Genomic DNA, 72,089 nt, shown 5'->3' with positions numbered 1-72,089 from the left:
AGATCTCCAGAGATCCAAAATGCAGCAGCTGAACCTTAAAGTGATTTGTGAATTGCTCTAGCCCAGGTGTAACAAAGCCTCAGAGGTCATGTTCTAAATCTATGGGATGTAAAAGGTCAAGTAAGAGGAAGGATATTCTGGCAGTAGATGGGCCATCCAAACAATACTTAGAGATCACTAAAGAAGTTTCGTCCTGACAACAGATTGGGACACAGTGAGGGACTTGGAGCGCAAGAGTTAAGAGTATATTAGCACAATCTTTTCAGAGAAGCTGTGTTACTGTGGACCTGTCAGAAAAAAAAAAAAAAAATTAAATTGTCAGCTATAGCTGAAATCCAATGCTTAGTTCTGATGTGGCACATAGATGTGGCCAAGGATTTTGGTAGGAAAAATGAGTCACCACAGGATGGTCCTGTATCAAGTCTCAAGTGAGTCCCTAGAATGGGCTGCCAACTGAGGGCCCTTGGCTTTGCACAGGAAAGAATTAAAGAATTATTGAGAAACACATTCGATAGACAGAATCGGATTCATCTCAGACAGAGGGAGCCTGAGGGGTGGGGGTATTCGTTTTTATGAGTTGAGTAGTTTCAAAGGCTAACTATTTTGAAGAGAGGGCTGGGATTTCCAGGAATTGAGGCAACACCCGCTTTTTGGTCTTTCCTGGTGGACCTCTGAATTCTCATGGCACCTATGGGTTGTTTAGCACATGCTAATATATTACACTGTACATATACTAAGGGTCAAGGTCTACTGGGAACCAAATATTCTACCATCTTGGGCCTAGTAGCTTCTAACAGGTTTTGTCTTATCTTCTTCTTTTATTATTTTATTTTTAATTGGAGAGTTTTGTCTTATCTTCTTCTTTTATTATTTTATTTTTAATTAGAGGGTAATTACTTTACAATATTTTTTTTTTTTGTTTTTTTTTTTTTTTTTTGCTATACATCAACATGAAATAGCCATAGGTATACAAATGTCCCCTCCTCTTGAACCCCCTCCTACCTCCCTCCCATCTTGACCACCCCTCCCACCCCTCTGGGTTATCACAGAGCCTAGCTCTGGGTTCCCTGAGTCATTCGGCAAACTCCCACTGGCTCTCTCTTTTACATATGGTAAACCACTTCTACCCCATGCCAGAATAATTTAAAATTGCTGCCAAATTTCAGAGAAGCTGAGAGTGCCTTTCTTTCTGGTTTTTGAGTTCCGTTTGACCTGGGAAACAGTGATACTGAGCCTGTAGGACAGGAGGTCAGCAGGACTGAGTGTGAGGAGCTAAGGGTGGCAGAATCAGGAGCTGAGAATCTGGCAAAGTTGTATTCAATGCAAGGCTGTTTCCAGGAATCCATGGCCACTCTGTTACTCTTCCTACCCACATAAATATAGCTCATGTATTTGTTTTATATATATAAAACAAATGCAGTTAAATTCTAACTCATTCATATGATGTAATATTATACAAATGTTTTACTTGTGTGTTTTTTAACTTTTCACTTTATTTTCTTTATTTTGTATTTTATGGATGATATTCTTCTTGTTTTCAATTAGTTTTTAATTATTTTATAGACCCTATAAACAGCTGACAATATCTAATGACCAGAATAGCCTAGACTAAATAAGAATCCACAGCACATTGTCCATGGGAATGTTATATTCCCCTTCCTCCTTTTTCTACACCAGTCCTGTGATGTGAAGTCCATGTGTGTTCAGCTGCATTTTCAATGGCTGATAAAATTTCTCAGAGATCACAGCAGTAAATGGCCCATATATCTAATCTTTTAAAAATATTATGTGTTTTCAAGCTTTTCTGTGACTGCACAAATACATTAAGGGGAAGATAGTAGGGGCTTATTATGAGTTGCTGTCCCAGTGCTTTTTTTTTTTTTTTAATTTTTTTATTAGTTGGAGGCTAATTACTTCACAACATTTCAGTGGGTTTTGTCATACATTGATATGAATCAGCCATAGATTTACACTTATTCCCCATCCCGATCCCCCCTCCCATCTCCCTCTCCACCCGATTCCTCTGGGTCTTCCCAGTGCACCAGGCCGGAGCACTTGTCTCATGCATCCCACCTGGGCTGGTGATCTGTTTCACCATAGATAGTATACATGCTGTTCTTTTGAAACATCCCCACCCTCACCTTCTCCCACAGAGTTCAAAAGTCTGTTCTGTATTTCTGTGTCTCTTTTTCCGTTTTGCATATAGGGTTATCGTTACCATCTTTCTAAATTCCATATATATGTGTTAGTATGCTGTAATGTTCTTTATCTTTCTGGGTTACTTCACTCTGTATAAGGGCTCCAGTTTCATCCATCTCATTAGGACTGGTTCAAATGAATTCTTTTTGACGGCTGAGTAAAATTCCATGGTGTACCAGTGCTTTTTTAAAAATAATTCCCTTTTTTTTTTTTTTAAACTTATTCATCATTGCTACAAAGGCAGTCCGATAAGCCTAACCAACAGTGCTTGAGTAGATCCCAGCTTATAGGTTTTTTTATTCCTTCTTGCCTTGACTGTAGTAATGGATATTAGGTAAGGATTTGAGAGAACAGGAGAGGTGGTAGATGATAGCACTTACAAACTTGATGTTGGGGACAAGCTGTCTGGATTTAAATCCCAGGTTGTTTTGTTTTGTTTTGTTTGTTTTGTCTTTTTACTGGATGTGTTGGAGTCCTTGAGTCATCCTCTAGCACTTACTTTCTTCATCTGTATAATGATACCTTGAGAATGTGCAATAAAACAACATAGAAGCAATTAGGACAGCACCTGGCACAGAGTTTAGGGCCATTATTATTATCTTTGAAACCCAAGGGTATAATATTATACCAATTGCTTTGAAATCTGCAGTCAGCATTTTTATTACATCTTGATCATACTTATAGCAACAGAGGCCAAAGATACATGCCTTCCTTAGTAAGATTTCAAATGATAGTAATAATTATAGAAATGAATAAATGCTAAAACCTGTGGTTTATTAGCATGGTTTTAAATGTTCCTTGTAATTTATTTTGAAAATATTGAAAGATAGAAGTCACATATATAATCGTCGAGCCTTGGTTGTCTGCTTACCAAACTAATGTAAATAGATGTAAATTTATTTTCATTATATCAAATTGTGCTGACTAGTCTGAAAGCAGAACAATTGGCTTTATTTAATTTTTCTCTTATTTTTCATAACTATTTTTTGAGACAGTTTATCTTTTTCTTTAGAGTTAACACTTTCCCTTTGGTACCTAAACTTTACTGCTCTTAATGGCACTCAGCTTGAAACATGAAAAGTACAGAATGAGAGCTCTAAAACACCGAAACTACAGGCTTGTATAGGGCTTCCCAGGTGGTGCTAGTGGTAAAGAACCAGCCTGCCAATGCAGGAGACGCAGGTTGGGAAGATCCCCTGGAGGAGGGCATGGCAATCCTCTCTAGTATTCTTGCCTGGAGGATCCTATGGACAAAGGAGCCTGGAGGGCTACAGTCCATGGGATCGCAAGAGTCAGACACGTCTGAAATGACAGCACACACGCCCACAAGCTTGTGTATATCATTTTTGAAGTCTAGCCAAAAAAGAAAATAGAGTCCTTCCCTCCTCAACATTGACAGAAAACTGAAACCAGTGGCATTGGAGAACAAAATCCCAAAGTTGACAGACATCTACACCTCTCTGATTTATAACAATACATCTACATTAGGCAGAGCCTACTCATTTTTTTTATGACTTAATTGCTTCTCTCTTTGCATTTATAACACCAATCTACTTTCTGCCTTTCAACACACATTCCCAGAGAAAGGAAATAGAAAATAAAGCACATTATTCAGAAGGATTTCACTGTGCACTGAGAGGAAAAAGCAGGCATGTATAAATGGAAATGCATTTGAAAGCCTTCCCCACTGAAATCTGGCAGGAGGTAAAACACTTCATTAGGATTTGTAACATTGATGGCGAACGACTTCACACCAAGTGCTACATTTGCGAATAAGGCACAAAATTGACTGTCAAAGAGATGTAAGACCATAGCAGATTCCAATCCATTTTGCACAAAGTACTCTATGGGAATACTGTACCTCTGCAAATCCAGGATTTAGATTTCATAAACCGTTGGTAGAGACTCACCATTGAATTTTCATTTGGTTGTGAAATAGGGTCTCTCTGTAATGACACTATGTGAAGAGCACAACTACATCCCCAAAGTCAGTGGGCATTTTATTGATGTGCTCAGAGAATTTTACTCAAAAGTCATCCATATCCTGTAAATTTTAAATACAGTGACACATCCTAATGTTATAATGATCATAATTATGTGTCACTTGGCAAAATGTACGGTTAAAGCTAATGTCATAGTCGCTTTTTAGAATTCAGGGTTAGACACTTGCAAAGTAAAGCCTCTGATCTTCTGCTCATATCAACTTCTGTTACTGACAAGCTTATTAGCATGTAATAAGTATGTTTGCTTGGCTGAATTACAGACATATGACTTGAAAGCACCTTTTAAAACAGACCCTACTCTTCAGTATTTAACTGTCTCTTTACCATCCCCTTCCTCCCAGCCACTGTTCTTCCTCCTGGCTGACATTTTTTTCCTAGATAAGAGTCGAAACCATCAGGAATAACCTTGTCTTTCATTATACGCACCACATATGTCATTTAATATTCTTTGTATTTAAGACAAGCCAAGAATTTAACTCCTTGCAGTGTCTAGGGTGAGATAAAAGATCAGTTCCACAGGACCTTAGTTTCCACCTCCTTCTATGAAAAGTATATGGCTTATTTTATCTATTTATTTTTGCATTAGATTTTAGGAAATCTAGATATAATTACCATGTTTGCACATGGTTTGGATCATATACCCTGGCATGAAATTCTTAATACTTCTGATTTTCCTCTATCTAAAGGATTTTATCTCCATTTTCATGTTGATTTCAACTGTCTTGGTAGAGTTTGAGCTCCTCATGGACAGGAGGGCTCTTCTGTATCCTAAAGTGCTATAGTGCCTGCAGAATAAATGCATTGAATTTTAGTTTTATGACTATTAAAATGTAACCTTTTAGGATATTTTCAATTGTGTAGACTTAAAAGGGGTTCAAAGTTTAAAATGGCTTGAAATAGATTATTTGAGAAAACTACATAGCACCCTTGTTACTTCTAGATAGTTTCAGCGTGCTCTTAGCTTTAAGCCATCTTCTTGTGATTTTGAAACTTCCCTGCAGGTAAGACTCACCTTGATGGTTGTCAAACATACATATCCTACAGAATCAGAATATGTAAGAGAGAAGTTTGGTGATATTAGATGTCAGCCATAGGGGTAATTGTTGAATAGTGCTTAAAGAGCAATACTGAAATGTGTGATGAAAGATGAAACTGGTCAGGAATTGAGAAGGAAATGAAACTCATCACAAGAAGCAACAGGGAGGTGCTGCTTTAGTAGCATCAGTGATTATATTCCTGGGAATTTTCATTAGAAAGAGAAGCTGACAGACCTTCAACTACTTTGCTAGCCAGGGTTCCAGCAGAAGCAGATGCAGTGGCAATCTGAGAAAACCATATCTTATGAATATCCATTTTCTTTTCTGTATCATTGTGAATCACTCTTAAAATCTAATATGGGAATGACTAAAAGGACAAGACTGAGAAGAGAATAATTATAATCCTAGCAGGACATCTGGAACATAAGAAACCAGATGCTTAGCAAGTACATAACTCAATCTCAGAATGCTGACAATAGTGGTGGTCTTAAAAAACATTAGAGAACTATCAATAGTTGAATTGAACCATCAGATTCCGTTTTCTTCACTTCAAGATTAAACTCTACACTGTCACTTTTATTTGATGACATTTCTCTGTCGCTCACATGGGAAAACATTCTCTTTATTTCTTTATCCTATGTAACAAGATAGTCTTTCTTTCTCTTTTCACATTGTCCAATTTCTGCGTCATTCAGTTCAATCCAGTTGCTCAGTCGTGTCCAACTCTTTGCAACTCCATGGACTGCAGCACACCAGGCTTCTCTGCCCATCACCAACTCCTGGACCTTGTTCAAACTCATGTTCATCGAGTTGGTGATGATGCCATCCAACCATCTCATCCTCTGTTATCTATCCCCTTCTCCTCCTGCCTTCAATCTTTCCTAGCTTCAGGGTCTTTTCCAATGAGCCAGTTCCTCGCATCAGGTGTCTGAGTCAAGAACGTACTATTATTATAGCTGATACACATTAGACAACTTCATCTTTTTTGTAATATTTACTGGATACCTGTTAACTGACTAAGTCATACTTGGTAGAGTTCTGAGGGGATAGTAAGAGAATACAGAGCGGATCACAGGAGTGATCAGGGCAATTCCTATTTTGCTTAATGTCTTATAGGTTAGTTGGAGAAATAAATACCATTTACTATTGTAACTGAATAGTACTATTGATGGGATAATATATGGAGTTACAGAGCCATGAAAGAGACAAAAAAGTCAGTTACGTACAGTGTTTGATTGGTTATCTACTGCTGCATAATGAAATACCCCCAAACCATAGTAGATTGAAACAACAGAGCTTCTATTGGTCAGAAATCTACACACCATGCAGCTGAATCCCTTACTCAGAATTTCTCCCATGGCTGCACATAAGGTGTAAGCTAGGGTTATAATCATCTCGGGGTTCAGCTGAGGGAGATTCACATCCAAACCCAATCACAGGGTTGTTAGCAGGAATTGGTTTCTTGTAGGCCATTGATCTGAGAACTTCAGGCCTGTGGTTGGTAGCTGGAAGCTACTCACATTGCAGGCAGATTCTTTAACATCTGTGGTAGTAACCATAATAATAGTAGCAGCAGCAGTGATGACAATAACAAGTCCAACAATAAAAGTAATCTAAAAGAAAGAAAAAAATATTTTTAATATTCTAATAATATATCTACTAATTCTATATTCTAGATACAACAGCTGGATTCATTTCAGAGGCAGATGACTTGGTTATTTTGGGGGAAAAAAAACAGTGATTTTTTTTTTTTTTCATGATAGGTGAGGGATTTGTGGCTTGATCTGGAAATTTTCCTACAGACTGCAAGCCAAACTCATTAGTGCATTGTGAAATCAATTAAGTGGATTGAGACCAGGATGCAGAAGACAGAGAATTAAAACTGTAACTATTCAGTATTTTAAAATATCAGGGATATGAAGTCTTACCTAAAAAAGGAAAATCATATGGGAGAAACCTTGCGAGGAAAATTGACCTAAGGCAAGGTTAGGAAGCTTGGAATTTGATTCTAATATTTTTTCACTATTTAAAATTCCTCCTAAGTCCCCATGTATTTCATCAGAATTTTTGGCTTGTGTTAGTGGTACATGGAGACAATGGATGAAAATGTATGTGAGGTGAGTGTCACAGAGAGAAGTCAGCCACATGGAAGCAGAGACCCAGGACTAAGACCTGGGCAAGAAAGCAGATAGCTGCAGGATCAGCTCAGACTCAGACATGAGACCCAGTCAGGCCGTCATCGATACACGAGGAGTGAGACCAGAAGCGGCATTTAGTGCTATCTTAGGTCAGACCCGCACTTCACCATGCTCCTTAGAATAGGGGTAGGAGGCAATCAGATCTAAGATGCTGTGATTGAAAATGGGACTTAGAACCCAGGATCAAAGTAAAACCTCGTGTAACTGGACACAGAATCCTAGTACCTCAAGAGAAGGATGAGACAGGTGTCATTGGACTGGCTTAGGGATAGCAAGGCTGCCATTACTGATAGAGCTCACCATTATCCTTCCCCTTGACATGGGAAGAATTATGGGCCTTAATAAATCTTCTGGCTTCACCCTAACAATTTCACACGTGTGTATGTCAGAAAATGTTTGGAACTGTGCATTCTCCTCATGATCCGATCCATACCACATTAAGAAAACACAAAAAATTCCAGATTTTACTAACAATGATAATTACCATTCCAGACTCTGTTCCTTCTTTTACAGAAATATTTTCAATCTTAAAATATGTCATTCATTTTTATAACAACTATTAATATCCATTATTAATGCTTAAGGAAATTCAAAGTACATATTCTCTTGAAAATCACGTGTAATTCTTTTTTAAAAAATGTCCTTCAGATATACTTATTCTATGGATATTTTAAGAATAGCTTTATTTAAAATCTCAGAAAAGATGGTTTATAACTGTAATATAATTTATTCTACTTTATGAATTTATTTTTGTGACTCATTTTGTAATAGGCATTCTTTTATTTATTTGAATTTTGAGATGTTTTGGTGTAAAAGATTTCCTAAAATATGGGAGTTTGAGGATATTAGCTCCTGCTTTTTGGCTGAAGCAATAATTGGTGAAATGAACTCAGGCATAGTTAGTGGTTTCAAGATACTGGAGAAAACTAATAGAGGACAAGTGTATAATGAAATCAGAATTGACTCTGTTTCTGGATCTTTTTCCTGCTAAGGGAATATAATTAGTCGTTCTATGCAACAGGGACATAAAATAGTCTCATATACAAATGGAAGTTCTAATAATGGTTTTGTGTTTTTTTTTTTTGGATTAGCAGTTAAGCACACATACACATTTATCAGATTGTGAAGAAAAAAGACAACAATGAAAAATAATACTCATTTCAGTGCCAAGATAGAAGCAATGAATAGACAATGAATAGAGAAAGACCTGAGCTTTCCTATAAAGGAATGAGTGAGAGTAACGATGTATTCAATTTACTAGTGAGGGAATTATGCAAATGTGTACTAAATTTTCTTGGTAAAACTTACAATTAGATATAGATTATAAAATACTGTCAACAATCGCATCAGGCTGGCATCTGGGAACTGAGACTAGTAATTGCAACACAGTTTGTATTAGCTTTCTATTGCTGTGCAACAAATTATCACAAACTTAAGTGATACCACAAACAACATCTGTTTATTATCTCAGGCTTTCTAGGTGGCTCAGTGGTAAAGAATCTGCCTGCCAGTGCAGGAGAGGCAAGAGATGTGGGTTTGATCCCTGAGTCAGGAAGATCCCCTGGAGAAGGACATGGAAACCCACTTTGGTATTCTTGCCTGGAGAATTCCATGGACAGAAGAGCCTGGTGGGTTCTGGTCTATGGAGTCGCCAACAGTCAGACATGACTGAGCACACACGCCATACACTATCTGCAGTTTCTGCAGGTCAGAAGTTCATAGTACTTCTTACCTGAATCCTCTGCAGAGCTCTCACCAGGCTTAAATCAAAATGGTAGCTGGGCTTCCATTCCTTTTTGATGTTTAGGGTTCTCTTCTAAGCTCTCTTCTAAGTTTGTACCTAGAGGTCTGATATTTCCTTTTTTTTTTTTTTTCTCCTGTCAGCTAAGTACCACTCTCAGCTCCAATCATCCCTCAGAAATTAGCCACGTGGCCCCTCCATAGGCAGTTCATGACATGGTTATTTCTTTTCTTTTACATCGGTAAGGGAGTTATTCTTTTAAAAAACTTACCTGACTGGGTCAGCCCCACTAAGGATGTGCTATGCTGTGCCTAATCACTTTAGTCACATCCAACTCTTTGTGACCCTATGGATTGTAGGCCACCAGGCCCCTCTGTCCATGGGGTTCTCCAGGCAAGAATACTGGAGTGGGTTGCCTTGGCCTCCTCCAGGGAGTCTTCCTGACCCAGGGATCAAACCCTCGTCTCTTATGTCTCCTGCACTGGAGGATTCTTTACCACTAGCACCACCTGGGATAATCTCCTTCAAGGTTAAAGTCAACTAATTAAAGACCTTAATTGCATGTGAAAATCCCTTTACCTTTGCCATGTCATCTTATCATGAGAGCAATATTTCATGAGATCCACACATTTTGTCTACACTCAAGGGAAGATGATGATACAAAACATATACATCATTTGGCAGGAATTTTGGGAGCTCTTTAGAATCTTGGTTACTACAATCTGCCTCCCTGCCCCTCAAAGATGCACATACTTCACAAATGCAAAATATTTCCACCATCTATCAAAATTCCTGACTCTTATTCTCTCACATATTTGGCTCAAAATCCCAAATCTTGTCATCTAAGTCTAAATCTCATTATTTTCAACTCCGAAGTCCAAGATCAAAGCTAAATATCACTAATTCAATGACCCAAATCTCATAACCATCTACATAATTATAAATCAGATGCAGTTGTAGCTCCTGGATGTAGTCCTTTAGTATACAGCTCCCTGAGACAGTTTCTCTCCATCGGTTTTGTCCACCTGGTCCCAATCACAGAGCCTATTGAAAATGGAAAATGGCTTCATTTTCCATCTTTCCCCCCCAACTTTACTAAAGTGGTATTGGTAAATAAAATTGTAGATATTTAAAGTGTACTCTATGTAGATTTGATATGCATGCATGTTGTGAAATGATTAGCATAATCAATACATATATAACCTCACATAGTTACTTGTGTGTATGTGTGTCTCAAACACTTAAGATCTATTCTTTTAGCAAGTTTCAAGTCTATAATACAGTATTATTGTGATTTCCATACTATACATTATATCCCCTGAACCTCTTTATTTTGTAATTGATAGGTTGTACCCTTGACCACATCTTCCCATTTCCCCTGCTCGCCCCCCAGCATCTGATAACCACCATTCTGCTCTGTATTTCTATCAACTTGGCCTTTTCCCCCCCTCAGTTTCCACATATACAGTATTTGTCCTTCTGTGCTGGGTTTATTTCACTTAGCATAATGTGCTTCCATTTCATCCATGTTGTCATAAATGACAGGATTTCCCTCCTCTTTATGGCTAAATGATATCCCATTTACTCTGTGTGTGTGTGTTTGTGTGTGTGTGTGTGTGTGGTGATGCCAAGATACTGGGGGAAAAAAATAGAGGAGAATTGTATAATAAAATTAGAATTGGCTATGTTTCCAGATCTTTTTCCTGCTGAAAGAATACATTTAGTTATTCAGTACACTTTTACTTTATCCATTCATTGTTTCAAGGCCAGCATAAGAGCATTTCTCTGAGATCTCTCCCTTTGAAAGGACACACCCAAGCCTGCCCAGGATAATATCACTTTTTTATTGGATCAGAGTCACCTAAATAAGGATCTTAAGTATATCTGCAGAATTTCTTTATTCAGGTAACATATCATAACAGTGATAATACATGATATTCACAGGTAGAGCTCACACTTCAGTGGATGTATTAGTTTGACCAAGAAGTGGGTTAGGAATTTTCCCTAATATGGTACCAAAAATCCCTAACAAATTTTTTGGCCAACCCAGTAGTAATGTATGTAACGTGTATATGAGGCAATTGAAATCTCAGAGGCCATTTTAGCATTATGCCTACAGCAATAGGCTATACAAAAATAAGGTCATTTGTTGTGCAAAAGCTTTTAAGTTTCATTAGGTCACATTTGTTTATTTTTGCTTTTATTTCCAATATTCTGGGAGGTGGGTCATAGAGGATCCTGCTGTGATTTACGTTGGAGAGTGTTTTGCCTATGTTCTCCTCTAGGAGTTTTATAGTCTCTGGTCTTACATTTAGATCTTTAATCCATTTTGAGTTTATTTTTGTGTATGGTGTTAGAAAGTGTTCTAGTTTCATTCTTTTACAAGTGGTTGACCAGTTTTCCCAGCACCACTTGTTATAGAGGTTGTACTATAAGCAAGGTGAAAAGACAGCCCTCAGATTGGGAGAAAATAATAGCAAATGAGAAAACAGACAAAGGATTAATCTCAAAAATATACAAGCAACTCCTGAGGCTCAATTCCAGAAAAATAAATGACCCAATCAAAAAATGGGCCAAAGAACTAAACAGACATTTCTCCAAAGAAGACATACAGATGGCTAACAAACACATGAAAAGATGCTCAACATCACTCATTATCAGAGAAATGCAAATCAAAACCACAATGAGGTACCATTACACGCCAGTCAGGATGGCTGCTATCCAAAAGTCTACAAGCAATAAATGCTGGAGAGGGTGTGGAGAAAAGGGAACCCTCTTACACTGTTGGTGGGAATGCAAACTAGTACAGCCGCTGTGGAAAACAGTGTGGAGATTTCTTAAAAAGCTGGAAATAGAACTGCCATATGACCCGGCAATCCCACTTCTGGGCATACACACCAAGGAAACCAGACTGAAAGAGACACGTGCACCCCAATGTTCATTGCAGCACTGTTTATAATAGTCAGGACATGGAAGCAACCTAGATGCCCATCAGCAGACGAATGGATAAGGAAGCTGTGGTACATATACACCATGGAATATTACTCAGCCATTAAAAAGAATTCATTTGAATCAATTCTAATGAGATGGATGAAGCTGGAGCCCATTATACAGAGTGAAGTAAGCCAGAAAGATAAAGACCAATACAGTATACTACCGCATATATATGGAATTTAGAAAGATGGTAATGATAACCTTATATGCAAAACAGAAAAAGAGACACAGATGTACAGAACAGACTTTTGGACTCTGTGGGAGAAGGTGAGGGTGGGATGTTTCAAGAGAACAGCATCGAAACATGTATATTATCTAGGGTGAAACAGACCACCAGCCCGGGCTGGATGCTTGAGACAAGTGCTCGGGCCTGGTGCACTGGGAAGACCCAGAGGAATCGGGTGGAGAGGGAGGTGGGAGGGGGGATCGGGATGGGGAATACATGTAAGTCCATGGCTGATTCATGTCAATGTATGACAAAACCCACTGCAATGTTGTGAAGTAATTAGCCTCCAACTAATAAAAATAAATGGGGAAAAAAAAAAAAAAGAAATGCATAGAAAAAAAAAATAAGGTCGTTAACCCACATTCATTTTAAACTTGAAACCTATAGGCAGGAAAAAAATGACATATTTCTTATTTTTAGGTGGTTCAAATACAATTCCAAATATTGTCAATAATGATTTTTATTATTATGGAACTCAGACCACCGAAAGAATTGATGCTTTTGAACTGTGACGTGGGAGAACACTCTTGAGAGTCCCTTGGACTGCAAGGAGATCCAATCAGTCCATCCTAAGGGAAATCAGTCCTGAATATTCATTGGAAGGACTGATGCTGAAGCTGAAACTCCAATACTTTGACCACCTGATATGAAGAACTGACTCATTGTAAAAGACCCTGATGCTGGAAAAGATTGAAGGCGGGAGGAGAAGCTGACAGAGGATGAGATGGTGGATGGCATCACTGACTCAGTGGACATGAGTTTGAGCAAGCCCTTGGAGTTGATAATGGACAGGAAGCCTGGTGTGCTGCAGTCCATGGGGTTACAAAGAGTTGGACACGACTGTGCAACTGAACTGACCTCAACTCAACTCAGATTAAGAGGGGAGAGTGTTAATGGCACAATGCAGAAGTAAGAGCATCTTATACTTAATCAAAATACATATGGGTGGGAAAGACCTAAGGGGAAGCAAATAATAAAACTTTAAACCAATAGTTATATATTTCAATATTTCAAAGAAATTTGGGCAGGTGTGATAAATCTATAATAAGGGTTAACTTCTTTAAAAGCACAGAGGATGGTAAAAAACTGTGTGGGTTAATGAATTCCAAGCAGGAGTTCTCAGGTAAAAAGGAGAAAATGCATTTTGGATGGATTTTGCTGCAAGATACAAAACTGTGTACAGTCTGTTTAGAGAACAGTAGGGCGTGAACATGGGAGCTTCACAGCCGTCTCACTGTTAAAGAATCTGCCTGCAATGAAGGAGACACAGGAGACATGGATTTGATCCCTGGGTCAGGAAGTTGCCCTGGAGAAGGGTTGGCAAGAATAATTTCCAGTATTCTTGCCTGGAAACTCTCATGGACAGAGGAGCCTGGTGGACTACAGTGCATAGGGTTGCAAAAAATCAGACCCGACTAAGCAACTAAGCACAAACATAGGGCAGGTACGTGGGACATACCTTGGGTGACAGAATACTAGTGTATGTTGAGATCAGATTACGAAGGATGGCATCATCAACTTGATGGCCATGAGTTTGAACAAGTTCCAGGAGTTGGTGATGGACAGGGAAGCCTGGCATGCTGCAGTCCATGGGGTCACAGAGAGTCGGACACAACTGAGTGACTGAACTGAACTGATGAAGGATTACATAGAGATGTCATTCTCCACAAGTTCAATGTTTTCATGTAGGAAGAAGCTTTAAACATCTTTAAGCAGTTGAAATTTGTTTTAACTTTTGAAATTTTTAAATTAAGATCTCATGGAGCTTGGAATATCTCAAAGAAAGGCTGCACTTATGTACTGTTCAGAGCTCTTATCATCCCACCTGGGAAACTTCTTTCTTACCTCAAAGTCAAGAAAACATAAAGAGCCAAACAAAGCATAAGTGTGGATGCACTGATTAACAAAGTCCCTATCTACTAAATATATACATTTACTTAGTAGTGTGAAGACAAATAGGCTTCCCTGGCAGTTCAGCTGGTAAAGAATCTGCCTGCAAAAAAAAAAAAAAAAAAGAATCTGCCTGCAATGCAGGAGACCCCAGTTCGATTCCTGGGTCTGGAAGATCCCCTGGAGAAGGTATAGGCTACCCACTCCAGTATTCTTGGGCTTCCTTGGTGGCTCAGATGTTAAAGAATCTGCCTGCAATGCGAGAGACTTGGATTCAATCCCAAGGTTGGGAAGATCCCCTGGAGGAGGATATGGCAACCCACTCCAGTATCCTTGCCTGGAGAAACCCCGTGGACAGAGGAGCCTGGTGGGCTACAGTCCAAGACATGACTGAGCGACTCAGCACAGCACAGCACATGAAGACAAACAAAAAGAAATAGTATTATTGTAGTAGGTTTTTTGTTGAGGGGCTGTTTAGCTACAAACAATCCCTGCCCAATCTTTTCCAAAAAATGCACCTAATTCCCCTTGGTAGACTTTTAGAGACCATGTCTGCCTTGTGTAGCCCTTCCCATCTGGCAGAGAACATTTGAGCAAGGAGTAGAAAACTGACTCAAAAAAAGTTAATAGGATTACCTTTCCCAGAATTTTAAACTTTGAACAGAGAGAGATTGAAAGTTGCTGAGCATTCATGCAGCCTTCCAGAGAAAAAGTGCACAAGTAAGATACACAGGCCAGTCCAGCCTGCTGCTTGTTTTTGTGTGATCAGCAGGCAAGGATGGCTTTTGGATTTTTTAAAGGAAAAAAAAATTAAAAACAGAATGGTGTTTCATGGTACATGAAAATTCTGTGGCATTCGTATTTCAGTGTATATAAATAGTTTTATTGGTGCACAGATACTCATTTATTTGTGCACTGTGATTGGCTGCTTTCACTGCATTGGTAGCAATGAGTAATATGACAAAGACTGCATGGTCCACAAAGCATAATGTGTTTTCTATCTGGCTCTTTGTGGAGAAAATTTGCTTATTATAGTCTAGAGGAGAGAACCATGGGTATTTTTAATTAAGAAAAAAAAATGTTAAGTAGAAAACACTAAAAAAGCTGTCCTGGTTCAACCCCTTTTTAAGTCTTGTTTGCTCAACTGTTCCTTTGATGACATAAACTATTTCAGTGTCTTGCCACTGAGGTTCCTCTTGTCTGAGCTAAGAGAGTCAGCTTTCATTGTTTACAACCCAAAGAACATTAACTAATATAATTATCTAATGACCTAGTCCAAGAAATCCATTAGCTTTGCATAATTATACAGCTGGATTGACCATTTTAAGTAAATTCATCAGTAAATTAGTGCAAACAAACAAGCAAAGTATTCATTCAAAAAATATCCAACACAGTGGGAAAAAAATGCGTAAGTTTATCTTAAATGGACAGCTAAAATTGTTAATGGAGTTTATATTATATGAATGGGCTACTGCAATGTCGGAAATTATTATTGCCATTTTCAGAAAATCAGTGACTTCTGGGGATCAGGATTTAAATAGAATTCCTGCGGTTCCTGTAGAACTTCCATCTGGACCATACAGGAATATTGGTGGCTATCATATGCAATGCTACTCTTTAAAGTGTGCTGGAGGAAAAAGCTGCTTTCTCAACTTTGCTTAATGAGCGTGAATTTCAGTGACTCTTCAGATCACTCTGCTGAAGTTCTTTTTTCTTATGTATTGTTTTCTCTGACGCAACTTACTGACAGACAGTGGACTATAATTCAGCCTGTACATAACCAACTTGATGGGTATACAACTGCCAAATCCCAGCCCATTTTCTCTTCCTATCTGCTCTAAGTTCTCTAAAGGAGGTCATTATGCTTCTTGCTTAATTTCTAACAAGTTCACATTAAGGGGCACAAATTACTGCTTAAGCTTTTCACTCATTACTTTGTCTCACTATACCTACTCCAAGAATTTTATCCACTTAATTACTTCATTTTCTCCTACAAATCCAACCACGTTCTGATTTTACTTTTCAATCCATACAGCCTGAACCATGTAATAAGATGCATCACTGGTACGTTCATTAGTTCGCAAGATGGCCTCACTCATTCTAACCACCGCCTTTCCAATTGCCGACCGTGGGTCAAACATCTCTTCTACTTCACTTCCACTAAAGCAAATGACACACAAAACATGCAGTTCCCAAAGGTACCAGTGGGCAAGGAGTGCACAAGCATCACTTGAGCCTTCATAGAATCATAAAGTGTTTCTAGATTTTTTTTGAAAATGGAAGAATCATTGTAAGTCTCAGAGAAAGTCATATATATCTTTGGATGGCGCTCTCTCATTATATCGTTATTATGGGCCCAAGACCCCATAGTATAAACAGAACTCTTTCCATGAGCAGTTGAGTTGCTTAATGTAGGATGTTACTTTCCAGTTCTCCCCACTGTAAGTAGCCCAGTCTTCCCAGGCTACGGCAAAAGGGAGAAAGTGATTAAAACAACAGCAGGCGGTGGCTGTTGGTATTAAGGTTTGTGTTGGGTGGAGGCATACTCTAACTGGGCCTCCCTTTGGCTCCCTGGTAAAGAATCCACCTGCAAGTGCAGGAGATGCAGGTTCGATCCCTAGGTTGGGAAGATACCCTGAAGGAGGAAGTGGAACCCACTCCAGTATTCCTGACTGGAAAATCCCATGGACAGAGAAGCCTGGAGGGCTACAGTCATGTCTATGAGTTGGACATGACTTAGCAAATAAACAGCAAAAAATAACAAATACTTTAACTAGGTTGAATGGATATACAACCATTCATCTAAAAAGTACCATAACCAATTTTTGGTTCTTTTTCAATAGTAGCCTTAGGGCTTCTGTTTGATTGACTGGAGTCTGAAAGGTTGCATCAGAGAGAATTGTACAGGCCATGAATGGGGAGCCCCTGGAGGCCTCCTTCTCATCACTTTCCCCAAAAGAACTGTGCCTCTTCTCTAAGTAATTATGACCAGGGCCTCACAAAACATTGTTTTAAGATTCTTGGTCTAACGGGAGAATCAAATTATGAACCACATTTTCCCAGCTTTATGCCTAGAGCTGCCCTGGTCCTCAGATTATGACCTTGTTTCTCATAAAATAACCAGTAGTTATGATTTATGTTTCCTAATTATCCCATATTCCCCATTTTTATTCACTTCTCCAGCTTCCATTCAATACGGAGAGAAAGTATATCCTTTCTTTTATCCAAAGGCAAATTTTTATTTTGTCCTTTACTATACTAGTATCACTTTCTAGAAGTTTATGCCATTTGTTATAATCACACTATTGGCCTCAAGTCTAACCTCCTACCAACTCCACTGCAACAATCTCTACATTGCAAGATATATCTAGCCGGATCCTAGAACATCTTAATTTTTCCACTATATATGTTGCTTTTCAAGTTCAAAAACCTAAAAAAACAAACAAAAAAAAACCTTTTAGTCAATACAGAGTAACATAGATTAAATTGAATCAAAAGCATTATTGTTTGTAAGGGACACCAATACGTATGATCCACTAAAAAGTGAAAAAAAAAAAATGTGCTAAGTGCTTGTTCACCAAATGAAGAAAATGTTGAAAATTGAGAAGTGGTATTTTCTTGTACAAAGGCAGTTAATTTCTGTTTGTGTTTGCAATATATTTATTTTATCAAGTAGTTTTTGATCAGTTGCTCTAAACTATTCATAACAATTTTATCTGTGTTTGTTATTTATAATAATCATTAGCCACATTTATACAGCAATGTTCTCAGAAAGAATGATCTGATTTTATATGTAAGCATATTGTGATATTCACTTAAGCAAAAATATTCAATAACTAAAAAACTAAGTGTGCCTCAAAAATTTAAAAATGTATTTCAGTTTCATGCATAAATAACAGTTAGGACTTTGATTCATTTTTATTTCTCAAGGATAACAGAGGGACAAATACATGTTGGAGTTGACTGATTATAAGTTTTGTAGCTCTGCCACTAGCAACTTAGATTTTGGTCTGGAAAAGATGGAATTTATTCCTTGTGCTGGAAGGAATCATCAGCATACATTGTGCCCTATACTGACACTGATTATAGCTTCAGTTGAGGAGAAAATGTTGATATATAGATACAATAGTTAATTTCACTTCAATTCATGAGTAAAAAAAGAATTAGAAGTTCCTACTTCTACCTTTCTCTCCTCCATCATGAACATATGCACAAAAAATAACCTATGTCTTTATATTGTTCAATTCAGTTGAAATTGAATTGGTCGCAGACTGGTTATGCTTATATCAGCCCTTTTTCTGATACTGATAAGTACATGAATCCTTTTTGATTACTGCTATTTGTGACAATCTTAGGCTAAAGTAGAAAATTTACTGAGAAGAGCATAATGGATACCCATGTGTAAAGTCATGAAATCAAAGGAGGAGATTAGCAGTGGTTGACATATTCTTCGTAGAGTCATTTTTATGCTCTTGAGCCCTAAGTGAAAGTAAGAAGAGTCTTGAAACTGGTTTAGAGCAAGAAATTACTATGCAACAGGAATAAGCTAAACATTATGGGGGTTTGTTACATTTGAGCAAATCATAACTAAGAAGAGTATGAATCAATTTAATATTTAAATTTGAATATAGAGTATTTCAAACTACAGGTAACATCTCTTATATACACACTCTTCAAAATATATGTATATTTCTCACTGGTATCTGCGACAGGTAAGTATATTCAAAGGGGGATTTTTCTGTATTTACCTATAAGTATATAGTTATATAAGGTTCAGTTTTGTTTTTTTTTTTAAGGTTCAGTTTTAACTCCATTGATAGTAACTCATCAGCTGTTAGCAAAAGTTAACATCTATCAAAACCTACTGCTATTATTAATTAACTTTAAGGCTGGTTACTAATGAACTTTAAGAAGCCTGAGAAACTTACCAAGTTATGACTTGAAGAACCAAAGGGCCTTTTAAAATTCATATGGAATTTTTTTTTATCCCAACACAAAGTGCTGCATTTACTTAGACTTAGCTTTTAAAATATGGAATGACTTTATGTAATATTATCCCTAAAATAAACATCTATTTTAACTTTTTGGCAATAGGCAAAATAATGGATGTCGTTTCTGACCTCTTATGGCAAATTCTGTTTACTGTTTTTATTTTTCTTGCTACCAGTAAGTGTAGGTCACTATCTATGAGTCTCTTCCTGAGTCTGCATGAAGTCAGAGAAAACACATAATTGGCTATCAGCTAAATTCCTATTCTCAGGGCGAAATTAAGGAGCATCAGCCGACGATCCTTAAGGAAATGCGGCTTATCAGCTCTTCTTTCATCACTCAGCAGAGATTTCTTGTAAGGGGATAACAAGTATATATAACTAACTTAAGGGCTCTTATTTTCACTTAGTATAAATGTTCACTTTTATGTAAAAGTAATCACCTTCAAGCTTCCTAAAAGGAGATGCATAAACAGAAAAAAATATTAATATGTTTTGCAAAAAAACTACTCAACTTGCTTCTGGGTGAGGATTTTGAAGAGCATTTCTGCCTACATACTGTATACGTATCCTTAAAGACCCAGACTGAGACATAATCTTAAAAAAAAAAAAAAGAGTTCTCAGTTTGAGATGATCAGGTCCAAATCAGAGGGAAAGATGTTCTTACCCTGATATTTGTATTGTTTTTAATGATATCATCTTTTAAAAATTACTATTTCTGTGTTTCATAGTCATACTGTACTATACAGTATATTTATAAAAAAAAACCAATATTTTTTAAATAAAGATTTAATAACAAAATGGAATATAGTCTCTTAGCCAAGGACTTTTTAAATGTTGCTTTTAAAGTATCTATATAAACAAAGTAAATGCCTACTCTGACCATTTAAAGGTATAGTTTATGGGACTTCCCTGGTAGTTCAGTGATTAAAACTTGCAGTGCAGTAAGTGTCGGTTCAATCCCTGGTCGTGGAGCTAAGATTCCACATGTCTTGGGGCCAAAATCCAAAACATAAGACAGAAGCAATGTAATGAATTCAATAAAGACTTTAAAAATGGTCCACATCAAAAAATCTTGAAAAAAAAAGAAAAACAATGGTATAGTCTAAAGCTTCTGTTGCAAGAATGCCTTTGAACACTGTATTTTACTTGAGAAAATGAAAATGAATTTTGCATATTATTCCATGCCATATTAGATATTGTTTAGATTAGTATCTCAGTTGTGTTTTTCTTCTCAAGGAGAATAGGATCGTATGCATAGTCATACTTTACATCCTAGGATGTCATCAAGAAACCTTGGTAGGATCACAGTCTGAGACTCACTGTCTTAGGCACACAGTAATGTGGACAGAAAGAAAAAATACCCATTTTGAAAATTACTAGAGCCAAAATATAATTAATGCCTAATGATTTTGTTAACTATTTGCAAGTGGTACTTTTATAGAAATGAATTGAGTCTTATATAGTATATTTTTAATAATACTCTAGTGTCAAAAATGGGGGCACATTTGGAGTCACACTGTCTTCTTACCTCCATGACATGGATGAAGACAGAAAGGTGATCTGAAACAGTATTTGAAAATTTACAGCAATTTCTTTGGCTTATCACCAAATGTTCTTTTGCTTCTTACTGGAAAAGCAATTCACATAGATTTCCCCTAACCGTGAGTCATAAGTATCATTATTGTACATAACACATGCACAGTGTGGAACACGACAATTGATGGCCTAATTTTCCATTGGCAAAAAATACTGAGATTAGAATATCCGTCACTTGCTGCCCAAAGAGATTTGGTTCATCAAGCACCTACTTTATCCCATATTGGCATGTTAGGAAAGTGCATTAATTCTTTTGTATCTGTATACCATCTATAATACTCTGAAGGGTAGAAATGGACAGATATAAAAAATATTGCAACAAACTAATATCAGTTCAGAAGTTAACATATTAAACTACTAGTTACAGTATGGAAGACTAGACATTTTTGGTCTTTCTAGTGCAAAATACCTAGATTTTAGATAAAATAAACTTTTAAATGCATTGCATAAATATATTCTCCGTAACTTTTCCCTATTCTCTATCATTTCCACCTTGAAATCAAATTACCCATATATTTGACTTGATAACGATACCAGGAGTCACTGTGACTCTTCATATTTTTCAATCTCCTTACACTCTATCCTCCTTAATTGATTTATATCCTCCTTATAGTTGACTATATACTGTTTAGTTGATTTACAGTGTCATGTTAGTTTCAAGTTTATAGCAAAATGAATCAGTTATACATGCATCCACTCTTTTTTAGATTCTTTTCTCACATAGGTTGAGCAGAGTTCCTCGGGCTGTATTCCCTTCTCCAGGGGCTCTTCCCAACCCAGAGAGAGAACCTGGGTCTCCTGCATTGCAGGCAGATTTTTTACCATCTGAGCCTGCAGGGAAGCCTCTGTGCTATACAGTAGATCCATATCTGATATCTATTGTATGTATATGTCAACCCCAATCTCCCAATTTATACCACACCCCTTACCCTCTGGTAATCATGTTTGTTTTCTATAGCTGTAAATCTATTTCTGTTTTGTAGATAAGCTCATTGGTACCATTTTTTTTTTTAGATTCCACATATAAATGATATATATTTGGCTTTCTCTATATGACTTTATTCAGTATGACAGTCTCTAGGTTCTTCCTTGCTACTGCAAATGGCATTATCTCTTTTTTATTGCAGAGTTATATTTCATTGTATATATGTATCACATCTTCCTTATCTATTCTTCTGTCGTTGGACATTTAGGTTGCTTCCATATTCTACCTATTGAAAATAGTGCTACAATGACCATTGAGGTATAAGCACCTTTAGACTGAAGGCTTTATGTTGGTATGGCTTCAGTTTCACTAAAAATTTATTTTACTTTCTTCCTTGCTTTTAAGCCCAGTAAAATGAAATGTTCAACTCGGGTCTAGATTTTGGTTTTGTTTCATTTTAATTTATGTTTCTCCATTTGAATTCCTCATCGTTCACTCTTTATGATCAAGTTTTCCATTATATTCCTGGGGACATTATAGTACATGTCTTGAATTCAGTGCCTCCTAAGTTGAACATCTGGGGAAATTTTTGATCCTTTCTATGAACTGCTTTGATACAGTGATGTACCATAAGGCATCTGGATTAAGTCTTCTTGTTGTGAGGAGTGTGGAGATGTGTTTTCACTGGTCATGAAATTACTAGAAGATATTTTGGCTCCTCTCTGATAGATTTATATTCTTTGTTAGAGAAAATGTACAATAATTTGAGGGTGGCTCCTAGGGAACGGCCTTTACTCTAGGGTGCGCTCCATAGTATTAGGCGTGCCTTTATTGGGGGTTTAATCTGAATATATGGGACACTCAGCAAAGACTGTACTTGCACTAGCTCAGAACTCCATTATCCATTCCCCAGGGATGCATAACTTCTGATATCATCAGTAAGTTCTCCGCCCAAAAAATAGAAGATACTGGAGTTTCTGCCAGCACTTGAGAAACAGCCTTCAAGTCCTATGCAGCATCATGCATGACTTTATCTTTCCTTGGAATCCTGTCATTTTAGTCAGAACTCTAATATCTCCCTGCTTAGTTCAGTCAAGGTTCTCCTTTACTCATCACAGAAAAGCATCCCATGCAGGAGGTTAATATGATTTACATGACGCTTATCTCTTGCGTTTTTCACTTTGTGAGAATCATAGTCCTGTGTTGCCTCTTGTTCATGACCTGCAAGCAAGTGCCCCAGATATGTTGCCTAGCATTATAGTTATTTGTTTCCTAAAAAACAAATCTAGTATCAGTGTCTTATCTGAAAGCAGAAGACTTACGGATATTTTTCTATCTAAAATGGTCAATATATACTGGTTGTATAGAATAACATTTTGTCTCCTGTTCCATAAAACTATCTTGACATCATCAGAATTCTCCAACAAATAACCTCCATCTATAATAGCTTATTTTTTGGCTAAAACACTATTACTACTGTTTTTCAAATTTTATCTGAAAATTTGAAATTTGTTATTTAACTGCTTATAAAAAATAGAGCTTAAAGGATAGAATCATAGTTTACATGCTTATAGTTGGAGTTCTAATGTTCCCTAAATTTGGTTCATTGCAAAAAATTAAATTGTTTCTCCAGGAAAAATAAGAAACTGTTTTTTGCTGCTTTGTTTTAGTCACAGGCCATCAAGAAGCCTGTACTGCCTCAGGCAGTGAAAAATGTTAATAGTTGGAAAAGGTCGTTTAGTTTTCCTCATTAAAATCATGAAATAACATTGGATCTAAATGGTTCTTCACTTGAAAATACTCCATCCAAGATGATCTTTATAGGATCAATTTAAAGGCCTCTAGATCACTTATTTTGAAAAATGGCATTGAGTTTTTGTGACTCATTATACCATTTTGAATAAAATAAGTCTATGTCAGACACAAATATAGACTCTCTGCTAACATTCAAAGACATTTATAGGGGTTTCAATGATTACTTTTCATGATAAAACAAAACTATTCAGAAGCTGGTTATATCACTTTATTAATATTAATTCTGAAGAATAATACTAACTCTGAATTGGCAGTTACATGTAGGTGTTTTATGTCTTCAAAACTCGAGTATTCTAAACCAAATTCAAGTAAGATGCTGATTATTGGAAGCATCTGTCATCTGTTTAAACTGATTTTAGTTTAGTTTATGAAAACAAATTTTTGATCTAAATTCAGGTCCATCTGTAAGGATTCAATCAGAGAAATAACCAGTAGCAGATATGTATTTTAAAAGTTACTACAAGGAATTGACTTATGAAATTGTAGGTGCTGGCTCGGTAACCCTGAGATCCATATGAGCAGACTGCCAGGAAGGACAGGTTAGATTTTTCAGATGGGGACTGCACCTTCATTTCACAGGCAGAATTTTTCTGGAAACTTCTGTTCTGCTTCATAAGGCCTTTCAGTTGATTGAATGATCACCAAGATTATCTTGGATAATCTTTTTTTAAATCAGCTCATTATGGACTTTAGTTTCATCTATAAAATAACTTGACAGCAATATCTAGAAAAAAATGTTTGAATAACTGGGGATGTACACTATGCTCTGAATTTTATTCCCCTAAAATTCACATGCTGAAAGAATGCTAATACCCCAAGGATATGAGCACCTTTAGGAGATGATTATGTTATGAAGGCAGGACCCTCACAAATGGGATTAGTGCCCATATAAAAAAATAAAGGTGCCTGGTGGGTTACTATCCAGGGGCTCATAAAGAGTCAGATATGACTGAACATGCACACAGTAAAAAAAAAAAAGCCTGAGAAAGCATCCTTGCCCACGTACACCATGTGAACATAAAAGAAGTTACATCCCAGAAGAGGACCCTTCCTGACCATGCTAATACCTGATCTCAGCCCTCAGACCTGTGAGAAATAAATTCCTGTCCTTTATAAACTATCCAACCTGTGGTATTTTGTTATAGCAGCCCAAACAGACTAAGACAGTAGGCTAGATTATGCCTGAGTGTTCCATCCTGCCCTTTATGACAGCCTGCTCTGTGAATTTCAGACTTGCCTTGGCAGCCCCAAAATTGTGTATGCCAGTTATGTACAATAAATCTTTTACCATATATCACCATTAGTTCTGTTTTCCTAGTTGAAGTCTGATCAGATTTTTAGTACCTGGAAATGAGTGCTGCTACCACAAAAATCTGAATACATTCAAGTCACTTTGAAATTGATCAGTTGGCAGAGGCAGAAGGGTTTTTGAGGGGCATAGTAGAAAAAGTCAGATTTCCTTGAACAAACTGCTAAACACGGATGATAAAGATACTGCTGGTAAGAGCTCAGAAGGAAATGAGTAACATGCTGCTGAAAGTGGAGGAAAGGGTGTCCTTGTTATATAGTGATAGAAGCCTTGGTTGAATTGCGTTGTGCGCCCTAATATGCGTCCGTGCTCAGTCGTGTCCAACTCTTTGCAACCCCATGGCCTGTAGCCCACCAGGCCCCTCTGTCCATGGAATTTTCCAGGCAAGAATACTGCAATAGGTTGCCATTTCCTACTCTAGGGGATCTGTCCAACCCAGGGATCAAACCCACGTCTGTCTCCTGCCTCTTCTACAGCGGCATGTAGATTCTTTACCACCGCATCACCTAGTTATGTAGAAATAAAGACTTGTAATCAGTGAACTTAGTCAGTCAGCTAAGGAAATGTCCAAATAAAGTATTGAAACTGTGGCCTGGGGTGGTCTTACTGCTAAGAGTAAAATACAACAGGAAAGAGAAAAAAAAATGAGAGAAGAAATGTTAAGCAAAAAGGAACTAGAACTTGATTATTAGAGAAACAGGGAAACTCAGACAGTAAAGCGTCTGCCTACCATGCAGGAGACTGGATGGAGGATCCTGGTAGTCTACAGTCCACAGGGTCGCAAAGAGTCAGACACTTCACTTCACTTCACTTCAAGCCTATTAAGCTTACAAAAAGTAATTTAATGAAGAGTGGTGTAAAAGTGAGTGTGCTCTTAAGAGAAAGCTGAAGGTGTAGCTGAACAACCTTTTCTTAGTGCTTTGGTAGGATGAAATAGAGTATCCAGTCACACAGGGAGCTTTTTATAGAGATTATGAGTGTCATTCTTGGATCCCCTCATTTAAGCAGAACCCAGGAATAAGGCTAGGATATCCACAAGAGGTCTATGGAGAAGCCTCTTATCAAATGAACTGTGTCCTGTGACATACACAGACAATATTCTTGAGAATGTAGTACCAGAAGAAACAGTAATATTGGACCAAGAAAGGTAGAGAGGTGGCAGTGTGGTAATAGAAACAGAGGGAAAGAACATGATGTGATGGTAGAAACAGAGGTCAAAGTTCTGTGGGACTGCAAGGCAAAGAATGTGGGCAGTCTCCAGAATCTGAAAAAAAAGCAAGGAAAACAAATTATCCTCTAGAACTTCCCGAAGGATCCAATGGACACCTCGATTTTAGACTTTTAGTCATTTGGGGCTCATGTCCTCCAGAACACTAAGATAATAAATATGTTGTAATTTGTTATAGCAGCAATAGGATACTAACGTATCAGGAGTCTTTCATTAGTCATTTTCTTTTAGGTTTGTCTCTCTGTGTCTATTGAGAGGATCACAGAATTTGTTTTATTCTACTGATATGCTGTATCATATTACTTTTTCAGATATTAAACCAACCTTGCATTCATAAAATAAATTCTACTTGTAAAATTATTTTTATAGGTTACTGGATTCAGTTTGCTAGCATTTTGTTAAAGGTTTTTTCTTATTCATAAGAGATCATGGTTTGTAGTTTTTCTTTCTTGCGATGCCTTTTTCTGTCTTTGGTATCAAGATAACACCTAGAGATAGAGTTGGAATTGTCTCCTCCTGTGGTTTCTGAAAGAATTTTTCAATAATTTGTATAAATTGTTCCTTAAATGTTCGCTAGATTATAGCAGTGAAGTCTTCTGCATTTGAATTTTCTTTGTGGGCAGTTCTATTAGTAGTATAAGTAATAATGGTAGTAGTAGCAATAGTAATAATTAATCTCTTCACTTGTTACAAGTCTATTTATGACTTTTGGAGCGAGTTCTGATAGTTGGTGTCTTTATTAAAAACATCCATTCAATTCAAATTATCTCATTTCTTGGTATATGATTTTTTATATTATTTCTTCTCAATGTTTTCTTTATTGTCAGTAGTATTGCCTTTTTCATAGTTGATAATAGTCATTCTAGTCTTTCCCTTTTTCCTTGTTAATGTAACTAACTCTTTGTTAATTTTGTTATCTCTAAAAAAATAAAATTTTGGTTCTGATTTTCCTCTATTGCTCTATTCTCTCTTTAATCATTTTGCCCACTTTTATTATTTCCTTGCTTATGTTTGTTTTAGTTTTAGATTTCTCATTCTCCCAGTGTCTCTGGGTAGAAGGTTAATTATCAATTAAATTTTTTTTTTCAACTCAATGGCAAAAATAGAATGTGATTTTAAAAAAATGAGCACAGGATCTAAATCTCCTTTTTTCCTAAAGAAGATATACAAATGGCTAACAGGTATCTGAAATAATGCTCAAACCAGTAAACATCAGAGGAAGGAAAATCAACACTAACTCAAGGATATCTGTATGGTCATGTTCACTGCCCAAGACACGGAAACAACTTAAGTGCCTATTGGTGGATAAATGGATGAAGAAAATGTGAGAGAGATATAATGAAATATTATTCTGCCGTAAATAAAAAGGAGAGAAGGAAATCCCACCATTTGCAACAACCTGGATGGATCTTGAGGGAATTATGCTAGGTTAAAAATATGTTTGTCTTAACATATCCATTTGTAGCTATGAATTTTTCAGTGAAAACCTCTTGAATTATATTTGACTAAATTTTAGTATGCTTTGCCTTCATTTCCAACAATTTCCAAAAAGATTTCCAAAACTTCTTGCTGATTTCTATATTTTTACGGGTAATTAAAGTATAGTCAATTTACAATATTATAGCTTCTGGTGTATAATATCGTGATTAAATGTCTTTATGGTTTATACTCCATAATAAAGTAGTGGCTCAATTTCCCTGTGCTTATAATATACTCTTATTACAGCTTATTGATTTTATCCATGATAGTTTGTACTTCTTAAGCCACTATCTCTATACTGCCCTTCCCTGTGTTTCTCTCCCCACTGGTAGCCACTAGTTTGTTTTCTGTATCTGTTATGTTCTTTCTGTTGTGTTATATTCATTAATTTTATTTTTTGTTTTCCACTTGTAAGTGACAAGATACACAATTTGTCTTCTCTGTCCGACTTACTTCATAAAGTGTAATATCTTCCAGGTCCATCCACGTTTGCTAATGTCAGAATCTCATTCTTAACGGCTGAGTAGTATTCCACTCGGTGTGTATGTGTGTATATATAGACACACACACTCCATCTTTTGTATTCATTCATCTATTGATGGACAGTTAGGTTGCTATTATAAGTAATGCTGCTGTGAACATTGTGGTGAATATATTATTTCACACTAGTGTTTTGTTTTCTTCAAATATATATCCAAGAGTGAAATTGCTAGATAATATGGTAGTTTTATTCTTTTTTGTTTTCTTTTTTAAGGAAACTGTTCTCTTTTTCCATAGTGGCTGGGCCAGTTGACATTTCTATCAACAGAGTATGAAGGTTCCCTTTCTCCACATCCTCACCAATATTTGTTATATGTGGCTTTTTGATGGTAACCATCATGACAAGTGGGACTTCTCTAGCGCATATGATAAAGAATCTGCCTGTAATGCAGGAGACCCTGGGTTGTGAAGACCCCCTGGAGAAGGGAATGGTAACCCACTCCAATATTCTTGTCTGGAGAATCCAATGGACAGAGGAGCCTGGTGGGCTGCAGTCTGTGGGGTTGCAAAGAGTGAGACACAACTGAGTGACTAACACTATTACTACTATTCTGACAAGTGTGGGGTGATACTTCACTGTAGTTTTGATTTGTACTTCTCTGGTTAGCCATGTTGAGCATCCTTTCATGTACCTATTGGTCTTCTTTGGAAAAATGTCTGTTTAGGACCTCTGCCCATTTTGTTTGATTTTTTGATGGTGAGTTGTATAGTCGTTTACATATTTTGAATATTGACACCTTATAGGTCATATCATTTGGAAATATCCTCTCCCATTGTTTTTTCATTTTGTTGATGATTTTCTTTGCTGTGCAGAAAAGTTCAGTTTAATTAGGTCCAATTTGTTTGGTTTTGCTTTTGTTTCTTTTGGCTTAGAAGACAGGTCTCAGAAATTATTGATACAATTTATTTTAAAGTATGTTCTAACTAAGTTTTCTTCTAGGAGCTTTAAGATTTCCAGTTTTATATTTAGATCTTTTATCCATTTGAGTTTATTTTTAATTATGGTGTGAGAAAATGCTATAATTATTTTTTATATTTTATTTGTAAATATAAATTATTTTATATCTGTTCTGTTTTTATAGTATTTTGTTGGGTTCTTCTCTCTCTCCTTTACTACTTTGTTTACATTGTGAGTATTTTCCCAAGAAGCATTTTACCTTAATTATTTTTTAGTCATTTTTTAGTGGCTGACATAGAGCTTACCATGTGTATCTCATTTCATGTTTATATCTTTGGCAACAGCTTTATATTAGCTTAATATCAGTGGGATGAAGAAATGTAACTCTAATATATCTTTATTACTTTATCATCCTTCTATGATATTTTGTTATATTTATATCTATTAGCATTGCAAATGCAACAATATATTCTTATAATTATTACCATACCATTTGTAGTCATTTCTTTAGCTTTGCTCCTACCTATGTCTTTCATGTTTTTACTGGCAAATATTTTATGCATAAATTACTGTTCTGCATGTCATTGATCCAATGACATTATATACATATTATTTTATATAATTTATTTTTACATTAGGTAGAGTTTGCATTTATGCTGTATTTTATAATACATGATTTATTTCACTGATGCTCTTCATATTTTTGTATGGATTCAAATTAATATCTGAGTCAGTTGCTTTTAGCTTACAGAACTTCTTTAAATATTGCTTGTTAAGTTAGATAAACTAGCAACAAATGCTCCCAGTTTTTGCCTGGAAATGTGTTATTTTGCTTTCATTTTTGAAAGATAGCTTTGCTGGCTGTCAGTCTGTTTCTTTAATCTCTTTGAATAGGTTATGATACATCCTCTGATCTACACTGTTTCTAAGAAGTGAGCTGTTATCTTTATTAGCATATTCCCTTGTAAGTGATGGGTCCTTCATCTCCAGCTAATTTCCAGAGTTTCTCCTTGTCTTTTACTTTCAGTGTATTTATGATGAAGCTTCTGTGGATCTCTGTTTTTATCCTTCTTTGAGTTCATTAAGCTTTTCGTATATGCAGATATTTGCTCAGTATGTTTTGAAAAGTTTTCAGCCTTATTCCTTCAAATATTTTTTTCTGCTCGCTTTGTCTGCTGACCCCTGGTACTCTTATTGTGTATATGTGGTGCATTCAGCTGTTGTTCAGTCCTTAAGTCATGCACCACTCTTGGCAACCCCATGGACTGCAGGATGCCAGGCCTCCCTGTCCTTCACTACCTCCCAGTTTGCAAAAACTCCTGTCCATCAGCAGTGTCCCATATTTCTCTGAATCTCCATTTATCTCTCTGCATTCTTGTTTCTCTCTGTTCTTCAGATTGTATAATATCTATGGATCTATCTTTAAGTTCATTAAATTTTTCTTCCATAAGATGTTTGATATTTCTTCAGACCCAATGAAGGCTCCTCCCAGATGTCTTCAGTGGTTCTCTCTTGCAAATTAGACAGCCTCCAATTTGTCCTGAATCTTTAGTAATCTGGGAATTTCCTCCCAATTGCCTTTTACCTCAACCTTCAGTTATTACTGAGTATCCTTAGTCTTGAAATTCTTTTACGTCCTATTGTAAATTAAATTGGATCCTTTGGAAAGAGATTAGGAGCTGTTTTTGTTGTTGTTTGTTTGTTTTTGATTTATATTGTTGTATATCTGCAAAGAGTCAGACATGACTGAGCGACTGAGCATCAGCATGCAGCAAAGTTGCTTTACAACGTTGTGTTAGTCTCTGCTGTTCAGTAAAGCGGATCAGCTGATTTTTTTGTTTGTATTTTATCATTGCTTGTTTAGTTGCTAAGTCACGTCTTACTCTTTTGTGACCCCATGGACTGTAGCCCACCAGGCTCCTCTGTCCATGGGAATTCCCAAGCAAGAATACTGGTGTGGATTGCCATCTCCTTCTCCAGGGATTCTGCCTGGCCCAGATTGAAACAGTGTCTCCTGCATTGGCAGGCAGATTCTTTACTGCCCACTAAGCCACCAGGAGATCAGCTATACCTACACATATAGGCTTCCCAGGTGGCTCAGTTGGAAAGAATCTGCCTGCCAATGATGGAGACACAGACTGTGTTTCAGTCTCTGGGTGGGGAAGATCCCCTGGAGGAGGAAATGACAACCCAGTACAGTCTTTGTGCCTGGAAAATTCCATGGACTGAGGAGCCTGGGAGGCTATAATCCATAGGGTTGCAAAGAATTGGACACAACTGTGCACATTCACACACATACGTATATCTACCGTTTTTCAGATTTCCTTCCGGTTTAGGTCCCACCGAACATTGACTGAGTAGGGTGCCCTGTGCCGTATAGTAGGCTCTCTTGGTTGTATGTCCTGTTTCCCACCCCAGATGAAATTGCAGAGCCAAGTCAAAGATGCTGGAAATGGGAACAACATCGTACTTTTCTTTGAGTGACACTCTGTCTTTAATGTTTAATCATTCTGTGGGGGAAGGGGTGTGGACAACAGCCTGAGGTCTTCTTGGCTTGTTTTATTTGCCATGGAACCAGTCATAGAAGCCAGGGAGTGGTTGTTTAGTGTTCTCATGGTGTTAAGGGTAGGTAGAGGTTCTCTTCCATAAATGGAGAGAGCGCCATTCTTTCAACCATACAAACCCTGAACTAGGCCTCACCAGTAGGTAATAGGAGAGGCTGAGACATATTGATGTCTTAATCTTCCCAGGAATAAAGCTCTGTGTTCTTGGATACACTAGTCTGGAGTTTTCATCTTGCTGAGAGGTGGCCCAAAGGAGCAGGCTTGGTTTAAATACTACAGACTCTCCTTTTTTTTTTTTTTAATGAATTTAAGCAAACTTTCTTGAATAGATGTCTCTTCATTTTCTGTATCACTTAAAACCATTTCTAGAGAACTTGAGTTATTTTTTCTTTTGTTAAAAATTTTAACCAATTCAATGGGGAGTTGATCTACAGGGCTTCTCATGCTCTCCTGGTTATAAATTGCTCTAGCTATAAATTTTTGAACCTCATTTCCGCAGTCATAGCATTCTAAAAACACAGGCCAAGTATGCTTATGTGAGAATCTGAGTCTCCTGCTGATGGAAAGACTTGAAACTACACATTCTTATTGGAAAAAAGCATTGCATTTTTTTCTGATGCAAGGCTCATTTTCCAGTCTGGAGAGACATTTTTCAGTTATCTTTTTGACTGTGGCTTCATTTCCTTATTGACATTTAAATTTCTATGAAACACTTTAGTAAGACAATTATTTGTATTATGAGAAATTATGGGAGTGATTGTAATCAAATTTAGTAAAGTTTTTCCAGTCATATAAACCACTTGAGCTTTGTATCTTTTTTTTTTCTTTTTTGAATGAAGTGGGAGATAAGTCATTCCATTTGCCTTCTGTTATTTTTTAAGAAATAATTCCATCATCAGAAAGAAACTAAATGTATCAGACTCATTAAGTCAGTAATGAGTCAAGTCTAATTTTTAAACAGAGGTGAAAGAGATCTAGGTTACAGATAGGCTAAAATGCCAGAATTCACATCATCTCTTTTATTTTTTTTCCCGCAGAGCTTCAGCTCCAGTGCACCCACTCATAGAATAATCTTCAGGATAAAAATGTTTTATGATGACAGCAAGTTTTCAGTTAGAATCCTAAATGCAAGACAATTCAAAAAGTGTCTCATTTTCAATGACTTCAAATGCCAAATGTTTTAAAATAACAAACATAAAGTAAGCACCATAAGAGTCCAGGGTAATTGTATTGTTTTGTTGTTGTTATTTTACTGCTTTTTAAAAAAATAATGAGGTATGCAATTCCAAATAGATTTTTCCAAAACAGCAAACATTTGTACCTTCTTGAAACTTTAACCTGCGTCTTTAGTTGACAACAAGTTTAGATGGTCTGAGAAAAGCAATAGGACTTATCCACCAAGATAGAGAAATTGCAAAAGCTTTGCTTTTTCATAGCAATAACTCAAAAGCCTTTGGAGCTTTCATTTCTTTTATTAGCTTTTGTTCTTAAAACTGTCAGTCAATAAGTTTGAGTGGTCAAAAACATCATACAAGGTTGGATGAAAAGGAAGAGAGTCATAAAAGAGGAAGCCGTGAGAAGCATTTTTCACTTTGTCTGGTTGTAGATATTGCCATCCATGATTATGCTTTGATATTTTAAGTAATTCTACACTTAGAGAAATTTTGTCAGACTAATAAAGAGCTCCTAGATGCTCTTTACCCAGATTTATCAACTTATAACATTTTGTCACATTCTTTGCCCCTTCCCTTCTCTCTACTTCTAACTCCATCCTTATATATTTTTATCTTTTTTAAAAAAAAAAGTATATTGGAGTATAGTTGATTTAAAATGTTGTATTAGTTTCAGATGTACAGCAAAGTGACTCACTTATACATGTATCTATTCTTGTTCATTCTTTTCCCATTTAGTTTGTTACAGAATATTGAGGATTCTCTGGGCTATCATCTAAGTCCCTGCTGGTTATCTATTTAAGATATAATAGTGTGTATATGTCAGTCCCAAGCTTCTAAATTATCCCTCCCCCAACCTTTCCACTTTGGTAACTATAAGCTTGTTTTCTAAGTCTGGGAGTCTAATTCTGGTTTGTAAATTTTTAAGTTCATTTGTACCATTTCTTTAGATCTCACATATAAGTGAGATCATATATTTGTGTCTCTGTCTGATTTGCTTCACTTAGTTTGATAATCTCCAGGTTGATCCTTGTCAGTGCAAATGACATTGATTCGTTCTTTTTAATGGCTGAGTAATATTCCATTGTGTGTGTGTGTCTATAAATGTGTGTGTGTATATATACACACACACACACATATCTTTACTTGTATAGATATACACCACATCTTCTTTACCATTCATTTGTTGATGGACATTTTGGTTGGTTGTCCTTTGCAGTACTGTTTACAATAGCCAAGACATGTAAGCAACCCAACCCCCTTGTATTTGAATGTACATTGCTCATATCACTTCTTTTTACACAGACTACATGAGGATTTCAATTCCAAGAGTAAGGATATTTCCATGTACAACCTCTCAAATTCAACAAGTTAAATCGATAACATTCTTTCAACTATCCTTCATAATCCATTTGGTTAATTGTCCCAATAATGACCTTTACTCTTCTTCCGATGAAGAATTACTTAGCCTTCTTCTCTCATGGCATTGACATCTTGCCACATAATTTTTTTTAAAGGTTTAGTTACAAGAAGGCCTATTTAAACATTTGTCAGGTTAGTAGTTACAAAGCCTGAATAAATAGTTCCTGATTAGTATATGGTGAACAAACCAGCCTTGGGTATTACCTTGCCTTATCTGAATGCATTTCTTTTATATCAAGGACACAAAATATACTAAGGAGACCAGACAGCAGAAACAAAAGCTTCTACCAAAATCATGTATATCCCTATTATGTGAAGTTTAGTATGAATATGATTCAAAGTCTCTGTTAAACTTACTAAAGCCACAATGAGAAAATATACATAAAGACAGTAAAGACAAAACTTTCCTACAAACATTATTATCATTACTTAGATATGCTGATTTTACTCCCAAATGCTCTTTTGTAATAACAAAACCAGGATTAAATTCTATATAGGAAGCTTCCAATCTTGGTACAGAAAGCTTGCCTTGTTATTGTTACAGAGTGGGAGCTCACTGCCCACTGCACAAGACCAGATACTGAGATAATGTGGGTCCTTTATTGGACCGGAACCTGGTGGTCTGGAGTCGATGATGAGAGAGTGAAAGAAGGAAAGAAGCTAATATTCCCTGGGTTACGCAGCCGGCTTTCGCACTCCAGGGAATCAGCCAGAAAAAGAGAGAAAGAGAGAGAGAGAAAGAAAGACACGGGGACCCAAGCTCTGATGGAGCAAAGGTGTTTTAATCAACATGGTGTGGGCGTATATACTGTCTTACAAGGTAGTTATTCTCAGCAAAGATAAAGGTTAAAATTCCAGACTTACAAAACATAAGGCGATAAACAATCACTTTTACCCTATGGTTCATAAAAAGGAAGCGGGTACTTATCACCGTATTGAAAAACTAACAAAGGACATGCCTGGATTCCTCAGCCCCCGGGAAAGGCGTGCCTCTCCTCTTAATTCCTGAATATTCAGGAATTAATAAGGACCACAGGATTCCTGACAGATCCAAAACAGCACACAGGAAGCCTCCTGTTAAATGCTTCCTGACAAGATTTTTGCAGAGAGAAGAGGATTTATTAAACGGCAGACAAGCAAGGGGACAGGGGCGAAGCTCAGATCCTCCAGGAGTGGGATATTTATCTTGGAAGCAAGGAGTAGGTGGGCAGAAGCTGGCTCAGAAAGGATTGGTAGAAAGGGATTTGTGAGTTTCAAGTGTTTCCTGCACAGGCACAGTTGCTTTTTTTTACGCCTCTTCAGGAATCATGTGTGCACATTGGGAGTGGGAGTTCATATGTAACATGAGGCAATTCAGGCTGAGATGTCAAAAGGTCACCCATTGGATAAGCACATTTATTCTGTGCAGATTCCAATCAGCTATACTGGTTCCTACCAGTTTCAGCCAGATTTGTCATATTATAAGAGGAAAGAGTTTCAAAAGCTGCTTCCTTTTCTGCTGTCCTATAAAATAAGCTCAATAATTTCTCTCAGTCACAGAAATGAGGTGTGGCTACAATATAGCATTGCAGAGCAAATAGATACTTTTTTAAGTAACCTAGGTAATCTATTTATTTATTTGACTCAGTAGGTCTTAGTTGCATCACACAGGCATGTTTTGGCATGCAGGATCTTTTTGAGTTGCTCAGGCTTCTCTCTAGCAACTGGTCTTAGTTTCTCTGGGGAATGAGGGATCTTAGTTTCCCAGCTAGGGATTGAACCCATGTTGCCTGCATTGCAAGGCAGATTTTTAACCACTGGACCACTAGGGAAGCTCCACAAATACATACTTTTACCTGAATTTTATTTTGTATGTGAAAGGTAGACAGCTGCTTCTGTAAACAACTTCCATGAGATTTAAAAAAACACTGTTGATAAAAATATTGTTTAATACTTAGTACTGAATAGTATTTCATCTCTCTAGTATGTTACTCACTCCCTTACACTTTGCCTTATTCCTAATAAGTTTAAGTATCCTGAAGTATTGACATTTTCACTTTTTTTTTTCATTATTTCCCCAAATTACTATCCTTATTTTGTTTTCTTGAACACGCCTTCCTTAATTTAATACCTATAGTTTATCACAGGCCATTCTTTTTATCTATTCCACTATTCTTAAGAAGTGGAAAATTGTTCATAAGGTTCAATTTAGATACCCTTTCTAGAAAGCATAGCCCAATATATCCATTTGGAAATAATCTTTCCCCCAAACCTTTTACAATAACTACTCTTCTCAGGTAGCTTTGCTCTGCCTTGTAGGAAGTTTACTGCCATCAACATTGTTCTAAAATTGTACATGTTTAAGAATAATTGAATGATTTCTATATTTTTCATTCTCATTTGGGCTTGTGTTTCTTGCAAGGAGGGAGTTTTTATCCTCCATGGTGTTGTTCTGTTTTAAACATAATAAAAACTAAATAAATATATATTTATTGAATTTTATCCCATGGAGTTGTATACACACAAGAATAGAAGACTGCAATGCCTGACTCCCTGAAGAGTTTTATCTGCACTTATAGACATACCAGGCAGTGACCTTCATGATGTGTTTTTAGGAATATTGAAATGGGTGGTTTTGCTTCTTTGCTGGGGCTACATAACAAAGCACCACTGACTAGGTAGCTTAAACAACAAATTTATTGTCTCAGATTGGAAGCTTAAAGTCCAAGATCAAGCTGTCAGCAGGTTTGGTTTCTTCTTCTAGCCCCAGGGGAAGGACCTCTGCTAGGCTTTTGTCCTTAACTTATAGATGGTTGTCTTCTCCCTGTCTTCATATTGTCATCTTCCTACAGGACATGAATTATATTAGATTTGGTCCCTCCCTAATCACTTCGTGTGAGGCTTACCACCAGGTGGTGCAGTGGTAAAGAATCCATCTGACAATGCAGAAGATGCAAGAGACATAGGTTCAATCCCTGAGTCAAGAAGATCCCCTGGAGAAGGAAATGACAATGCACTTCGTATTCTTGCCCGGAGAGTCCGATGGACAGAGGAGCCTGGTGGGCTACAGTCCATGGGATTCCAAAGAGTAGGACATGACTGTGCGACTGAGCACACACGCATGTAATCACTTCATTTAAAGCTCCTGTGTCCAAATACAATTATATTCTGAGGTCCTGGGGTGTTGTGATTTAAACCTACACCTTTATAAGGTAGAAGAAAACAATGTATTCCACAGTAGCATCTGTACAAAAATTGTTGCATTTTTATGACTGTAAATATTTTTATAAAGATGAATGCTTTATGTTACAATTAGACATTGGTGAAAACCACTGGAAATCTGAATATATATTCATAAATATGTGGCTAGTAAGAGATGCCACTGGGGAGAACAGGGTTTGAAAATACATACAAGGCAGAGAGAAAAGTGTTACAATTTTTAAAAAAAAGCACAGGGATTGGAAATTCCCTTGTGGTCCAGTGGTCTCACTGCCAAGGGCCTGAGTTTGATCCCGGCTCAGGGAACTAAGATCCCACAAGCTGCACAGTCCAGCAAAAAACAAACAAAAACACAAAGATTCTAAATCTTTGGAAGAAGAGAAAAGTGTTCCAAACAATGTGTAAATTGGCACAGAACATAAACATGAGAGATGTGAGCACTAGACACAACTTAATGATCGAATTTACCTGGAGGTGAACCAGGCGTGACTGTTAATTCCATGTTCATTAGACATTCTAGTTGTAATATGGCAAAAATAGGATAGCCCAAACTTGTGAGACATTTTTGGATATGTTAATAGCAGACATCTTGGTCTCCCTCCTTGAGAACTCCCTGAGTGAAACAATAGCCCTGTTTTTTACATAATAGAGCCTGTTTTCTCTCGAGGGATGATGTCAATGTTGGTCAGGCCAAAAATATTCCAAAAAAAAAGTAAAATGTGACTCTGGCCACTTAATTCTCTGTTTATATAATTCCAAATGAAACACAGAAATTCTTGACTTTACTTTGGAATAAGCTGCATATTTTATATAGGGGCTGATTACTCTGTTGATAAATTTTTCAAACCAGTCTTCAGACTCCAGCTTCCTTCCTCCTATGGATTGTCTTTAGCACCAATTTGTTGCTCATTAGCACCTCTGTCAAAGGGTAAATACAGGAAATAAAAGAAGATGAAACAATCAATTCAGTCCTTTTTATGGACTCATAAAAACATTTAATGAAAGGCAATGCTAAATTTTATAGGATGGATAAAAGTAAATGATGGTTTTCAAAAATTACTTCTTTTAAAATTGTAATGGGCAGCTTATTTTTTTCTTATATTGCAAGAAAAAAATTATGAGGAAAAAAACATGCTAAAGCCCACTATGTTCATCCCAAAAACAATAGTACTAATTATAGCTTCTGAAGGTATATAAAGGCATTGATTATTATTGAGATTACGCCTGAGCGACTAAGCACAGCACAGCACTCAGAAAATGCGGGTCGCATTTACAAACAGATTAATGTGACCTTTTCCTAAAGTGATACAAATAATATAAAGCTAGTTACATGTTTACATATTACCTGTTACATCTTTAGTTCACTTACACTATTTTCAAAATTGTAAGAAATTTTGGCCATGTTAAGACTCACAGAAGTATCCCCCTATAAATTACGTCCCCCTGTGCATTATGTGTGCTAGGCTGCTGTGGTCGTGTCTGACTCTTTGTGACCCTATGGACTGTAGCCGGCCAAGCTTCTCCATCCATGGGATTCTCCAGGCAAGAATACTGGAGTGGGTGGCCGTTTCCTCCTCCAGGGGATCTTCCGGATCCAGGGATTGAACCCAGGTCTCTTATGTGCTGCACTGGCAGGAGGTTTCTTTACTACTAGCACCACCTGGGAAGCTCCTCATCCATTCATGTGCACACTAGTTGGATGGCCAGGAATTTGGGTACCTTAAAATGGTCATAGTTACCCCTGCTGTAACGTTATGCAAGGACTTTTCCAAGAATTGTGTGATTCTGTGACCAGTTGCTGTGTACTGAATTTCTATGATAGCAAACAGTTACACTTCCAAACTTTGCTTTTCTGAAAATACTATTGGCACTATTTTTTTTCCTCACAATGGCAAATTGACTTACAAAACAGACTCATGGAGACTTCTATCCATAGCAAATTAAAGAGAAATCAAATCCAGGTATAAAGTTCTTTTGAAATACAAAGTAAGCTTTAAAAAAGAGAAATTTGAAGTTTGGAATGAAGTATTGCCCAACATATTTTGATAAGTATTTTGGAAGCTAAGGCAGACTACTTTTAAAAAATAAAGAAAAAGTTTATTATAAATTGATAAAAGATACTTTGGGAGATAACTTTTTTGATACTACTGAGATGATGATCCAACTTTTAATGGTTTTCACTCCTCTTGCATCCATAGGCAATTTTCCCTACAGCTGTCCTCTACTGCTGAAAGTAATTTTGCTTGAATAGTAGTAGTAACTATGAACAGTTTTATAGTGCTATTGTGTTCAGAAATTGTTTTGAATGTTACTTGTATAAACTCATTAATCTTCTCAACAAGGAAGATGCTATTCTTTTAAATATGAGAAAACTAAGGCAGAGAGCTGAATAGCTTGTCTAACAGTGCCTTGAGAAATAACTGAAGGTCCCCATCTACATTTCGTTTTTTCTTTCACCCACTCTTTTTTTTTTTTAAATTGTAGTGAAATACACATAACAAAAACTTTACCATCTCAATCATTTTGAAGTGCGCAGTTCAGTAATGTTAGGTACCTTTACATTATTGTGAAGCCAATCTTCAGAAGTCTTTTTATCTTAAAAAACCAACTCTATACCTTTTAAACAATAACTCTTCTTTCCTTTCTCCCCACAGGCCTTGCAATATTCACTCCATTTTCTGTCATGAATTTGATTGCTCTAGATATAGAATATGGGTGGAAATGCATTTGTCTTTTTATTACTGTCTAATTAAATTAGCCAAAAAATTGATGCTTTTGAACTGTGGTGTTGGAGAAGACTCTTGAGAGTCCCTTGGACTGCAAGGAGATCCAGCCAGTCCATCCTACAGGAGATCAGTCCTGGGTGTACATTGGAAGGACTGATTCTGAAGCTGAAGCTCCAATACTTTGGCCACCTGATGCAAAGAGATGACTCATTGGAAAAGACCCTGATGCTGGGAGGGATTGAAGGCAGGAGGAGAAGGGGACGACAGAGGATGAGATGGCTGGATGGCATCACTGACTTGATGGACATGAGTTTGAGTAAACTCCGGGAGTTGGTGATGGACAGGGAGGCCTGGCGTACTGTGGTTCATGGGGTCGCAAAGAGTCGGACACGACTGAGCAACTGAACTGAACTGAATTAAATTAGTATAATATCCTCAAGTTTCACACTTATCATAGTATTTGTCAGAATGTCTTTCCCTTTTAATGCTGAATGCTATTCAATGTAAAAATATGCCACTTTTAATTTATCTTCTCATCCACAGTGAAAGTTGCTCAGTCGTGTCCAACTCTTTGCGATCCCATGGACTATATAGTTCATGGAATTATTCAGGCCAGAATACTGGAGTGAGTATCCTTTCCCTTCTCCAGGGGATCTTTCCAATTGAGAGACCAAACCTAGGTCTCCCACATTGCAGGCGGATTTTTTACCAGCTGAGCCACAAGGGAAACCCAAGAATACTGAAGTGGACAGCCTATCCCTGCTCCAGAGGATCTTCCCAACCCAGGAATAGAACCAGGGTCTCCTGGATTGCAGGCGGAATCTTTAACACCTGAGCTATCAAGTGTCTTCCCTTGTGGCTCAGCTGGTAAAGAATCCACCTGCAATGTGGGAGAACTGCATTCAGTCCCTGGATTGGGAAGATCCTCTGGAGAAGGGAAAGGCTACAAACTCCAGTATTCTGGCCTAGAGAAATTCATGGACTAGTCCATGGCATCACAAACAGTCAGACAAGCCTGAGTGACTTTCACTTCACTTCACTTCACTCATCCATAAATGAATACTTGGTCTGCCTCTCAGTCAGTTAAGTCACTCAGTCATGTCCAACTCTTTGTGACCCCATGGACTGCAGCACACCAGGCCTCCCTGTCCATCACCGACTCCCAGAGCTTACTCAAACTCATGTCCATTGAGTCAGTGATGCCATCCAACCATCTCATCCTCTGCCATCCCTTTCTCCTTCTGATTTCAATCTTTCCCAGCATCAGAGTCTTTTCCAATGAGTCAGTTCTTTGCACCACATTAGCCAAAGTATTGGAGCTTTAGCTTCAGCATCAGTCCTTCCAGTGAATATTCAGGACTGATTTTCTTTAGGATGGACTGGTTGGATCTCCTTGCAGTCCAAGGGACTCTCAAGAGTCTTCTCCAACACCACAGTTCAAAAGCATCAATTCTCCAGCACTGAGCTTTCTTTATAGTTCAACTCTCACATCCATACATGACTACTGGAAAAACCATAACTTTGACTAGATGGACCTTTTTTGACAAAGTAATGTCCCCACTTTTTAATATGCGGTCTAATTTTGTCATAGCTTTTCTTCCAAGGAACAAGCGTCTTTTAATTTCATGGCTACAATCACCATCTGCAGTGACTTTGGAGCCCAAAAAAATAAAGTCTGTCACTGTTTCCATTGCTTCCCCATCTATTTGACATGAAGTGATGGGACTGGATGCCATGATCTCAGTTTTCTGAATGTTGAATTTCAAGCCAACTTTTTTACTCTCCTCTTTGACTTTCATCAAGAGGCTCTTTAGTTCCTCTTCATTTTCTGCCAAAAGTGTGGTGTCCTCTGCATATCTGAGGTTATTGATATTTCTCACAGCATCTTGATTCCAGTTTTTGCTTCATCCAGCCCAGCATTTCTCATGATGTACTCTGCATATAAGTTAAAAAAGCAGGATGACAATATACAGCTTTGACATACTCCTTTCCTGATTCAGAACCAGTCTGTTGCTCCATGTCCAGTTCTAACTGTAGCTTCCTGACCTGCATACAGATTTCTCAGAAGGCAGGTCAGGTGGTCTGGTATTCCCATCTCTTGAAGAATTTTCCCCAGTTTGTTGTGATCCACAGTCAAAGGCTTTGGCATAGTCAATAAAGCAGAAGTACATGTTTTTCTGGAACTTTCTGGCTTTGTCAATGATCTTACAGATCTAATGGATGTTGGCAATTTGATCTCTGGTTCCTCTACCTTTTCTAAATCCAGCTTGAACATCTGGAAGTTCAAAGTTCATGTACTGTTGAAGCCTAGCCTAAAGACTTTTTAGCATTACTTTGCTAGTGTGTGAGATGAGTGCAATTGTGCGGTAGTTTGAGCATTCTTTGGCATTTTCTTCAGTAAGGAGTAATTGAAATAACTTTAAACAGTTAGATTTACCTTCACCAGTATTAATATGTCACTCAGTAAAGCAGTTTAGGTGCCTTACTATAAATAAATATCTACAAATATTATATCAGAAAAAACACTGCCCTTTCTGTTGCTACTTTCTGTGGATTCCATCTTCAACAAAGATCTAGCATGAAGTTCCTTCATCTGAACTCTTTCCTTAAAAACAAGAGCCTTTATAAAGTATGGACTCTGATTGTTAATGATTCCAGAGTTCATTTGAAAAATAAAATATATAATCTATGTTTACTTGTTTTTGGAAGTTTCATCTTGAAGAGGACCCTTTTTCTTGAACTTCAGTTTAGTTAAAAATTTGGCCCATAATTATTGGCAAGTAACTTTCTGTAATTCTCATCAGAAGACCTCAGATCCAGCCCCAGCTCTGCTCTCAACTATTCATGTAACAATTTCTCTCTGACTCCACATTCCCCAATCATTAAATGAGTGTGTCAGTAATAGATTTCCCATCCACCTTATATATAGCTATAGATATTGAAAGTCTAGCATGTGCTGAGATATTAAAGGTATTACCTCCATTTTACAAATGCATCAGAGGGCAACCAAAGTTAGTTGGTCATTTCACAGAACAGGCAGAGTTTGTAGATATTCCTGTTTCCAAATTCCCTTCCCACAGGGTTATGCCACTTTCCTATGATTATGAGGGTCCACTGAGCCAGTAGTATCGTTAGCACTTTGTAAAGCAAAATTCTTGGTGAGCCAAATGATCAACACCATTCCTTCTTCTGTACTTGTCTGAAAGGCACTCACCTAGAGCCAGATGTCCTGGAATGTGAAGTCAAGTGGGCCTTAGGAAATAGTACAACAAACAAAGCTGGCAGAGGTGATGGAATTCCAGCTGAGCTATTTTAAGAATTAAAATAGCCCAAAAAATGCAGTGATAGAGCTTTGGAGTAGGGATTTTAAAATATGCTATCGTCTTATGCATTAGTTTCCTATGACTGTCCTAGCAATTTAATACAGAACTGACTGAAAACAACATGTCTTTATAACATTTTGGAGGTCAAATGTTTAAAACAAGTTTAGCTGGCTTGAAGTCAAGGTGTCTGCAGAGTCTGATTCCTCTTGGGGGCTCTAGGGGAGAGGCAACTTCCTTGCCCTTGTATAGCTTTTAGAACTATATTCCCCATGGTCCTTGGTTCATGTTGCCTTTCTCCAGTATTGAAAGCCAAGAGAAATAGCATCTTGCTTCTGTAGTCACATGGTCTTCCGTGCCAAAACTCCTACTGTCTGTCTCTCTTTAGCACGGTAGGAGAGAAAAATTTGCAGCTTCGGAATGTCTCTTTGACATGCAGATAATTTTGCACAGAAAAGAATCGAAGCCCAAAAGACTCAGAGAGAACCTTCATTCCTTCCCCTCACTGCCTAAAAGATCTTAGAGGGCCTGTTCCTGGAATAAAGCTATCACCTGAGATATATGCAAAGAATATAAGCTACGTGTGGTGGGGGGAAACAGAACCTAGCCTGGGGTCCATTCTGGGTCCAATTATCTCTGTAGGGTCCAGTAAACACTTGTTTGCTCAACTTTTGCTTTTCCATCTTCTGATGAATTGACTTCCTCCCATTTGAAGTCCCAAACCACTACCTTCAACATTCTATTTTGTGTTTTACTCAAGATGATATTTAAGGTGAAGGTTTTGGCCATTTGACAGATTACTTTTCCTGAGTCTCTCTCATGGGTTTGTTGTTGGTATTTAGTCCCTAAGTCTTGTCCCACTCTTTTGTGACTCCATGGGTTGTAGCCTGTCAGGCTCCTCTGTCCATGGGTTTTCCAGCGAGAATACTGGAGTGGATAGCCATGTCCTCCTCCAGGGGATCTTACTGACCAGGGATCGAACCTGTGTCTCTTGCATTGCAGGTAGATTTTTTTACCACTGAGCCACCAGGGAAGCCCTTACATCAGTTTAATTCAGGTCAATTTAATTTAGACCGTCCAGAGAAATTTAGAAGGGTAGAGGAAAAATTCTCTTCTTCCCAACAGAAACCTTGTGATTATATCAGGCCCAGATGGACAATACAGGAAAATCTCCCTGTTTCAAGATCCTTAGTCACATCTGCAAAATCTTTTCCCGTTTAACGTAGCATTCACAGGTTCCGATGATTAGGAGATGGGTATCTTTGGGGGCCGTTGTTCAACCTACCAGCCCCTAACTGTCACACTGCACTGTAAATACTTATCAGTCTTCTCCACTGTCTTTCATTAATGTGTTTCCTACATTTAACATAGTGCCAAACACTTAGGAAGTGCTTGAAGTACTTTGACATTTTTAAGATATGTATGTATTCCTTCTATCGCAGGGCATTCTGTCATATCCTTTCTACAGTCACAATTGCTGAAGATAAATAAATAGCAATGAAAATACCACTTTGAAATAATACTTCTGCTTTAAGTACTCAAACCTAGATGATTTCTATAAGCATTTGCTTCATTTACTCATTTTTTTAAAAAAAGCATTTAAAGTAAAATGAATATGTTGGAATCAAATCAGTAAAACAAACAAGACCAACGCCAATGTTCTATCTCTCAGTGCCACTGCTGGTTTCTCAAGTGGTTTGTTTTCCAGCATTTTCACTTCCTAAACACAATAAACTAGAAAGTTAGAAACTTGTCTCAAGGTTGAAGAAATTAAGAGAGTGAATTATTTGCTTATTGTGGAGAGCCTACAGCTAGAGTTAAATTTTTCTCTATACCAATGGCCAATGAGAAGCCCTCCTTAAATCTGTCACAGTAAGAACATAATGATGAGAATGCATTCCCATTGAGATTACCTACGATGCTAGATTCCATACTTCATTCTTAAAGTGACTAAAATCCCCTTTGAAGATGGTTATTTCTCTTATGTAACTTTTATCCTGTGATTTTGAGTCTGCAAACAGATCATTTATGTATTCCTCTATTGCTAGATCAGAGATGGGGAGATAATATCACAATGGCAATATTCAATATCAAAAACAGTATAATATCACAGTAATAAAGATGTCAACTAAGCTGGGGGGAGTTTGCACTGTTTAGAACATCCATATCTTCCCTGTGTCCAGTCTCTGATAGCCATTTTTCTACTATCTGTTTATATAAGTTATACTCTTATTTTTTAGATTCCATGTATATGTCATATTGTTCACTGACTTATTTCCCTTAACTCAATACCCTCAAGCTCCATCCATGTTGTTGCAAATGGTAGGATTTTCCTTTTATGATGACTGAATAAAATTGCTCTGTGTGTGTGTGTGTGTGTGTGTATAAAATATATACCATACCTTCTTTATTCATTAATCCATTCTCAGACACAGATTGACTGTTGTGAATAATGCCACAATGAACATGGGAGTTCAATTATCTTTTTGTTATCTTGTTTTTATTTCATTGAATATATATCCAGATATGGGATGGTTGGATCATATGACAGTTTTATTTTTAATTTTGGGGGGACCTCTGTACTGTTTTACATAGTGGTTGAACCAATTTACATTCCTACCAGTAGTGTACAAAGCTTTCCTTTTCTCTACACCTTTGCTAACACTTGTTATCTCTTGTCTTGATAATTAGGTATTCTAATGGAGAAGAGGGTGACAGAGAATAGGATGGTCAGATGGCATCATTGATTCAATGGACATGAACTAGAGCAACCTCCAGAAGATGGTGAGGGACAGGGAGGCCTGGCATGCTGCGGTCCATGAGGTTGCAGAGAGTCAGACACAACTTGGTGACTGAAAAACAGTAACAAGAGGTATGCAGTGATATCTCACTGTAATCTTTGATTTGCATTTTTCTAATGATTAGTGATGTCGGGCATCATTTCATATACATCTTGACCATTTGTATGTCTTCTTTGGAAAAATATTTAGATTCTCTGCCACTTTATATCTTTCATTTAATTAATTTTTTATTGAAGTATAATTGCTTTACAGAATTTTGTTGTTTTCTCTCAAACCTCAACATGAATCACCCATAGATATGCATATATACCCTCCCTTTTGAACCTCCCTCCCATCTCCCTCCCCATCCCACCCCTCTAGGTTGATAAACAGCCCCTGTTTGAGTTTCCCAAGCCCCACAGCAAATTCCCGTTGGCTATCTATTTTACATATGGTAGTGTAAGTTTCCATGTTACTCTTTCCATACATCTCACCCTCTCCTCTCCTCTCCCCATGTCCATATGTCTGTTCTCTATGTCTGTTTCTCCATTGCTTCCCTGTAAGTAAATTCTTCAGTACCATTTTATTAGATTTTGTACATATGCGTTGAAAAAGTGAAAGTGAAGTCGATCAGTTGTGCCCGACTCTCTGTGACCCCATGGACTGCAGCCCACCAGTCTCCTCTGTCCATGAGATTTTTCCAGGCAAGAATACTGGAATGGGTTGCCATTTCCTTCTCCACTGGATCTTCCCCACCCAGGGATCGAACCCGGGTCTCTTGAATTGCAAGCAGACACTTTTACTATCTGAGCCACCAGGGATGTTCTCTTGGAGTGGTAGCTTTTCCCTCCTCCAGGGGATCTTCCCAACCCAGGGATTGATCCCAGGTCTTCCGCATTGCAGGCAAATTCTTTACCAGCTGAGCCACAAGGGAAGCACTTATGCATTGGAATACAATATTTATCTTTCTGACTTCCTTCACTCTGTACAATTGGTTCTAGGTTCATCCACCTCATTAGAACTGACTCAGAGGTGTTCCTTTTTATGGCTGAGTAATATTCCATTGTGATTATGTACCACAAATTCTCTATCCATTTATATGTTGATGGACATCTAGGTTGCTTCCATGTTCTAGCTATTTAAATAGTGCTGCAATGGATAATGGGATACATGGTTTGTATAATGGGATACAATTTTGGTTTCTTCAGGGTATACACCTAGGAGTGGGATTGCTGGGTCATATGGTGGTTTTATTCCTAGTTTTTTAAGTAATATCCATACTGTCTTCCACAGTGGCTATATCAATTTACATTCCCACCAGTGCAAGAGCATTCCCTTTTCTCCATACCCTCTCCAGAATTTATTATTTGTAGACTTTTTAATGATGGTCATTCTGACTGCTTTGAGGTGATATCTCATCACAGTTTTGATTTGCATTTCTCTAAAAATGAGTGATGTTGAGCATCTTTTCATGTGTTTGTTAGCCATCTTTATGTCTTCTTTGGAGAAATGCCTGTTTACGTATTTTTCCACTTTTTGATTGGGTTGTTTGTTTTTCTGGCATTGAGTACTATGGCCTGCTTATATATTTTGGAAGTTAAACCTTTGTCAGTTGTTTCATTTGCTATTATTTTCTCACATTCTGAGGGTTGTCTTTTCACCTTGCTTAATGTTTCCTCTGCTGTGCAAAAGCTTTTAAGTTTAATCAGGTCTCACTTGTTTACTTTTGTTTTTATTTCCATTACTCTAGGAGGTGGGTCATGGAGGATCTTGATTTGATTTACGTCATTGAGTGTTCTGCCAGTGTTTTCCTCTAAGAGTTTTATAAGTTTCTGGTCTTACATTTAGGTCTTTAATCCATTTTGAGTTTACCTTTGTGTATGGTGTTAGGAAGTATTCTAATTTCGTTCTTTTTCATGTAGCTGTCCAGCTTGCCCAGCACCATTTATTGAAAAAGCTGTCTTTACTCCTTTGTATATTCTTGGCTACTTTGTCAAAAATAACGTACCCATAGGTGTATGGGTCTATTTCTGGGATTTCTATCTTGTTCCATCGGTCTATATTTCTGTTTTTGTGCCAGTACTATACTGTCTTGATGACTCTAGCATTGTAGTATAATCTGAAGTCAGGAAGGTTGATTCTTCCAGTTCCATTCTTCTTTCTCAAGACTGCTTTAGCTATTCAGAGTCTTTTGTGTTTCCATATGAATTGTGAAATGTTTTGTTCTAGTTATATGAAAAATGTCTTTGGTAATTTGATAGGGATCACATTGAATCTGTAGATTGATTGAGTAGTATAGTCATTTTCACAATATTGATTCTTCCTACCCAGGAACATGGAATATCTCTCCATCTGTTTATGTCATCTTTGATTTATTTCATTAGTATCTTATAATTTTCTGTGTACACTTCTTTTGTTTCCTTAGGTAAGTTTATTCCTAGATAGTTAATTATTTTTGTTGCAATGGTGAATGGGATTGATTCCTTAATTTCTCTTTCTGATTTTTCATTATTAGTATATAGAAATGCAGGTGATTTCTGTGTATTGATTTTGTATCCTGCAACTTTGCTAAATTCACTGTTTAACTCTAGCAATTTTCCAATAATATCTTTAGGATGTTTTATGTACAGAATCATGTCATCTGCAGACAGTAAGATCTTTACTTCTTCTTTTCTAATCTCGATTTCTTTTATTTATTCTTCTTCTCTGATTGTTATAGCTAGGACTTCCAGAACTATGTTGAATAATATTGGTGAAAGTGGACACCCTTGTCTTGTTCCTGATCCTAGGGGGAATGCTTGCAGTTCTTCACCATTGAGAATAATGTTTGCTGTAGGCTTATTTTATAGGGCCTTTACTATGTTGAGGTAGGTTTCTTCTATGCCCATTTTTCTAAGAGTTTTAATCATAAATGTATGCCAAATTTTGTCAAAGGCTTTTTCTACATCTATTGAAATTATCATATGGTTTTTACCTTTCAATTTGTTAATATGGCATATCACATTGATTGATTTGCATATATTGAACAATCCTTGCATCCCTGGAATACACCAAACTTGATCATGGCGTATGAGCTTTTTGATATGTTAGTGAATTCTATTTGCTAAAATTTTGTTGAGGATTTTTGCATCTAAGTTCATCAGTGATATTGGCCTGCAGTTTTATTTTTTTATGTTATCTTTGGTATTGGTATCAGGGTGATGGTGGCCTCATAGAATGAGTTTGGAAGTGCTCCTTCCTCAGCAATTTTTTGAAAGAGGTTTAGAGGGATAGGCATTAGCTCTTCTCCTAATGTTTGATAGAATTCTCCTGTGAAGCCATCTGGTCCTGGGCTTTTGTTTTTTGGGAGATTTGTGATCACAGCTTCAATTTCAGTGCTTGTATTGGGTTGTTCATAATTTCTATTTCTTCCTGATTCAGTCTTGGGAGATTAAACTTTTCTAAGAATCTGTCCATTTCTTCCAGGTTATCTGTTTTATTGCCATAGTTTTTCATAATAGTCTCTTATAATCCTTTGCATTTCTACATCATCTGTTGTAACCTCTCCTTTTTCATTTCTAATTTTGTTGATTTGATTCTTCTCTCTTTTTTTCTTGGTGAGTCTGGCTAAATGTTTGTCAACTTTGTTTATTTTCTCAAAGAACCAGCTTTTAATTTTATTATCCTTACTCTTGTTTCTTTCATTTCTTTTTCATGTATTTCTACTTGGATCTTTATGATTTCTTTCCTTCTACTAATTTGGGGTTTTTTTTTGGTTCTTTTTCCAGTTGTTTTAGGTGTAAAGTTAGGTTGTCTATTTGATGTTTTTCTTGTTTCTTGAACTGGGATTGTATTGCTATAAACTCCACTCTTAGAACTGCTTTTGCTGCATCCCACAGGTTTTGAGTTGTCGTGTTTTTATTGTCATTTGATTCTAGATTTTTTTTTTAATTTCCCTTTTGATTTCTTCAGTAACCTGTTGATTACTTAGAAATGTTTAACCTCCATGTGTTTGTGTTTCTTACAGGTTTTTTTTTTTTTTTTCATGTAATTGATATCTAGTCTCATAATGTTGAGGTTGGAGAAAATGCTTGATACGATTTCAATTTTCTTAAATTTACTGAGATTTGATTTGTGATCCAAGATGTGGTGTATCCTGGAGAATGTTCCATGTGCACTTGAGAAGAAGGTGTATTCTTCTGCATTTGGATGGAATGTCCTGATGATATTAGTGAGATCCATCTCATTTAATATATCATTTAAGACTTGTGTTTATTAATTTTCTGTTTGATGATCTGTCCATTGGTGCAGGTGGGGTGTTAAAATCTCCTACTATTATTGTGTTACTGTCAATTTCTCCTTTTATGTCTGTTAGTGTTTATCTTATGTATTGAGGTGCTCCTATGTTGGGTGCATAGATATTCACAATTGTTATGTCTTCCTCTTTGATTGATTCCTTGATCATTATGTAGTGTCCTTCCTTATCTCTTATAATCTTCATTTTAAGGTTTATTTTGTCTGATATGAGGATTGCTACTCCAGCTTTCTTTTGCTTTCCACTTGCATGAAATATATTTTTCCATCGGCTCACTTTCAGTTTATATGTGTCTTTAGGTCTGAAGTGGGTTTCTTGTAGACAGCATATATAGGGGTCTTGTTTTCATATCTGTTCAGCCAGTCTGTGTCTTTTGATTGGAGCATTTAATCCATTTACATTTAAAGTAATTATTGATATATATATATGTTCCTAGTGCTGTTTTCTTAATTGTTTGGAGTTGATTTTGTAGATCTTTTTTCACCTCTTGTATTTCTTGACTATATAAGTCCCTTTAACGTTTTTTGTAAAGCTGGTTTGGTGGTACTGAATTCTCTTAACTTTTGCTTGTCTGAAAAGCTTTTAATTTCTCCATCAATTTTGACTGAGATCCTTGCTGGGTACAGTAATCTTGGTTGTAGATTTTTCCTTTCAGTATTTTAAATATGTCCTGCCATTCCCTTCTGGCCTGCAAAGTTTCTGCTGAAAGATCAGCTGTGAAACGTATTGGGTTTTCCTTTTATGTTACTTGCTGCTTTTCCCTTGCTGCTTTTAAATATTATTTCTTCATGTTTAGTCTTTGTTAGTTTGATTAGTATGTGTCTTGGCATGTTTCTCCTTGGGTTTATCCTGTATGGGACTCTTTGTGCCTCTTGGACTTGATTGGCTATTTCCTTTTCTGTGTTGGTGAAATTTTCAACTATAATCTCTTCAACAATTTTCTCATACCTTTTTTTTTTTTTTCTCTTCTTCTTCTGGAACCCCTATAATTCCAGTGTTGGTTTGTTTGATATTGTCCCAGAGGTCTCTGAGACTATCTCAGTTCTTTTCATTCTTTTTACTTTATTCTGCTCTTCAGAAGTTATTTCCACCATTTTATCTTCCAGCTCACCAATTTGTTCTTCTGCTTCAATATTGAGCTATTGATTCCTTCTAGAGTATTTTTAATTTCAGTAACTGTGTTGTCTGTCTCTGTTTGTTTATTCTTTAATTCTTCTAGGTCTTTGCTAATCAATTCTTGCTTTTTTCTCCATTTTGTTTTCAAGGCTTTTGATCATCTTTACTATCATTATTCTGAACTCTTTTTTCAGGTAGTTTGCCTATTTCTTCTTCATTTATTTGGACTTCTGTGTTTCTAATTTGTTCCTTCATTTGTGTAGTATTTCTCTGCCTTTTCTTTTTTTTTTTTTTTTTTCATCTTACTGTGTTTGAGGTCTCCTTTTCCCAGGCTTCAAGGCTGAATTCTTTCTTCCTCTTATGATTGTTCCAGTGGTTTGTGTAAGCTTGTATAGGGTAAGATTTGTGCTGAGTTTTCTTGTTTGTTTGTTTGTTTTTCCTCTGATGGGCCGGGCTGTGTGAGGTGGTAATCCTGTCTTCTGATGATTGGGTTTGTATTTTTGTTTTGTTTGTTATTTAGATGAGGTGTCCTGCACAGGGTGCTATTGGTGGTTGGGTCTTGTATTCTAATAGTTTCCTTTGTATGAGTTCTCACTATTTGATACTCCCTAAGGTTAGTTCTCTGGTGGTCTAGGGTCTTGGAGTCAGTGCTCCCACTCCAAATGTTCAGGGCTTGATCTCTGGTCAGGAAAGAAGTTGCAAAAATAGTTTGTTATAGCATTAAGTGAGATTAAAAGAAATATCCAAAAACAAAAACCCAAAGATGAACCCCAGACAAATGGCAGTTACAAAATCAGACAAATAATAATTAAAATAATGGAATATACACATATACATATACACCCATGAGCAAAGTGAAAACAGTTCAACAAAAATAAAGTACAGTAGATTGATGTGGTGAACAAAGGATATCAAAAATTATATTTACCAGTTAAGAACAAAACTAACTAAACCACAAACCAGAAAACAAAACTAAAGCATGGTGCCAAGTGGGGAGTAAAGCAATGAAAACAAAACTAACAAATATGTTGAGAGGAAAGGAAAGAAAGGAAGATAGATATGCAAAGTTAAATAGAGGTAGATGAAGGTTTATATACATTAAATATAACGAACTGCAAGGGGAAACAGACAATAGGATAAGTAAACAAATGAATAAATGTAGAAAAATATAATAGGTTTAAAAAATTAAAATTATAAAAAAGAGAAAAAAAAACAGAAAGAGGAAAAGGAATAAAAAGGAAAACTCCAGAGAAATGCAAAAGCCCAACATAGAGGCAGAGGTTTATGACAACAATAAAAAATGTGACTGAGGGGAAATAAAAAGCTCAAAAGCTTAATTAGATTTCATCATGCCAATAAAAATGACAACTAACTGGGGGGGGGGGGTGGAAATAAAAGAAAAAAAAATCCAAAAGAATCTATAGGACTAATGAAAATATGAGAATAATAAATATTTTTTGAGTCACTGCTGTCAAAATCCTTCCCCTCGCTGGGAGTCACAGCCTGCCTCACCTCCCTAGGATGCCCTCCAACACTGCGCTGATCTCCGGACCTGTTACGGCAGCAGCTCAGGTTCTAACCTGGTCCTGCTCCTGTGTGTTCTTGCCTCCAATGTCCACAGCTACCAAAACGAGTGAGTTTTCTTTTGTGGGAGCTCCCCATGTCCTTTTATATACCCCATAGACACAGAATCTGCCTAGTTGATTGTGTGCATTTAATCTGCAGCTTGTACAGCTTGTGGGGAGGTTTTGGGTCTTCTTCCTTAGCCACACTGCCCCTGGGTTTCAATTGTGGTTTTATTTCCACCTCTGCATGTGGGTCGGCCCCTAGGGATTGCTCCTGAGGCTGTCCTGAAGGACTTGGGTTTGCCCCCATGAGGGCCAGGTGTGGAGCTGGTGCAGCTGCTTGGGTTGCAGGGTTCTGGCAGCACCAGGTACTCAGAGGAGTTGGCGGCTAGGGCAGCAAGAAATACAGTGCCCTAGGAGGGTATGGCAACCAGTATTGGCCAATATGCTCCAGTGTTCTTGCCTGGAGAACCCCACCCCCCACCCGACTCCGGCTGAGAAGCCTGGCAAGCCACAGTCTACAGGGTCGCAAAGAGTTGGATAAGACCAAATTGACCCTGCGCGTATAGACTCAAGAATTTATTTTTGTCTGTGGCAGCTCTGTCCCAGTGAGAGTTAAGCATGAAGGTGGTGCAGCTGCTTGTCTTGAGGGGATCCTGGTGGCTCAAAGTGTGGAGGGACATGGTCTGCCTCCTCCCCAGGAGTTGTGGTCCTATCTTGAGTCTTTCTTTGAGCCTTTTGTAGCTGGCGATCAGAAGGACTCTGTGGCCAGTCTTTCTCCGTAGCTCTGCCCGTTCAAGCACTTAGAGGGCTCCCTTGCCCAGGGTACTTATCTATTGTTCAGCACGTTAGGCACATAGAGGGCCCCCCTGGCTGGGGTCCTACTCTGTAGTTCAGTCTGTCAGGCGTTTGATGGGCCAGCCTCTCTATTGTTCATCTTTGATGCTGGCGTGTGGAGAGAGAGAGGCTATGGTGATAGCTCCAACTCCTACTCAGCAGTATGATACAGCAGCGTGACTCAGCAGTATCGCCTTGCTTCCACGGCTGCCCGGCGTTCCTCCATAGGCATTTCGAACCACAGTCTTCTCCCCACATCCCCTCAACCCATCTCTCCGCAGTCAACAGCAGCCCTTGCCCTGGGATTTCTCCCCAATCCCTAAACTCCAGCTCCCAGCCACCGTGCCTCCCAGGGGACCAGTGTTCCCGTCCGGGGTATGTGTGGCTGCGGCAAGGACTGTCTGATTCTCATTCCGTTTAGGCTGCCACAGATCAGCTGTTTCACCCTCAGCCTTAAATGTTTCTCCTCTCACTCAGAGAGTTGCCCTGATGTGGGGATTGGACCCCAGCTTCAGTCCCCACCCCTCGGTCAGGTCGAGTCCTACTAACACTCCTGTTTTTCCCCCTAGTTCCTTTGTCCTACCGAAATTTGTGTGACTTATATATTCTTTTCCACCGGTCAGGTCCTCCTGTCTGCTGTTAGCTGGTGTTCTACATGCACTTCTGTGTCTGAAGGTGTATTCCTGATGTATCCGTGGAGAGAGATGTACTCCACATCCACCTACTCCTCTGCCATCTTGTTCTTCTCTGCCACTTTCAAATCAGATTTTTTTTTATTTATATGAGTTTTTATACAGTTAAGATATTAACCTTTAACTCAATAGAAGATTTGCAGTTTTGTTTTTTTTCTTCCCATTCTGTAGGCTGCTTTTTTGTTACTTTTGAATGGAAGCTTCTTAGTTTGACATTGTGTCACTTGGAGATTTTTGCCTTTCTGCTTGTGTTTTTGGTATGTTTTCCCAAAACTCATTTCTAAGACCAGTGTCAAGGAGTTTTTTTTTCCTGATATTTTCTTCTAAAAGTTTTTAATCTTATGTCTTATGATTGAGTTTTTAATTCTTTCCAAGTTAATTTTTTTGAGTGGTTTAAGATAGGATACCAATTTCATTCTCTTGCAACTGGCTGTCCAGCTTTTTCATCATTGTTTTTGAAGAGACTATGCTTTCTCTGTCTTATCTTCTTGGCTTCTTCATTAAAATTAATTGTTCGATATGCATGTGTTTATTTCTGGGCTCTCTGTTCTGTTCTTTTAATCACTGTATTTGTTTTAGGTTTCTACCATCCTGTTTTGATTAACTGTAGTTTTGCTATTTGGTTGAAGTCAGGAATTGTGATGACTCCAACTTCAAGTATTTTTCTAAGAATTATTTGTCAATATTTTGGTGTCATACAAATCTTAGGATTTCTCTCCTAATTCTGTGAAAAATGCCACCAGAATTGGATTAAGCATGGCATTGAATCTGTAGATAGTTTTGGGCAATATGGACATTTAACAGTATTAATTCCTCCACTCTAAGAACATGGAATATATTTCTATTTATTTGTATTTTCTACAGTTTCGCTCATCAACTGTCTTAGAGACTTTATGTATAGATATTTCATCTCATTTATTAAATTCATTCCTAATATTTTACTATTTTTGGTGCAATTGTATAGGGGATTATTACCTAAGTTTTTCTTTCTGAAAATTTATTGTTAGTGCATAAAGATGCATCTGATTTTTATAGCTGATTTTGTATCTTGCAACTTTATTGATTTCATTTATTCTAACAGCTTTTTTGTGTACTCTTTAGGGTTTTCTATATATAATATCATGTCACCTGCAAATAGAGCTTTACTTCTTCCTTTATGATTCACTTACCATTTCTTTGTCTTGCCTGCTGCCACTGCTGCTGCTAAGTCTCTTCAGTCGTGTCCGACTCTGTGCGACCCCATAGATGGCAGCCCACCAGGCTCCCCCATCCCTGGGATTCTCCAGGCAAGAACACTGGAGTCGGTTGCCATTTCTTTCTCCAATGCATGAAAGTGAAAAGTGAAAGTGAAGTCGCTCAGTCGTGTCAGACTCGTAGCGACGCCATGGTCTGCAGCCCACCAGGCTCCTCCGTCCATGGGATTTTCCAGGCAAGAGTACTGGAGTGGGGTGCCATTGCCTTCTCCATCTTTGTCTTGCCTAATTGCCAGCAATTCCAGTACCACTTTGAATAAAATTGGTCAGAATACACATCCTTGCCCTGTACCTGATCATAGAAGAAAACTTTTCAACATTTAACTACTAAGTATAATGTTAGTTGTGGGCTTCTTATAAATGTTGTTTATTATTTGAGGTATGGCCCTTCTAGGGGTTTCCCTGGTGGCTCAATGGTAAAGAGTCCACCTGCCCACACAGGAGATGTGGATTCAGTCCCCAGATTGGGAAGATCCCCTGGAGAAGGAAATGGCAACCCACCATAGTATTCTTTCCTGGAAACTCCCATGGACAGAGGAGCCTGTGTGTCCAGAGTCTGGGGTCCTGTTAAGTCCTGGGGTCACAAAAAGTCTGACAAGACAGCAAATAAACAAAAACATAAATGTCTCTTCCATTCCTCATTACTGGCAGTTTTATCATAAACAAATGTTGAATTTGTTAGGTGCTTTTTTGTATCATTTGAGATGATCATATTACTTTTACCCTCCATTTTGTTAATGTGGTATATCATATTGATTGATTTGCAGAGTGTTGATTCATCCTTTCATCACTGATGTAAGTCCCATAATTAATTAATTATGACATGCAGTCCTTTCAATGTATAGTTGAAATTGTTATTCTAAGAGTTTGGGGATTTTTTCATCTACATTTCATTAAAGATATTATACTGTAATTTTCATGCACTGACATTGCCTGGTTTTGGCACCAGGGTGGAGTTGGCCTTCTAAAATTAGCTTGGAACTGTTCTTTCCTTCACGAGTTTTTTGAAGAGCTTGTGAAGTACTGGTGTAAATTCTTTAAATGTTCAGTAGAGTTCATCAACGAAGCCTTCTGAGAGTGGACTTTTCTTTGGGAATTTATTGATTACTGATTCAGTTTCCCTATTACTAATGTATATGTTCAGATTTTGTACTTCTCATGATTTATTCTTAGTAGGTTGAAAGCTTCTAGGAATTCATGCAACTCTTATAGGTTGTACAATGTATTCATGTATAATTGTTCATAGCAGAATCTTATGATCCTTTTGTATTTATGTAATATCAATTATAATGTCTTCACTGTCTTCACTTTCACTTATAATTTTGAATACTTTTTATTTAGTTAGTTTAGGTAAGGGTATTTTTTTTTTAAGTCAGCTCTTATTTTTTTCTATTGTCTTTTTATATTGGAGTATATAATTGCCTTACAATGTTGCTAGTTTCTGCTGTACAACAAAATGAATCAGTTATATATAAACACATATGTCCCCTCCCACTCCCCCTATTGTCTTTTTAGTTTTTATTTCTGCTCTCTTTATTTCTTTCTTCTACTAATTTGGGCTTAATTTGTTGTTCTTTTTCTAGTTCTTTAAAGTGTAAAATTAGATTGCTCTTTGAGATCTTTATTTTTTTCTCCCCCTGTAGACATTTATTGCTATATTTTAAACTGCTTTTGTTGAATCCTGTAAGTTTTGATAACTTGTGTATTCATTTTTCAGATTTTCTATGCTGTTCATTACATCTACAGGATTTACTTATATCTGGAAATCTGGACCTTTTGACCTTTACCCATTTTGTGCCCCCCCCCCACTTCAATCTATTCCTGTATGTATGAATTGTGTATGTGTGTGTGTGTGTGTGTGTGTGTGTTTTAGGTTCTACTTATAAGTGAGATCATACAGTGTGTGTATTTCTCTGACTTATCTCAAGAGAGTGCACTCCACACCCATTCATGTTGTTGCAAATAGAAGGATGTTTTTCTTTGAATGACATTGAATAGAAAATGAGATAAGATAAATACTATCCTATTGTGTATATATACAACATTTTTAATCCATTCACACATGGACACAGGTTGTTTCCATGTCTCAGCTAATATGAATAATACTGCAATGAAAATGGGGATAATGATATCTCTTTGAGTTAGAGTTTTTGTTTCCTTTGAATAAAATATCAGAAGTGGAACTGTTGCATCATATGGTAGTTTTACTGTTGATCTAATTTTTAGGAACTCTGCATACTGTTTTCCTTGGTATCTGCACCAATTTACACTACCATTGACATTACATGGGGATTCCCTTTGCTCCACATCCTTACCAAAAATTGTTGCTTCTTATATTTTTAGTAACAGTCATTCTAACAGATGTGAGGTGATAGTCCATTGTGATTTTGATTTGCATTTTCCTGATAATTAGTAATGACTTTTCATATTGGTAATGCAATCCACAAGGGACTTGTTTGGTGAATATTAAAATAACTCTTCTAGCTAAATAATGAAACAACAGATAATCCATTAAAATAAGATACATAATTTAAACAAAAGCTTTCACTAATTAAGATGTTCAAATGCCCAAGAAGTATATGAAAAGATGCATAATATCATTAATCATTATGAATGTTCAAACCTCAGCTAAAAGATGTCACTTCACATACATTTAAAATGTTAAACAATACCAAGCATAAGAATGTATAGCAACTGGAACTCTAGTGAATTGCTACCATCACCATTGTGTAATATCAGTACCACTTAGGAAAAGCACTTGGCAGCTTCTTAAAATTTAAATATATACTATAGGATGCAGAAACTTCATTCTTAGGTATTTACTCAGAAGAAAGGAAAACAGGTATCCCTCAAAAGACTTTTACATAAATGTTCAGAGCAGCTTTATTGATAAAAATTAAACTCTTAAAATGATTCAAATGTTCATCTACAGGTGAAATGATAAATTATGATTATTCTTAAAATGAAAAGTATTAAGCAAGTAAAAGGAAGAAACTATTGGTGCATGCAAAATTGATGAGTTTTAAAAATTATATTGGGCCAAAGAAGTCTAAATAAGAGAGAAATAAGCCAAGTATATGATTTCATTAATATAAAACTGTACAAGCAAAAATTACCAAATATAGTGACAGAAATCAAAGTCTTATATGAAATATGAGTTATGGTATGTGGGTAATTGCAATGTATATGAGTGAAGTTCTTAGCATGGTTTTATGGGTTTAAACTCTATCAAAAGTCATTACATTGTACACTGAAAAATAGATGAATGTACTGTTCAGTAATATAACACCTTGAATAAAAACATGTGGAGAAAAATTAAATGAGAGTAAAGAAGAATGGTTTTTTTACATCAGGAGTGAGGGAGATCACATAAAGTCAGTCATTCAAGAACTTTCTGTCTCTGAAGACTAAATTCTTCATTTTATTTTCAATACTGAGCAAGCACTTATTAAATGGCCATTCTAGGAGATACTACCCCATACATTGTCTCATTTAATTCTTTCCTTCTTTATAAGAATTAATTATTATCACTTTTTAATGCAAGTGGAAATGTTGACTTCAGAGTTTAAATAAGAGGCCCAAAGATACATAGTTCACAGCTGGGAGGTGGTTAACTACACAGATGATTCTACCACCTCCTACCCCTTGTTTAAGCTGATGTTGCAAGAAAATGCGGTCTTCCACTGTGAGCTGTTGAAGGAGCTCTGTATCTTTCATATGAACTAGCCGGGTCTTGCTTACATGAGGAAAGGAACCAGAATCAAAAGTTTTATGAGGGAATTTGGGATGTGGACTTAGAGTCTGTTAGACTGTTTTTACTGCTTTGATAATGAAGAGGATTATGTCATGTTATCTGTGAATCATAATGTAGAATTCCTTTTTTCCACAATGAAACTGGAGTTTTCTTTCACATTACTGCTCAGATATTATTGACCTTCCTTTAACATTAGCATAAAAATTGGAGGCCAAATCACATTTATCAACCATCTATTGTAAACTCCTCCCCAGAATATAGCCTAATAATCACTCTATTTTTATTCATTCTATATAGCACTCTGCACACTTGGGCATGCCTAATATATGTTAAAGAATAAAAATAGTAAGCACTGAATGAGAGTAATTCATGCTTTGTTGTATCTTCTCTCTGAAGTGTTTATTAATAAACCATTAAAAGCAAAGTACAAGGAGCAGTTCATTTAATGCTCTTATAAATATGGATTGTCCCTTTAATTTTTAAAAACATTTTAACTTTCAGATACTACTATCTTTCCAATATGAAAAATAAACCAAACAGATGAGCAGATGCATTAAATAAGTATACTGTTTTTAAAATCCTAAGTCTGTTTACATAATGCCTTCTATTCTTCCTATACTTTGGTGAACATTTAAATTTTATAGGCCTTTAAAGTATTATTTTTGTTATTATTATTAATATTTCTATATTGGAGTGTATAGAGTCTTAAAGTGGTGAGATATATCCTTATCTAAATAATTTCTTACCAAAAGAAGCTGAATAATATTATAAAAAATTGAAAACAATAAACAATTAAAAATAGAAAACTGCTTCATTTGAAAGCCAGTGATTTCCATAAATATGTATATAATATTGAACATAATGATGATCTCTTCTTTGAATATTTTGTCAAATATTGTCATGAAATATCTTGTCACAGCCCACATAACCAAGATGTACCATAAGGAAGTCTTTTGAAATGTAATATGTTCTAAATTCGTTAGATTTTGTAGAATATTTAGGCATATTTAATGAATAAATCTAAGCCAAGGAAGAAAAGCAGCATTTTTGATGTTAGGCAAATGCCATTGTCCACTGAATGAGTCAAAATAATGGAATTAAAATTCTGATTTTTGTCACTCACTAGCTGTTTTACTTGGGCTAGTTATTTTTACCACCTTGAACAGTTCTTTCATCGTTTGAAGAGAAAGAGTAATATGAAATAGACTAAAAGGGCTGTTTGAAAAATTAAATAATATGATATTTTAAAATATTTGTGAAATCACTAGAATATTACAAGGCAAAATATATTTATGTTAATTGAATTAAACAATTCAATATTTCTATCATTCATATATTATTTACCTATATGAACTGTTTTGCTATAGTAGGATCTGATTTTTCTATGCACATGACCTCTTTCATCTATGTTCTGTCTATACATGTTCTATTCACTAACCATTGAGTATCTTCTCCTTTCTCTACCTGTTCAAATCTCAATCTGTCACAAAAATGCACCATAGTATACAGTCCTTCACAAAGCCATCAAAGTCCATGGAAACCTACAGTGGTATCTCTGTTCACCAAATTAATAGCTCTGATTTAAATTCCTTCATTTAACTCTTAAACGATATAGTCATGCTTTTTTCCTCTCAATAAATTGTTAACATTTAGAGACGTGACCCCAATTAAGTATAAAGTAGTTTATTATAGGAAACATGATCGTGGGCCAACTCTCACATATAATCGTATATGATTTTTTTCCCCATGATCACTAATTAATAGGTTGTAGACTGCATATGATACTAGCTTCACAAGTGATAAGGACCGGGATAGAAAATTGATTCAAGTGAGTCAATCAAGAATCTATACGTTCAAGTGGAACACATAGAGTAACTTTCAGAGAGAAAAGAATGAATATGACTACAAAAAAAAGAAAAACTTCAGATTGTCATCAAGAGGAAGGGAGGGAAGGAAGGAGGGGTTTTGCTTGGGGGAGGTGTTCTTTAAAATCCTTATATATACATTCAGTATACTCTGCTATATACTTTCAACATACCCCTCCTTTATAGCCCATTTAGTTTAACTACCTTGAACCAAATAATCTATATCTCAGAAATTTCTGAAATGCATTCTTTGAGTAAACTGAAGTAGGTATACTCATGTCTCAGACAGTATTAATTATTCCTTCAAAGAAGATCAAAAAAGAAAAGTAATATCAGAGAGATGGTTGTCAAACATCATCATTCGTTCACACTCCTTCTTACTTAAATACTATTTTGAAAAAAACAAGTACCTGCCTCATCAGCCACATACTTCCTAGCCTCCCTTGTCATCCGGTGTGGCAATGAGGTGAAGTGATACAGTTTTTGGTGGTGGAATATGAACAGAAACAATGAGTATCATTTCTATGCCAACACTTTCAAACAGTGGACACACTCCTCCCACCATGTGCCTTTTCCAGAAGCTAATATGTGGAGGCCTAGGATGTAACTCTGGTCATACCACCAGATATGGGATGACAGAGAAATAGGATAGAAAGAACTTGAGGGCATAAATGATCTGAGAGAGCAGAGACATCCAGACTTGGGATACTCACTTGGATCATTTTTAGTACGTATGTGAGATATATATCTATATCTATCTAATCCTTTAGATCTTACTGTCTCATTCACAAGCAATTTAACTGTCCTCTACTAAAACAGAAGTCATGATATTTTTATCATGGAAATACTATTGTTTTCATGAATTCACTGCATTCCTCAAAAAAGTCTAGTATACTGGGAGACAAAATGAGACTTATAGAGGGGTTAGTATTGGAGACATGAACCATGATTGAACAGAGGCCCAATCATTGAGGGCCTGCTAAGAGTCAGTGCTTCCCCTTATTCAATTTCCCTCCTATGTTACGAAGTTCTATTATATCAGCCTCACCCACACACACGTTGTGACTGCCTTCTGTCCTTAGCTGAAGAGTTTATGAATAAATTCACATACATTAACCCATTTGATTCTCATTCTAATCTCTTAAATTGCTGAGACTATAGGATATGTTGATTATTCTCTATTCTCCCCTTTGCCTAATTCATTCTTTGCCTCCCTTTGAGCCCTGTAAGCCAGAAGGAGGCAATGGCAAGAACTTGGTTTAGGGAGAAAAGAGCAGTCAGGGTTTTCATTTCCAACTCTGTTCCTGCTTAGTCATGGTGTCACTTACTTAGATGCGTCCTTCCTTGAAATAATCTTCTGCTGTGTGGCTCAGATTTATAGATCTGCTTCCACTGGTCTCCAACTCCTTTGTCTGCTTGTTCCATCAATCACAATGATGATAACAGCTTTCCTCCTTGGTTAGATTTTTTGTGCCTCATCACCCCTTGTTTATTTTTAACTCTAAATATATCTCCATAAATTGTTTCTGTGTTAATGTCTCCTTAACTGTTTTGTTTCTTGCTACTATAATAGACTGCCCCCATTTTACAGATAGGGAAACACAGGTACAGAAATATCAACACCCCAAGTTTACTTTAAAAAGTGACATATTAAGGATTTGAATCAGGACAGTCTCATGTGGTATCTGTGTAGTGAATTGTAGGTAATGGTGCCTACAGATATCTATGCATGGAGGCTGCATAGAATTGGTCAGAAAGACCTTGAAAATAAATATGTGACATTCTGAGAGTTAAACTTTAAATCATCACAATGTGAGCCAGAAGAGAGTTTGGAACATTTTCAGTAAACAGATACAGTGTTCCAATTTTAAATGGAAGATAATGTAGGCAATCTTTAAAAATGGAACAAAAAAAGAGAGAGAGAGTGTGTGTGTGTGTGTAATCTGCCTAGGCAAAAAGAAAAAGGAGTTCAATAAAGGAAATGACAAGCAGTGTCCAACCCTGGGTGTTCAGACTATTTTAAAATTTAGGCGCATTATTAAGATAATTCCAGATGTGTAGGACAAAAGAGGTTACCTTATTCTGGTGCCAGTAATCATTTAATACATCTCACTAACACCTTTTTTTTCACATTAGATGCTCATCCAGCAACTTTACAATTTGATTTGTGTTTGTTATTCTGCCTATAGGGGAGAATGCACTAGTTTATGCAGACAACTGGTATGCTATACCTGTAGGTGTGTTTGCATTTTAAAATACAGGACAGAACAATATTCTGAATGATAAATCAGTCCTATGAGTTGGTTAATAGTTATCTGGCCCTTTAGGGTAGAATCGCTTTCAAGATCTGAGGCAATTGTATTTTTAAGCCTGTAAGGCAGAATGACATTCATTTCATTATAGCATTCAAATCTTTTTTTTTTTTTTCAATTTGAGTATTGGAAAGAAAGGAGTAATATAAAGGCAATGTTTCCTACAATTAGCTGAGAATCATGTAAAAATGCTAGTGAAGAGAAATATTTCTCAGGAGATATCAGTTATCAGCATCATCCTAAAAAAGCACTTATGACACAAGTATCTGATGCCACTTTCTTCTAGTCACTCAAGTTACCAGACAGTTCTCAAAGGATTAAGATTTTATAACCTAGCATAGAATTTGTCATAAAAACATACACAGACAACCAAACGTGAGTACTGAAGCCAGCTTGACAGTAATATTTCTCAGGGTAAAATAATGAATTGTCATTTTGTTCTATAAACAAGTCTATCATGAGTTTTATTTTATCAAATCATCCCTGAGGGAGCTGACTTGATCAACATTTTTCCTAATCCTAAAATGCTGAAACAGAGATCCTGGACCCAGTATGAAATGGATTCCCAAGGAGACTCTATCTAACAACTTTGGTTCATCTGATTCTGATGCCTCTGCCTTTTTAGTTCTTAAGAGCCAGAACTTTGTAATCAGACAAGCCTGGGTTTGACTTTTGATCTTGCCACTTCCCAGCTGTGTGGTGTTGGAGCTGTCTTCCTGTAGAAAAGGGGCATGCTGTTGCCTGTATATCAAGGTGTTCATAAAGATGAGATAAAATTGTGTGAGTCTGGCTTGTGGAACACCTACAGCAGCTATTATTATTATGATGGCCACTAAAACTCTGATAAACACTATTTAAACCTATCTTTGATCACTAGAAGTTACCCCAGAATCTTGTGGAGTCTTGAATTAGCCTTGTGAATATTAATCATTATTTGACTCCAGGTGTGTAGATGAACAACTGCATGGAGCTCTACAGTTAATAAATGCTAGATACAGCAGCTTTTTACTAGATGTACATGCTTTTATAAAACTTAGGCTGAAATAATACTTGTTAGTAATGTATTTTTAATCACCAGATAATGGACAGAGATACTCAAAATTAACTACATACTTCAAAAATATTTCAGTGTAAAAGTATTTTTAAATCTGAGTCAGAAGAATTTCTTAAAACTACAGCAGACATATCTGAGCTATTTTAATTGCAAAGAGTTAGATTTTACAAGGAGGTTTGTAAGAAGACATTTTCTTATAGAATGAATGTGTTGTTATTGGAGCTTCCCAGGTAGTAAAGAATGCACCTGCCAATACAAGAAACATGGGTTCCATCCCTGGGTCAGGAAGATCCCCTGGAGGAGGAAATGGCAACCCACTCCAGTATTCTTGTCTGGGAAATCGCATGGACAGAGGAGCCTGGTGGGCTGCAGTCCATGGGGTCTCAAAGAGTCCCACACAACTTAGCTACTGAGAATAAGCACAATGTTATTAGATACTAAATAATGTCTAGAATCTTTGGATTAGGGATGAATGTGAGAAAAAGTATATAGTCTTAGGTTACATTGAATTTCATTTTATCTGCAACTTTGGTTATTTCCTTGAATTTCTATGGATAAGTTATACATAATTGTATAAAATTAAATGGGAAAAGCAGACTTTAAACAAGTAGAGATTTAATTCCAAGGGTACTATTTATATATTTATTATTTACACTCTAACCTATTGTAGTGATCTAAGGAAATCATTCAGCTCTGCTAAAATTGTACCAGAGGTGGATATGAGTTGGTCAGGCCATATGTATATAGTGAGAAACAGAGGAGGAAATAAGACTCTATGCAAGGTTAAAACTTAGCCCAGAGGATGGATGGCATATTTGAAAAACTGAAAGATATACTGGATACAAAGTATTAATAAAGGTAGGTTATATGAATCTGAGGATATAGGCAGGGTCAGATCATAATGTATATAGACTCAATGAGACAAGTTTTGCTGCAGGAAGACAAGGTCATGGTCTGGTTTAGGTGGACTTAAGATGATGGCCTGATTCAGTGTGTTGATGGACTGACATGAATGAATCAGAGAATATAGAAAGGGGGAAAATTTGAATAGTAAAATATTTTTAGTTGGGAACTATGTTTATTTATGCTTCTGACTAATGGATTAGACATTAAATCCAACTATCACTCACTAAAATTGTAAATAAAAAAGGCATTTATTTATTGGTCTCTTGGAAAACACCAAACCTTTGGAGCACAGGATTGAGTTGAACTACAAAACAAGAAAGGAAAAGAGAATCTTGAAAATGTATAAAAAGATTATAACTCCAAAAATCATCTACTGCAGGAACCACAGGGAAAGACACAGAACTATTTGGCAACATTAGTAAAATTAAAGAAGACGGTGGATCTATATTAACAGGCTAGGAATCATTCTAAGGACAGTCATGAGAGAAATGGGAGGGTGGATGAAGACATATCACTTGCATGCCCCCCCCCCACCAGCTTAAAGTTGACAATTGGGAAGAATAAAAATGGGAATTGACAGTGCCAAAAACTGAATTGGAAATATGCCTCAGTTACTAAAAATTTGCTGAAAAATCTATATTTGTTTATTAAATTTTAAATATGATGGGAAATATAATAAACCACATTGTCCCTATATTCTTGCAAATAGAGAAATTCCAGTATGACCTTCACAACCAGCCTCTGACTAAAGTAGAACTTTATTCTGGTAGTCAGCAAAATTAAGTTTTTCTATTGCAAGAAAGACAAAATTCTCTTCAATTATCCAGTATTTTAACATTCAATATAAGTGACTTGATTATACATCTTAAAAATGCCAAAATGTCTTCAACTGGACTTAGACCTACTAAACAGAATATCACAGATTTTAAATATTCCCAAATTTGATAGATGATATTTTATAGAATTTATCATCTCTCTTGATCTTGAGATATATTGTTTTACTGTGAGGGAGAAAATAGGACCAGAATAACTGCCTAAAAATGATTGGTCAGGTTCACACACACACAAAAACCCTAAATGGCCAAAGTCCAAACATCATTTAAGAAAAATTAAATCTGCCTGGCATGGTAATGACACAGCTACATCAAAGTATATGAATTTGCCTTAAGAGTAATAGACCACTCAGGAGATCAATGAGTTTTCAACAACTAAATGTTTAAAACACATACCCACAAATATAATATACATGGATTTGGGAATACACAGTGATCATTAAATGTGTTTAGAGAAATGTATCAGAACTGATCACAAGGTTATCTGAATTGAAAATATTCAATGATACCTGAATTATTAGATATCACAGGAAAAGGCATTTAGGTCTTTTAAATAATTCATAATGTCTTTGTAATAAAAGTCTGTCATTGAAGTTCAGATGAGTAACTGTCCATGACCTTGGCTTGTATGGTGTCTGGCAGAGTGTCATGACTGCCATAAAATCTCCTGGTTAGTTACATATGAAATCAGTCTCTCTATTTCCTTATTTCAGGATCAGAATGCTCCAAACCATTTCAAAGGCAGATGACCTGAAATACAGAGAGCAACACAGACAGAGGCAAAAAGAAAGAGAGGGAGAGAATATAGCAACACAAGCACGTTATCTGACATATGCAGTAAAGAATAGCTTCTGAAGAAAACTTAAAAGCCCCTATGCCACCATTCCCCTGCTACGTTATCTCCTTCCCACTGGCAGCTAACTAACTTTTATCAATTTGTATTTTCTGCTTCCCTGATACCTCATTCCATGTTGTTAAACATTTTAATCTTTCAATAATAAACTATTTTCTCCCTAATAAAAATTAACTTTCACCATCTTGTTCCTCAGCCACTTCTCATCCTTCATGATTCTAATACTTCTTTTTTGAGTCACTCTCTTGACTATAATTTTTACTTTGAACAATATTCTTAGAGTTTCCATATTTCACAAGAGCAAGAAAGCAGCTTTGAGGCGATTCTCTACTTCCTCACCTAATGGCAATAGATACCAACCATGGGAATTAAAACAAGTCCCCACAGTATATACCATGGGTAAGATGGAGGTGGAGATTTCCAGAAAATCCCCAGTTAAGATGTAAGTGATCAGAAAGAGAGAGAGATCCAAACCTCACAGAATTACTGCCAATATCTATGATGGTGTAGCAGATCTCATGGGGAAAATGCAGGTCTCAGGCAGACCTAGAGGAAACCAGGGCCAGAGAACACTGCAAGTTGGACTCACACCCCCAGGAGAAAGTGACTTAATTTTTGAGGACAGTAGGACAGCAACGGAGTGCTTGAAAATGGCTTAAGGGGAAGAGGTATGATAAGGTACAGACAAAAAACGGAAAAGACGACCTGATATTAAAGAGACTGCCCATCATGTGAGCAACAGAAAAAGTTCTCAAGATCTTTAAATCTCTCCCCTCCTCCTCCAAGGGATCCAGAAAATCCTAAACATGTAAATATGAATTATTTAAATATGGATACATGTTTTTAAACCCTTCATGACCATACAAAGATATCTTTAAAGATTAAAAGTAAATAATGCCATTTCCAGCCACATGGATGGGTCTAGAGATTGTCCTACTGAGTGAAGTCAGAGAAAGACAAATTTATGATGTCACTGATATGTGCAAGCTGAAAAAAATGGAAAATGGTACAAATTAATTTATTTAAAAAAGAGAAATAGAGTCACATATGTAGAAAACTTACGGGGGAAGGAGGGAGGGACACATTGGGAGGTTGGAATTGACGTACACACTAATATATATAAAATAACTAATAAGGACCTACTGTATAGCATAAGGAACTCTTCTCAATATTCTGTAATGACTTATCTGGGAAAACACTCTAAAAAAGAGTGGATATATGTATAACTGATGCTTAGTTGTACAGCAGAAACTGATGCAAAAATAAAATAATAAAAGCAGTTAGAAGAAAATAATAGATAAATAAATTTGGAGATTTTCAGCATGAAGAAAATAAATCACCAAAGAAAGGCCAAAATGAAGTAAAGAAAAAAATAACAAGCCATAGCTTCAATTTAAATATACATGCATTGGAACTATGAAAGAATAACAAAAAAACTAAAGGAATTTGGAGAAGAATTCAAACATCCAGAATACTCATTTTTAATATCCCTTCGTTTATGTGACAAATATCTTTTAAGTCAATAATGATGTAATAAAATAAATAACTATCAGAAAAGAGATTCAGACAATTTTTTTGAAGTTTGTATAATCATGTAGGTAAAATAAAAACTAATATAAAATACTAAAAATAATGAACTAGTTCTAAAACACATTAATGAAGATATGTTGATAGAAAGTAAAAAGGAAACAGAGGTATGTTAATCTGTCATTAACAGTAATATAATAATTCCTGTTTTCAAAACTTCTGTAAATTGTCCAATGATTTTCAAATATTCATGTTTTCAGAAAATATAGTTTGCATGTTTTTCCATCTTCACTAATAGTTGATCAAAGAACAGCTTGAAAAAATTTATTGTTGTACTTTTTTTAGCAGAAAGAAACTGATATGCAAATGAATAGCAAAATCATTTATAAATGAGCTTGGCAGAAATTGCTTCAATTCCCATTTCATAATAAATTCTAGAAATTGGTGGTGTAGCACTGTCTTGGTCTCTGATGTCTTTGCTTCTTCTGGATTGTTTCCCTTGGCTTTTGTATATCTCCATAGTTCCAACACATGCTATCATACCTTGGAGATTTAAAAAAACTTTCAAAACTGTTCTTTCTCAGGAGGAAAAGAAAACAGCAAGAGGAAGCAGCTAAATGACAGTAAACATGGAGATGATTTGTTGCTTTAAAATGAGTATCTAGGACTGGAAATTTAAGACAAACTTCTTTCATTGTTTCTCCGGTATCTTTGGAAATTTGATTCTTATTGTGTACCTATAACTCTCACTTTCCTCTGTGATGTTGTTGTCATCGCAAAATTATTGGTCTTCTATTTAATTTCTGCTTTTCATTCTTCAAGGAGCAGTTTTAAATCTTGATAGCTCACTTTAAAAAGACTCATTTGGCCCCTTGAAAGTATTATAAAACTGTATCCCAGAGGAAAACATAATAACTCAGAAAGGCAAAGTCACATATAGAGAGCAGAAAAAACAGCCAGTTCTTTTGTATGCACATTTTATTTTGGATAACAGGGCTTCAAAGGTTGAGATGAACTCTGCCAAATTTCTCTTTCCAGTGTTCACAGCGCCCTGGCTTTTGTGGGAAGGTCCTTTACTTTACATCAGTAATCTGCAACATGGTCACACTGCAGAACTGCATTAGAGTATTTCATGATCTGCATCTTTGGCTTTACAATTGCTGCAGTCATTGTTCATTTAAATTTGTTGTTTACAGAAAAGGCCACGTGGTACCACCAAGATTAGAGACACAAACTGAATCAGATGATAGATAGTGTTAGTTGCTCAGTTGTATCCAACTCTGCGACCCCTGAGCTATAGCCTGCCAGGCTCCTCTGTCCATGGAATTCTCTAGGCAAGAATACTGGAGTGGGTTGCCATTCCCTTCAGGGGATCTTTCCAACCCAGGGATCGAACCCAGGTCTCCCGCATTACAGGCAGATTCTTTACCAACTGAGCCACCAGGGAAGTCAGATGATAGCTAGAATGATTTTGAAACATTACAGGTTTACTCTTGAAAGGATTACATGTGGCTGAGTCTGCGTATTTCCAGGCCAGTTATACAACTGAGTTCTCTAAAGTAATTTCCAAGGATAAAATATTTATTAAAGATAAGTAATATATGTGCTATTGGGAAGCATATTTATGTGTATGCAATTAAATCTCAACGGTAGGGTAACTCTTTAGAAAATTAGACAAAGAAAAGATTTGAGGTAATTAAATTCTTGCTTACAGTATTGAAATTGCTGACACCTAATGATAATAAAAAGTAGATTAGGTGTTAGTAAATGTTATTATTGATCTAAAATCCTCTAAAAAGCATACCTTTGTTACCTACACTCAGATTTGATCACTCCTATCATACTGCCCTTGGGATTTGAATGAGTGGAATAAATTCTAGGAATTAAAAGAACACAAGGAAATTTTGTACTTCACTCAGTACTTTGGTTGTTTGTAGTAACATCAATATTTTAATTTTAAAACTCCCTTACAAGGGAAAATAAAGTAATTATGTTAGTTATGTTATGAATTAATATTTTCAGTATAAATGAAATGCAATTATAAAATCAAGTAGATTAAGTGAAAATACCATAGTTAAACTAAAATATTATGAAATACTAATATCTGTGTACTAAAAATATATATTCTTACAAGAAAATATAGGGTAGGATAACTGTTTTGGAAATTAGACAAAACAAAGATTTGGGGTAATTAAATTCTTACTTATAGTAGAATGTTATCTTTATATACCACCAATTGAATATATTTACTTAGACAAAAGTTGTCAAGTGGTGTTAAGAGCCTTAGTTACATGTTTAAAGGCAAAATAGACACATTCATATGATACCAAAATATTACACAAATTGTAGAAATGATTTTTAGTTGCAAGTTATATAATAAAGGTGTTAGAATGTTATAATAAAATAACCTATTTATGCATCACTAATGAATGGTCAGCCAGACATTTGTGTCTCATGCTATGATGCATTTTGAATTACAAAACAGCCCTAATTTCTCACTAAGACTTAAAAGATATTTTAGCTCATTTAATATATGGATACATCAAAACTTTAGAACTATGTCTGATTTATGTGAGAAGAAGGCAATACAGAGATAGTTATACACCTCCATAATGTTGTCTTTGGTAATACCCATTAACCTCTCCAGTTTTCTATAATAGGTAACCCATTTTCATTAAAAGGAGTTATGTGTTAGGCTTACTCAATTTCTTTTTTTTTCTAATTGAAGTATAGTTGATTTACAGTGTTAGTTTTTGGTGTACAGCAAATTGGTTCAGATATATTTGATATATTTTTTCCACATTCTTTTGTACTATAGTTTTTTACAAGCTATTGAATGTAACTCCCCATGCTATACCTTTTAGGAACTTATTATTTATTTCATATGTAGTAGTTTGTATCTGCTAATCCAAATTCCTAATTTATCCCTTCTCTACTTTCCCATTTTGCGATCATGTTTGTTTTCTATGAGTCTGTT

Source organism: Cervus canadensis, chromosome 14, assembly GCF_019320065.1.
Source record: "Cervus canadensis isolate Bull #8, Minnesota chromosome 14, ASM1932006v1, whole genome shotgun sequence".
Lineage (NCBI taxonomy): Eukaryota > Metazoa > Chordata > Mammalia > Artiodactyla > Cervidae > Cervus > Cervus canadensis.
Note: the sequence above shows the minus strand (reverse complement) of the source record.